Here is a 72,089-nt window from a genome sequence, read left to right as displayed (position 1 = left end):
CCTATATTGAGGGCTCCAGACCTGTACACAGTACACCAGGCGAGGTCTCACCAGAGCAGAGCAAAGTGTCAGAATCACCTCTCTGGATCTGCTGTCCACACTTCTTATGATGCAGGTCAGGACGCCATTGGCCTGCTGGGCTGCAAGTGCACACTGTCTGCTCATGTCCAGCTTGTTGTCCATCAGCGTCCCCAAGTCCTTTTTCACAGGGCTGTTTTCTATCACCTCATTACCCAACGTGTACTGATAGTGAGGACTCAGCACTGGTTAGGCCACACCTTGAGTATTGTGTCCAGTTCTGGGCCCCTCAGTTTAAGAAGGACACTTGAATGTGTCCAGAGAAGGGCAACAAAGCTGGTGAAAGGTCTCGAGCACAAGCCCTACGAGGGGAGGCTGAAGGAGCCGGGGTTGTTTAGCCTGGAGAAGAGGAGGCTCAGGGGAGACCTTATTGCTGTCTACAACTACCAGAAATGAGGTTGTAGCCAGATGGAGGTTGGTCTCTTCTCCCAGGCAACCTGTGACAGAACAAGAGGACACAGTCTCAAGCTGCACTAGGGGAAGTTTAGGATTGAGGTGAGGAGAAAGTTCTTCCCAGAAAGAGTAATTGGCCATTGGAATGTGCTGCCCAGGGAGGTGGTGGAGTCACTGTCCCTTGAGGTGCTCAAAAAAGGATTGGACATGGCAACTGAAGCCATGGTTTAGTTAGTCATGAGGTGTTAGGTAATAGGTTGGACTTGATGATCTCTGAGGTCTTTTCCAACCTCATTGATTCTATGATTCCATGATTGTTCCAGCCCAAGTGCAGAACCTTGCACTTTCTCTTGTTGAACCACATGAGGTTCTTTTGGGCACACCTCTCCAGCCTGACAGTAACATAACATACTGAAACAGCTGGTGAGTGATCCAATTAGTGAAAGCACCTTGCTAGACATGCTGTTCAGGAACAAAGAAGGAGTTGTGGGTGATGTGATGGTTGCAGACCATGCTGTGAAATACCAGGAGAAAAGCTCTGGGGCCACCTCTCACCCCACTGCCTCCACATGGAGCGTGTCTGTCAGGGAGACACCCACAAATCGGATAGCAACAGCCACCCAAAAATGTGTGCTTATTGGAACCAGACTTACACAGCACTTCTTTGAGCACAATTAAATTACAAATTTGGATGTCAGTTGGGAATATAAAACTGCACAACAAATTAAGCTTTAAGCTTTAAACTTTAATGAGTATTCTTTACAGAAAGATGAACTAAAATGTATGCACATTCACTCATAAAGGGGAAACCTCCCACTCACGGGTACCCAAAATATACCCTTAGCAAGGAGGGGGGACTCACTGCAATCACTTCTCAATCTGCAGAAGTTTCCATAGATGGTATCTCATTCTAAGGGGAAAGCATTCCTCCACCAAGCCATTTATTGCATAGAGACAAACTGAAAATGGCTCTGTAACAGGACTCATTTTTTACCCTTTCTGTGGTCATTTCTGATTAGTTGAAGGGCTAAGACCAGAGAACCACATAAAAAGCAGGGTAAGAGCTCTGGTCCTGGAGGTGCTGCAGTTAATCTCTGAGAGACCCCAAGCTGATCTGTATCTGTCTTCAGCAAGCCTCAGCCCTTTCTCAGTTGTCTGTCAGGCTCTTCTGTTTCTGTCAGGGTGCATGTAACTGCTACAGTCTCTTCAAAGAACCCCAGTGTTCAGGAAGACACAGAAAAAAACATATCAAGCAGTGACAGATCCACCTGCTGCTGGTCAGGGCAGAGACTGCTAATCGAAGAGGAAGGCTGGAGATCCCAAGGCCTCTTAAACCCACAGGAGGGCACATAGTGAGCAACACTAACATGCCCCAGAAACCAGCCCAGTTCAGGTGGCCAGCCATTGCAAGGACATGCCCGCAGCACCAGAGGTGAGCTGTGGCAATTAAAAGAACTCATGGAGACAGGACAGCATCCTTCTTGAGTATCTTGGGCACTTCCTCTGCCCCTCCCCAGGACAGTGAGTGACCATGACCTCTCCATTTTGTAGCCTGTGATGCCACTGAGAGGAAGCATCTACTTACTCACAGATCTAACCAGCCTGCCAAAGCATGCAAAAGTAGCCATAGAGAAAAAGTAGAATAGAATAGAATAGAATAGAATAGAATAGAATAGAATAGAATAGAATAGAATAGAATAGAATAGATAGAATTAACCAGGTTGGAAAAGACCTTTGAGATCATCGAGTCCAACCCATCATCCAACACCATCTAATCAACTAAACCATGTCAACAAGCACCCCATCCAGTCTCTTCCTAAACACCTCCAGTGATGGTGACTCCACCATCTCCCTGGGCAGCACATTCCAATGGCCAATCACTCTTTCTGTGAAGAATTTCTTCCTAACATCCAGCCTAAACCTCGCTCCATCTACCATCATGGTGAGAAAAACATGACTCATGCGATGCCATGTCACCACCTGCCTGAGTTGCATTTTGCAGTGGGCATCATGTCCCCTTTGCAGGCAGCCTGTCAGGAACATCATGTACTCTGATGGCTCTTCCAGACCCCACAGATCCATTAGATGCTGGCTATGAGGAAGCTGGGGAGCTGGAACCCAGGAATTATGTGGGGGACTTCTGGGCAAGCCTTTTCTGAGATGCTGTGAAGTTTCTCCAACCTGTGCTGACCTGGCTGGAAGAGAAACTGACCAGACCCAGTGGTGGGAGGTGTCTCTGGCACAGGGCACTGTCATATCAAATCAGTACTGCCATGGGCTGAATGAAGAGGCCTTGATCAAGGACCTGCAGCCCTGCCTGCAGGACCAAACACTGACAATCGTGCACCAGCTAATCAGTGTCACTGTGGACAATGCAATGACTTGCTGCTGTGGCAGATGTTGTTCCTGGGCTCCCATGCTGCTGAGAAGCAGGACAGCTATACAAACACCCTTGGCCCCACCACCTTCCAACACCTTTGAGGGTGCTGAGAGAGCTGGCAGATGAGCTGGCCAAGTCGCTCTCCATCATTTTTCAGCAGTCCTGGCTCACTGGAGACATCCCAGAGGACTGGAAGCTGGCCAACGTGGTGCCCATCCACAAGAAGGGCCGGTTGGATGAGCCAGGAAATTATAGACCTGTCAGCCTGACCTCAGTGCCAGGCAAGATTATGGAACAGGTCATCTTGAGTGCAGTCACACAGAACTTGGAGGATGGCCAAGGGATCAGGCCCAGCCAGCATGGGTTTAGGAAGGGCAGGTCCTGCATGACCAACCTGATGGCCTTCTATGATCAGGTGACCATCTGGCAGATGTGGGGCAGACTGTGGATGTGGTCTACCTGGACCTCAGCAAGGCCTTTGACACCGTCCCCCATGGCAGACTCCTGGCCAAGCTGTCAGCCCATGGCTTGGATGGGAGCACACTGCGATGGGTTAGGAAGTGGCTGGAGGGCCGAGCCCAGAGAGTGGTGGTGAATGGTGCCACATCCAGCTGGCAGCCAGTCACTAGTGGTGTGCCCCAAGGATCAGTACTGGGCCCCATGCTCTTTAACATCTTTATTGATGATCTGGATGAGGGCATCAAGTCCATCATCAGTAAATTTGCTGACGACACCAAGCTGGGGGCAGGAGTTGATCTGCTGGAGGGTAGAGAGGCTCTGCAGAGGGACCTTGACAGGCTGAACAGATGGGCAGAGTCCAACGGCATGAGATTGAACACATCCAAGTGCCAGGTTCTGCACATTGGCCACAACAACCCCATGCAGAGCTACAGGCTGGGGTCAGAGTGGCTGGAGAGCAGTCAGGTGGAAAGGGTGCTGGTCGATGGTAGGCTGAACATGAGGCTGCAGTGTGCCCAGGCAGGGAAGAGGGCCAATGGCATCCTGGCCTGCATCAGGAACAGTGTGGCCAGCAGGAGTAGGGAGGTCATTCTGCCCCTGTACACTGCACTGGTTAGGCCACACCTCGAGTCCTGTGTCCAGTTCTGGGCCCCTCAGTTTAGGAAGGATGTTGACTTGCTGGAGCGTGTCCAGAGAAGGGCAACAAGGTTGGTGAGGGGTTTGGAGCACAAGCCGTATGAAGAGAGGCTGAGGGAGCTGGGGTTGCTTAGCCTGGAGAGGAGGAGACTCAGGGGTGACCTTATTGCTCTCTACAGCTACCTGAAGGGGGGTTGTAGTGAGGCAGAGGTTGGTCTCTTCTCCCAGGCAACCAGTACCAGAACAAGAGGACACAGTCTCAGGCTGCATCAGGGGAGGTTTAGGCTGGAGGTTAGGAGGAAGTTTTATACAGAGAGAGTGATTGCCCATTGGAATGGGCTGCCCAGGGAGGTGGTGGAGTCACCGTCGCTGGGGGAGTTCAGGGAGAGGCTTGACAGGATGCTTGGTTGCATGGTTTAGTTGATTAGGTGGTGTTGGATGATAGGTTGGATACGATGATCTTGAAGGTCTCTTCCAACATGGTCTATTCTATTCTATTCTATTCTATTCTATTCTATTCTATTCTATTCTATTCTAATCCTACCCCCAGCACCAGCAGACAGGAGGAACTGTCCCATGAGCAACCAGGACACATGGAAACAGAACCCTTTTTATCTGGCCAGGGCAGAAACAGCCCACACAGGGGACTCTGGCACTCCTCAAAAGCTGGAAGGTCCCAGGCCTCACAAGAGGCCACAAGTTTGAAAGCACTAGGGTGCTAGGGCCAGGCTGGCAGCAGTGACATGTGCTGGGCCTCAAGGGGACTTCACAGCAATTGTTAAAATCTTAGTTATATAAGTTATGAGCTTGATGTAGGTTATGTAAAAATTACATAAACTTTGAAAACTGCCCAAAAGGTCTCTCATTACAAGCAGGGCAGCTGCCATTGCTACTACTTTTGGGTGTGCTGTTGGCATCTCATGTTTCAGCTCCCAAAGCCATTAACTCTGTTTCCTTAGCCCTGCCTGGTTCAGGCAGCCAGGCACAGCAGCAGCAGAGGTGAGCTGCATGAGAAAACATCTCCAGGTGATGACCACAGGGAGGGTGATGGGGAAGGCAGGAGGGTATCCTTCCTGAGGAGCTTGGGCATTTCTTCTGCCCCTCTCCAGGACAGAGAATGACCATGACCTCTCTCCATTTTGCAACCTGTGACAAAAATGAAGGGGAAGGAGCTGCTTGTCCTCTCATCAGACTTCCACAGCAAGCAAACATGGTCACAGAGTGTACCAGCAATGACTTGCTGCTGTGGAAGATGTCATTCCTAGGCTGCCATACTGCCAAGAAGCAGGACAGCCATGCAGACACCCTTGGCCCCATCACCTTCCAAGGGGAGAATCCTGCCTCAGCCCCAAGAGGCAAGAGGGATTGTCCCATAAGTAACCAGGTTGGGGGTTGCAGAACCCTCCACATCTGGCCAGGGCAGAGGCTGCCCACAGAGGAAGCCCCAGTGCCCACCAAAGAGGAAGGACATAGTCTCCCAGATCTTTTCAGCCCACAAGATGCCATACTGTGGACAGAACTAGGGTGTGCCAGAAACTACTGAAACCAGTGCTGGGCCAGCAGCTAGGACATGTGGTGGTGCCCAGGGTAACTTGGAGGCAATTGTTAGAATCTTAGTTATATCAGTTATGTAAGTATTAAATAAAACTGTGAAAACTGCCCAAAAATCTTAGTCGCTCACTACAGGCAGGGCAGCTGCATTGCTATTGCTGTCATTCCCGATAGTTATCCCTGCTGGTGAGGAGCACACTTGCCCTTCCCCATTTATGTTTACTGCAAACTATATAGCCGTTCTGGCATGGACTGTGCCTTTTATTGCTCCTCAGCCCAGGCCTGGCCTCCTCCATGCCTCACCCTCTGCTTTGGCCTCTGCTCTCTTGACAGCCTTTGCCATTCTCTGCAACCTTGGTATAGTTGCACAGAAACTCATCTTGGTGCTGTGCTCTGTGTAAAACCATGGTTGTATCCTACTGAGGTGAGCAAGAGTGCAATGAAAGCACCATTGCTGCCTGGTCAGCAGAGTATGTGCTGTGGCAGCTTGGTCAGGTGAAAGCCCCACTCCAGGCTGGCCAGCTCACATTTCTTTGCTTTGAGACTAGGTTCTTTTGGGTTTGGGACACAACCAGGGGTTTGGCTACTCAAATCTGATCCAGTGGAAGGTATCCTTGCCCATGGTAGGGGAGTTGAAACTAGATGATCTTTAAGATCCCTTCCAAACCAATCCATTCAATGCTCAGCAAGTGAATTACCTGGAAGAAGATTGCATCAAGGTGGGGTTTGCTCTCTTCTCCCAGGTAACAAACAATAGGACAAGAGGCATCAAGTTATGTAGGGAAGGCCTGACAATATATGACAGAATTTTTCTTAAAACTGTGAACAAAGTCATTGTTCTGGAGATGGCTCCAAAATGGCATGTCAGGTTGCAATGCTGTACCATTAAGGAGACTGATACTTTGCACAAACTGAAAAAATAGATGCTAAAGAAAATAATTATTATATAGATATAGTGTAAGAGAACCATAAAGGCAAGGCTTAATTCTTGATTTTTTTTTAATCTTCTAAGCAATTTATATAATATTTTTCTTTTCCTGGTATCTCTATACTTCAATAATCATAGGGGGTATGCCGATTTTTGCACTGTGATGCCTTCTTATTTGTTCAGCACTTACTGAGGTGAAAATGGAGGAAAGAATTCTGATTGTCTGTAAAAATATCTGGCTTTCATCAAACCTACCTCAATATGAAAGTTTAACCTGAATGCAGAACTAAAAGTAAATAGAATTTAAAAATCCACATAATTCTATGATAAATCTACTCTTTTATTGGAATCTAGCCTTCATCCACTCCCAATATTTTCTCTGTTATATGTCTGGAAGAGGTGTGGTTGCAAAATGTGGTGGTTTGAAAGGAAAGGCTCTGCTTTCCCTCCCCCACTGAGAAAGAGACCACGGCTAAACCCAGTCGGAGAAATGAGATTATATTTTACAAGGAAACAGATTATATGTAACACAACAAATACAGGTATTTTACAATATATACAGGAATATACAGCAAATGAACTCAACCAGAAACCAGACCCCCCACAGAGGGGGCTTCCCCCTGTGCCCCCCTTCACCCCCTACCTCCCTTCTCCCCCAAAGAGGTAGAAGAAGAGACGAAGATGGTTAGCAGGACAGGGGAAGAAGCAGACAGGCCTGTTACAGGGAGTTAGTTAGTTCTTATCTCTTGGCAAGAAGCCCAGAAGCAGATCCAGCCGAAAGGGACAGCGAAGGAAGGAAGACTGAGAGAAAGTTCCCAGCTCCCCTGGGTCCAATCTCACCTCCCATCTCCTTGGCCAATGAATTTCGTTTAGACTACCAAGATATTTTATAAACATTTAGCCAGTGTGCCCCTTTCTTAAAGGCACAGCGTCAAACGGTCACAGTCCACCCCTTCTAAACAATTTCACTGGTCGTTCGCACTGTCCATCCAATCGGAAACAATATTTACAGTTCGTGAGTAAAGCTCATAGTCCGTTCTGGCTATACTCAGATGTAGACGATTCAGAAGTCCAAAAAGTCAGGAAATAAGAAAATGGAAACCAGCTTGTCTCTCTGCAGACGAAGCGAAGAAAAGGGAAACAGGGACTCTCAGTTGACTCAGGGCTCTCAGGGTTCTCAGGGTTCGTGCACCGTAGATTCCTCAGGAATTCTTCCTTTGGACGTGATGTAGCTGTACAACAGTCTGGAATTAAACTCTTTCAGCTAAAGTTAAATTTCTTTGTGGAATACACTGAATTTGACCATTCTCCTGCATAACCCAGTAAGTGTGACCCGGACCTTCTGCTGAAACCACCCCTCGGACAGGTTTAGCCTCTCCTGAGGGCGAAAATAGGAGCAGAAAGTGTTTCAAGAGGCAATATATATGCAGACTGTACCAGCAAAGCCACTTTCACAGTGAGACCTAAAATCTGTAGAATTCTGCCAGATGTTTTCTGGCTTTGTGTTTTATGGGAACTGATCAAAGTAGTTAATTTGTCTCCTTATGGTCTCTCTTGATTTGATATTTGATGCATATATTTCACCAGCATGTTATTTCATCATGTTTTAATCTTACTTTTGCTAACTCTGTACAGTGAGATACCAGAACAAGAGGACACAGTCTCAGGCTGCACCAGGGGAGGTTTAGGCTGGATGTTAGGAAGAAGTTCTATACAGAGAGAGTGATTGCCCATTGGAATGGGCTGCCCGGGGAGGTGGTGGAGTCACCATCATTGGAGGTGTTCAGGAGGAGACTTGATGGGGTGCTTGGTGCCATGGTTTATTTGATTAGATGGGTTGGATTGGTTGATGGGTTGAATGCGATGATCTTGAAGGTCTCTTCCAGCCTGGTCTATTCTATTCTATTCTATTCTATTCTATTCTATTCTATTACTCTATGGACAGGAGTTAGATTTTCAACCTTCGCAGAAGTGAAAAGTCTGTCAACTGGAATAGAATAGAATAGAATAGAATAGAATAGAATAGAATAGAATAGAATAGAATAGAATAGAATAGAATAGAATAGAATTCAATAAACCAGGTCGGAAGAGACCTTCAAGATCATGTACCTCTATCCTAGATACCCAGTGGTCTTTGAAGGTTTGACCCCTGAGGCACTGTCCCATTGCCCCAGCTTTAGCTATCTGGTCTGAGACACCTGCACAATCAATTAAAATCTGTCTGGGTGATTCATCTGGAGGTTAGTGCCCTAAGCAGATGGGATAAACTATATGCATTTGTTTCTCCAGACTATACAGGGAGACATACATATTACTTTCAAGCAAAAAAATATTGAAAACAGATTTAAAACCATTACAGTCCTGAATATGAGAATAAGTAAGCAAATGAGAATAAGTTGCATGTTAAATGAAGATCTGTAGATTCAAGGGTCTCAGGATGAGTGTCCTAACTGCAGGATCCATACGTGTATTATCTCTCTGAGCTGATACTTCACTGAGATATATGTAACACAATTCATTAGAAAGGGTATTTACCATCCTATTGGTTATTTAATCTGAACACTGTTTTTTTCAAAGATCTCATTATAGATGAGGTCCTCTGAAGCCACTGGACTCTAATCTATATGTTGTAACTTCATAACTGAGAGCTGGGATTGTTTAGCCTGGAGAAGAGGAGGCTCAGGGGGGACCTCATTGCCCTCTACAACTACCTGAAAGGTGGTTGTAGCCAGGAAGGGGTTGGTCTCTTCTCCCAGGCAACCAGCACCAGAACAAGGGGACACTGTCTCAAGCTGCACCAGGGGAGGTTTAGACTCGAGATGAGGAGAAAGTTCTTCACCGAGTGAGTCATTCATCATTGGAAAGGGCTGCCCAGGAAGGTGGTGGAGTCACCATCCCTGGAGGTGTTCAAGAGGAGATTGGACGTGGCACTTGGTGCCATGGTCTAGTCATGAGGTCTGTGGAGACAGGTTGGACTCGATGATCTTCGAGGTCTCTTCCAACCTTAGTGATACTGTGACACTGTAATACAAGGAGAACTGAGTTCTGGATTCTGACAACACAAGCGACAAAGAAGTTGCATCAAGACATTAACTTTTCCTTTAACCAAATATGGTCTAAAGACACCCCTTCGACACAAAGGGAAGTTTCTTGCACAATATTTTTTTAGACTATTCAACAAGGATAAATTCTGTAAATATTTCAATGTTTTTAAGATATGTGTTTCAAGGAAAAAAATTAATAATGCTTCTAGATGCTGCATGTCTGGGTGAATGGCAGGAAATTTGCTTTCATGGATGACAATATGAAAAATATTGATTCTTCAAAGCTATACCACTATGGCAAAGATCAGATGCTGACCCTTTTTAATTTGGTGTAACCCATCTTTTTAAAACTGTTGTGTCAGCAACTGCATATAAAAGTAGACTATACTGAGTTGCAATAACAGAGGGATGCCATTACTTTCTGTGGAGGCAAGATAAATTTATACTTCAATACCCCAGAATTTAAATTCTCTAAACTTATTTTAAATATATAAATTTTTCCCCTCTTTGCTGGAAAGGGAAGCTACGTTCAGGGTCTGTCACCTTGGAATTTATATTTCCACTGTAAATATTGTCAGGATAGTTTATACTGTGTTATTAACTGTGCTTAGAGTTAGTTCTAAGGCAAAAGGAAGCTGGAAATGTTTGTCTGCATAGATGTACATATGCCAAGAGGCACAAATGCTGAAATACTGTTTCAAAATTCTGACAGATGTCTTGCTAATCCTCTAATCTGGCATCTTTGCATGTGTTCCTCACTCTAAAGTAGTGTCTAAAGTGTTCTCAGTCTAATGTAGCTCTAAAGCATGGAAGATTGTTCCTCCTGATGCTGTATGTAATTGCGTTAATATAGAAAATGCCTATTTTTTGCTTATGACTTGAAGGTGGTGCATTCTTTTTGCCTAGAGAACTTACCTAGCAGAAACACATTCAGAGAGTTAAAGCCTGATACTGATTTCACTCTTTATTGTCTATGCATCATTCTTGAGCCTTTCTTTTTCACCAGTATTCTTCTTCGGGGCTTTTTTGGGAGGAAAATTTTCTAGAAACCAATTCCATTATGTCTCATTTCTGGTACTAGTTAGAAATTATGGAATCCAGACACGGAAAGGAAGTCTGAATCTCCTGGCTGTTTCTGCTGTATGGTTTGACAAGGCTGAACCCAGTCAAAACCTCACTTTATATCACAGTATCACAGTATCACAGTAACTAAGGTTGGAAGAGACCCCAAGGATCATCAAGTCCAACCTGTTCCAACAGACCTCACAACTAGATCATAGCACCAAGCGCCACGTCCAATCTCCCCTTGAACACCTCCAGGGACGGCGACTCCACCACCTCCCTGGGCAGCCCATTCCAATGACGAATGACTCGCTCAGTGAAGAACTTTTTCCTCACCTCGAGTCTAAACCTCCCCTGACACAACTTGAGACTGTGTCCCCTTGTTCTGGTGCTGGTTGCCTGGGAGAAGAGACCAACCCCCACCTGGCTACAACCACCCTTCAGGTAGTTGTAGAGGGCAATGAGGTCGCCTCTGATCCTTCTCTTCTCCAGGCTAAACAATCCCAGCTCCCTCAGCCTCTCCTCATAGGGCTTGTGCTCAAGGCCTCTCACCAGCCTTGTTGCCCTTCTCTGGACACGTTCAAGTGTCTCGATGTCCTTCCTAAACTGAGGGGCCCAGAACTGGACACAGTACTCAAGGTGTGGCCTAACCAATGCAGAGTACAGGGGCACAATGACCTCCCTGCTCCTGCTGGCCACACTATTCCTAATACAGGCCAGGATGCCATTGGCCTTCTTGGCCACCTGGGCACACTGCTATATTGGCTTCATTAGTAGAGGCCAGTGTTTCATTGGGCATTAGTGTTATGCCAAGGTGTATGCAATTTATACCTAGAGTTAGTCTTTCAGAGATGTGCATCTTGCACCTGAAAATATTTTTCACCCATCTGTTATTCCATAAAATTTAGTGAATATTGTTTTTCAAGGACTGTTAATTTTTGTAGTGGCTATGTATATCCACTAATGCAGAAATTAACAGTGCTGGTGATGAAGGTAGAACCACTTAGTGAGAATGTTAGCCTTGGAATACAATACAAGCTTTAGACTCATCTCTTTAAGTACAAAGCTATCAGAGCTTTATTCTCCAAACAGTTTCTTCTCCAGACTCAGTTCATACTGCCTTGTGCAGCTGCCAGGAGGCAACTTCACAAGGAAGTTTTATGGCTAAAGATGTCCTGACTTCTGCTTCCGTGGGATAAAACTGATCTGTTCCTATCTGACTTCAGTGTGGGTTTTACTAAGTGTAGGTTTCAACTCCATTCTGTGTAGTTTAGGGAATCAGCTTCCAGCAATAAAATTGTCAATTGTTGTTTCTGAAATAAGTTACACAGAGAAAATCTTAGTCTCAAAGGTTTACTGTGAGTTTGAGAAGTATTACCACAGTGGACTGAACACACTAAGAAATATGTGGTTCATGATTTTGGGGTTATTTTTGGTGCTTGTCCCATTTATTTTAAGTATTCTTTATTTAGGTAACAGCGGTTTTTCTGAAAAAAAAAAAAAAAAGGACCACTAAAATTAAAAAGGGACAAAGGTAGCTGGATATAGTATTATGTATACCATGTTCCCATGGGAGAGCAATATTTCCAGATTTTTCTGCAGTGATTACCTGAGAAACCCAGCCTTAGAGCAGATTAGAAGCTTTTGCCAATGCTCTCAGAATCACCGAATCACCAAGGTTGAAAGACACCTCAAATATCATCAAGTCACACCTGTCACCACAGACCTCATGACTAAACCATGGCACCAAGTGCCACGTCCAGTCCCTTCTTGAACACCTTCAGGGATGGTGACCCCACCACCTCCCCGGGCAGCACATTCCAATGGCTAAAGACTCTCGCTGTGAAGAATTTTCTCCTCACCTTGAACCTAAACTTCCCCTGGTGCAGCTTGAGACTGTGTCCTCTTGTTCTGGTGCTGGTTGCCTGGGAAAAGAGACCAACCCCTTCCCGGCGACAACCACCCTTCAGGTAGTTGTGGACATCAATAAGGTCTCCCCTGAGCCATCTCCTGTCCAGGTTAGACAATCCCAGCTCCCTCAGCCTCTCCTCGTAGGGCCTGAGGGCTTGTGCTCGAGGCCTCTCCCCAGCCTCGTTGCCCTTCTCTGGACACGTTCAAGTGTCTCAATGTCCTTCTTAAACTGAGGGGCCCAGAACTGGACACTCTCCCTGCTTTAAAAATCAGTGTTTCTCTTTTCTTTTTCTTTTTCCATTTTTTTTTTCATGACTACTTTTCTCATTTTTTTATTCGAGAAATTATTTAAACACAGATACAGTTTCTTTGCTTAAATTTCAATATTCGCCAAATGTATATAAACTATTGCATAACTGTGCTGTTCTTAACCTGCTGCTGTGAAGGTTTTAACACCTACTTGATAAGAAGTACTAAACAACAGAAAGATTTTTTTTTTCCTAGCAGCAGCCTCACATGTGTAATTGATTATCTGTGCACAAAGAATTAAGGCCAAATCTTTCTCTCCTGAGGGATGCCCAAGTAAAGACATGAACCCACAGCAGTATGCAATGTCTGTTGAGGAACAATAACTGCAATTTGTAACTTCACTGATGAAATGTCATTTGATTGTAGAGATTAAACTTTGAACTTTAGGAGAGAGTTGGTTTTTCTGCAAAGTGTAAAGTTACCTAGATGGGTGTCTGAGAAATAACCTGAGTTGCTGCCACAGAGAATTTTGGGCTGTTTGAAGCCAGAAGGCAGCAGTAGGCTTTGCTTTTAGCAGTTTATGAGAGGTGGTCAATTATGCAGCAAGTAAATTGATATAGGTTCATGTTTTTCCTCCTCTGGGTCTCTAGCTTGTAAACGGAATCCAGTACTGTCCCATTTATTCCTTTAATTTCTGTTCATGATGGCAACTCTGCCCCTCAGGTTTGATGACTGGCAAGTTTTTGACACCTAGAATTAGAGTTTATCTGTTTCTAGTTTTCACCGTTTTGTATTTCAAAGGTTAGAAATAAAGAAATATAGCAGGGAAAAAGTTGGGGTTGGATTCACAAGCAGGTCTTACAGTTATCATGTAGAACATAAGCAAATTTTAAATGCTTCAATAGAAAATCACAATCAAAAAAGCTTTTCTTATTTACCACAAGCTTTGTTAGTCTTCTAACTAGATCATGATCAACTGTTTTTTCAAACATTGGTTTCTAAGCTTGTGGAATGTAATAAGGGAAGTGTGGTAGGTTGAGAGAGGGCCTAGCTCTCCCTCCCCCACAGAGAAAGAAAACCACAGCTAACTCAGTAGGAGAAGCAGACTATATTTACAAGCATATATAGAAAGCAGGCTATATATAACACAATATATATATACAGGTATTTACAATATATATATACAGAAATATACAGCAAAGGAAAATAACACAACAAAATTCCCTCCTCGGGGAGGAGGGTTTCCCTCCCTGTAACGCCCCCTCTCTCCCCACCTACCTCCCTTTTTTCCCAAAAAGGGGCTAGAGAGAGAAAGAAAGGCAAGTTATTAAGGAAAAGAATTGTTATTAAGCTTCAAAAGCACGTGCAGGATTAGTTTTAAAAAAATCTTCTAAGAGCAAAACTGAATAGAATAGACCAGGTTGGAAAAGACCTTTGAGATCATCCAGTCCAACCTATCACCCAACACCATCTAATCAACTCAACCATGGCACCAAGTGCCTCAGCCAGGCTTTTCTTAAACACCTCCAGGGATGGGGACTCCACCACCGCCCTGGGCAGCACATTCCAATGGCCAATCTCTCTGTCTGGGAAGAATTTCTTCCTCACCTCCAGCCTAAACCTCCCCTGGCACAGCTTGAGACTGTGTCCTCTTGTTCTGGTGCTGGGTGCCTGGGAGAAGAGACCAACCCCCACCTGGCTACAACCTCCCTTCAGGCAGTTGCAGAGAGCAAGGTGGTCTCCCCTGAGCCTCCTCTTCTGCAGGCTAAGCAACCCCAGCTCCCTCAGCCTCTCCTCACAGGGCCTGTGCTCCAAAGGTGAAACAAGCAGCTAAAGCCTTCAGTTCTGCAAGGCCTAATACGGAGGCCTCATGAACATTCAGCTGATAGTGTCTGAGTAAGGAGGTTACTAACTTATCTCAAGGTCAGCTCCAGCTAGTTTGCCGAGAAGCAGGCAGGCAGAACAGGCTGAAACCCAAACTGAGAAAAAGAATACATAGAATACATAGAATAAACCAGGTTGGAAGAGACCTTCAAGATCATCTCGTCCAACCCATCAACCAATCCAACACCAACTAACATATGGCACCAAGCACGCCATCAAGTCTTCTCCTGAAAACCTCCAATGATGGCGACTCCACCACTTCCCCAGGCAGCCAATTCCAATGGGCAATCACTCTCTACATATAAAACTTCTTCCTAACATCCAGCCAGAACCTCCCCTGGTGCAGCCTGAGACTGTGTCCTCTTTTCCTGGTACTGGCTGCCCGGGAGAAGAGACCAACCTCCCTTCTGTCTACAACCTCCCTTCAGGTAGTTGTAGAGAGTAATAAGGTCACCCCTGAGACTCCTCTTCTCCAGGCTAAGCAACCCCAACTCCCTCAGCCTCTCCTCATAGGGCTTGTGTTCCAAACCCCTCACCAACTTTGTTGCTCTTCTCTGGACTTGTTCCAGCAAGTCAACATCCTTCCTAAACTGAGGGGCCCAGAACTGGACACAGTACTCGAGGTGTGGCCTAACCAGTGCAGGGTACAGGGGCAGAATGACCTCCCTCCTCCTGCTGGCCACACTGTTCCTGATGCAGGCCAGGATGCCATTGGCCCTCTTAGCTGCCTGGGCACACTGCAGGCTCATGTTCAGTCTACCGTCGACCAGCACCCCTAGGTCCCTCTCTGTCTGGCTGTTCTCCAGCCACTCTGACCCTAGCCTGTAGCTCTGCATGGGGTTGTTGTAGCCAATGTGCAGAACCTGGCACTTGGATGTGTTCAATCTCATGCCGTTGGACTCTGCCCATCTGTCCAGCCTGTCGAGGTCCTGCCCCCAGTTTGGTGTCATCTGCAAATTTACTGATGAAGGACTCAATGCCCTCATCCAGATCATCAATAAAGATGTTAAAGAGCATGGGGCCCAGCACTGATCCCTGGGGCACACCACTAGAGACTGGCCGCCAGCTGGATGTGGCACCGTTCACCACCACTCTCTGGGCTCGGCCCTCCAGCCAGTTCCTAACCCAATGCAGTGTGCTCCCATCCAAGCCATGGGCTGACAGCTTGGCCAGGAGTTTGCTATGGGGAATGGTGTCAAAGGCCTTGCTGAGGTCCAGGTAGACCACATCCACAGGATGTAGTCCAACTGCCCTACAACTTAAAGTTGCATTCTGCCCATCCACCAATGAAATTTGTTTAGAATATCATGTTTTCATTTTGATACAATAGCATTCAGCCAGAGTGTTCCCAACACTGTCTCTCTCTTAAAGGCACAGCCTCAAACGGTCACAGGAAGGAAAGAGGTTTTAATCTTATCTCTCTTACCCTGAGGCAAAAAACTGTGCTGATGAAATAATTCTTTCCTCGGAGAAACTGGGCCACTTGGTATGAAGATGTAACATTCATCTTGTTCCATATACTATGAACATTTGTATGACTCCAGCCAAAAATTTAAGGCCTGGCCTGTAAGAAAAGCCTCATAAGAGTCTTTTATTACTCTAAGTATGTGCGCTTTCTCAAGTGGTTTGTGAATAAAAAAGAAACATTGGGAGCAGGGAGCCTGATCCATGTCTCCATCTTCTGACTTAATACTGGTTAGTTATTTTCCTCTTGGATGCATAGCAGTTAAGGTCCGTGGGACACTTGCTAACTACAGTTTGATGAGAATACTCTTCTGAAAGTGCAGCAGGTAGTCTTGAATACTCACAGGTTAATCTAGGCTCTCTGCTGGGTCCCAGGCTCCCTGGAAGACAGCTCTGACAAAAGCAACAAAAATATTTATTTTTTCCCTCCCTATTAATGACACTGCTTCAATGAAACTACTGCTGTGAAACCTCCAGCAACTCCATGCTTTCCATGGAAGCTCTGCTTGTTTCCCTACTGATAGAACAAAAGCTGAGAGAAATCTGTACTTACCTTTAGGTTAACAGATCTTTAGGCTGGGGCGTGTAAGTCCATCCATTGATCCTCTTAGCCTAGAGCAAGGCTAAGCCAAGCAAGACTTATGGAGGAACTCACCTTCTTAAATTCTTTTATAGCTACTGTTTCAAAGTTTTGTCTCTAGGTAGCAACTATTTGTACGCATGGGCTCATTTACTTTCTTTTTATACTTTGGATATTGCTGCATCTGCTGCAGATCATGGAATACAGTTAAAGTCATTCAAACATTGAGATTCCTAGGCTTCTCTTATTTCTAAACATTTTCAGATTTCGCCAATTACATGTCTTTTCCAGAAGGTTTATCTTTCCTACAGAAGCCTTACAAGACTAATTTGGACTTCAGATAATGTCACACTCCTCCACATACTAAAAGTTCAGCTATCTCAACATTTTTTCCATCTGTACGTTGAAGACTTACTTTTCGTAGACTTCCAGCTGTCTACAAATCTGACTGCGGAAGAGACAAATAAAGTATTAAAAATAAGGCTTCAGACTGTCTCTGGAGAAGAACTGGGTTGAGCATAGTGCTCTCTCATGATCCTGTTATAACATTTCTATAGATACTTGTTACTATCAGTATAGATGATACATCCCACACCATTAATCCAATTCTGAATCTTGATTAAAGTCCATATGAGCTAGTTCTGTAAATGGCTGAACCAATTCCAAAAGTGCCAAATCATTAAAAATTTTATTATTTCTAGGCAGATTGGGGACAATGATGTGATTAAGATTTCTTTACTGATAAAGTTCCTTATAAGGGATGGAAATGAAAACCCTACTCTGACAAGCGTAAAACATTAAAAATAAAGAACTATAGTATAAGGTTCCAAGAATTAAATAAAAATCTAGAAAGCTAAAAACTGAGAAGACTTCTATTAGAATATCTTTATATTTTCATTGACAGGGGACTGGCTTAAGTGAGGTCTGAAAGCACATGTATGTATTGGAGTTGTTTTTGTAGTGCTCTTGAGTTTGTATGTGTTTGCATGTTCTTATAACACATTATCATAACTCCGAGAGTACCACACTATCTTCTGCAGCATCAGTGTCTTTCTACTTGCCTAATGCATGCTATACAAAGAATTGAGAGCATGTGACTCTTATTTTTCTATATTAAATACACCAACATCTCTAGTCCTAAAAAACCCATCACCTCTACATATGCATTTCTGCATGCATACGTAAAAATGAAAGTTCAGACTGAACACTTCACTGATGTTAGCTGTATAGCCTAATTATGTTTCTTTATCTGTGTTAAGTGATTATATAAACTAATGTTTTCAAATATTGAACAGGAGCTAATCATATTTATGGCTTCTAAAAGAAGAAAGCTGTGAATTTCTTTATGACTTAAAATGAAGCTTGCAAACATTCATATATTCACAGATTCACATACTGCATGGGGTTGGAAAGGACCCTCAAAGTCCAACCCCACTGCAGTCAGCAGAGACACCTCCAACTACATTGGACTGTCCAGGACCACATCAAGTCTGATCTTGAATGTCTCCAGGGACGGGGCCTCAACCTAATCACCAGGAAAACTGTTCCAGTGTTTCACCACCCTTATGTTATAAAAAAATTCTTACCATCCAACTTAAATCTGCACTTCTCTCATTTCAACCACTGTCCCTCATCCTATCAATACACGCCCTCTCCAGCCTTCTTGCAGGTCCCCTTCAGATACTGGAATGTAGCTGTAAGGTCTCCCGAAACATACTTTATTATTCCATCCTGTCTTTATAGAAGCCCTCTGATCATCGTTGTGGCCTTTCTCTGGACCCACTCCAGCAGCTGCATGTCTCGTGTTAGGAGCACTGGAGCTGGACACAATACTCCAGGTGAGGTCTCATGAGAACAGTACAGAGGGACAGAGTTGCCTCTCTCAGTCTGCTGGTCATGCTTCTTTTGATGCAGCCCAGGAAACAGCTGGCCTTCTGGGCTGCAAGTGAGCACTGTTGGCTCATGTTCAGCTTCTCAACCACCAGTACCCTCAAGTCCTTTTCTGCTGTGCTGCTCTCACACAGTATCACAAAAGTTGGAAGAGACCTCAAGTCCAACCTGTCACCACAGACCTCATGATGAGACCATGACACCAAGTGCCACATCCAATCCCCTCTTGAACCCCTCCAGGGATGGTGACTCCACCACCTCCCCAGGCAGCCCATTCCAATGGTGAACGACTCTCTCAATGAAGAACTTTCTCCTCAACTCAAGCATAAACTTCCCCTGGCACAGCTTGAGACTGTGTCCTCTTGTTCTGGTGCTGGTTGCCTGGGAGAAGAGACCAACTCCCTCCTGGCTACAGCCACCCTTCAGGTAGTTGTAGAGGGCAATGAAGTGTCCCCTGAACCTCCTCTTCTCCAGGCTAAACAATCCCAGCTCCCTCAGCCTCTCCTCATAAGGCCTGTGCTCAAGGCCTCTCCCCAGCCTTGTTGCCCTTCTCTAGACACTTTCAAGTGTCTCGATGTCCTTCCTAAACTGAGGGGCCCAGAACTGGATGCAGTACTCAAGGTGTGGCATAACCAGTGCAGAGTACAGGGGCACAATGACTTCCCTGCTCCTGCTGGCCACACTATTCCTAATGCAGGCCAAGATGCCATTGGCCCTCTTGGCCACCTGGGCACACTGCTGGCTTATATTTAGGCGGCTGTCAGTCAGCACAGTATCACAGTATCACAGTATCACCAAGGTTGGAAGAGCCCTCAAAGATCATGGAGTCCAACCTGTCACCACAGACCTCATGACTAGCACGCCCAGGTCCCTCTTTGTTTTGCAGTTCTCCAGCCACTCTGACCCCAGCCTGTAGGTCTGCATGGGGTTGTTGTGGCCAAAGTGCAGCACCTGGCACTTGGATTTGTTGAATGCCATTCTGTTGGACTCTGCCCATCTCTCCAGGCAGTCGAGGTCCCTCTGCAGAGCCCTTCCACCCTCTAACTGATGAACAACTTCTCCCAACTTGGTGTCATCTGCAAACTTGCTGATGACTGACTCAAATCCCTCATCCAGATCATCAATGAAGATATTACAGAGGATGGAGCTCAGCACCGATCCCTGGGGGATGCCACTGGTGACTGGCCACCAGCCGGATGTGGCACCATTCACCACCACTCTCTGGGCTCGGCCCTCCAGCCAGTTCCTAACCCAGCAGAGAGTGTTGCGGTCCAAGCCACGAGCTGGCAGCTTAGACAGCAGTTTGCTGTGGGGAACGGTATCAAAGGCCTTGCTGAAGTCCAGGTAGACCACATCCACAGGCCTCCCCACATCCACCAGGCGGGTCACCTGATCATAGAAGGAGATCAGGTTGGAGAGGCAGGATCTGCCCTTCCTAAATCCATGTTGCTTGGGCCTGAGCCCTGGGCCATCCTTCAGGTGTGCAGTTATTGCCGCCAGGATAATCTGTTCCATCACTTTCCCTGGCACTGAGGTCAGGCTGACTGGCCTGGAGTTTCCAGGTTCCTCCATCCTTCCCTTCTTGTGGATGGGGACCACATTGGCCAGTTTCCAGTCATCTGGGACCTCACCGGTGAGCCAGGACTGGAGGAAAATGATGGAGGCAGCTTGACCAGCTCATCTGCCAGCTCTCTCAGCACCCTAGGATGGATCCCATCCGGTCCCATGGACTTGTGGGTGTCCAAGTGGCTCAGCAGGCCCCGAACTAATTCCTCATGGATTTCTGGGGCAAATCACTGCTCCCTGACCCCATCACCCAGCTCAGGAGGCCACTTGTCCCGAACTCCTCCTGCCTCACTGTTAAAGATTGAGGCAAAGAAGGTGTTCAGGACCTCAGCGTTTTCCTCATCTTCAGTTATAGTGTTCCCCTCCAGGTCCAATAAGGAGTGAAGGTTCATCTTGCCCCTAATTTTAGTGTTAATATATTTGTAAAAATGCTTTTTATTATCTTTCACAGAGGTGGCCAACTTCAGTTCCAACTGGGCCTTTGCCTCTCTAATTTTTCTCCTACATAATCTGAAAACATCCTTAAACATATCATGAGAAGCCTTCCCCTCCTTCCAAAGGCCTCTTTTTTCCCCTTAAATCCTCCAGGAGCTGCTTGCTCATCCAGGCCGGTCGCCTTCCCCGCCGGCTCCTCTTTCGGCACATGGGAACCGCCAGTTCCTGTGCCTTCAAGAGCTCCTGTTTGAAGTAGGTCCAACCCTCCTGGACCCCTCGGTTCTTGAGGGTTGGTACCCAGGGAACTTTGCGAATAAGTTTCTTAAAGAGGCTGAAGTTTGCCCTCCAGAAGTCCAAGGTGAAGGTTCTGTTAGTGCTCCACCCTATCTTCCTGAATATTGAAAACTTCACTATCTTGTGGTCACTGCACCCTAGACAGCCTCCTACAATCATGTCTCCCACCAGCCCTTCCCTATTGGAGAACAGCAGGTCAAGCAGATCCTGTCCCCTGGTAGGCTCACTTACCAGCTGCATCAGGAAGCTGTTCTCCATGTGCTCCAGGAATCTTCTGGACTGCCTCCTCTCTGCTGAATTAAGTTCCCAGCAGATATCTAGCAGGTTGAAGTGACCTATTAGGACAAGATCTGATGATCTTGAGACAGCTTTCAATTGCTTATAGAATAATTCATCTGCTTCCTCATCGTGGTTGGGTGGTCTATAACAGACTCCCACCAGGATGTCAGATTTGTTAGCCATCCCTCTGATTTTAACCCACAGGCCCTCAATCCTTTATCCTCCACCTCAAGTTCTGTGGCAAAGAGTGACTCCCTAATATACAGAGCCACTCCTCCACCTCTTCTCCCTCGCCTGTCTCTCCTAAAGAGCCTGTAACCCCTCAGTGTAGCACTTCAATCGTGCGTGTTATCCCACCATGTTTCTGAGATGGCGACTATATCATAGTCACCCTGGTGGACCAGGACCTCCAGCTACTCTTGCTTATTGCCCATGCTGTGTGCATTGGTGTACATGCACTGCAGCTGAGGTCTCAACTTCCCAATTAACCCTAATTTGTGTTCCACTCTCTCCTCTTCAGAGGGACTGATTTCCTCACCCACCCCCTTCAGACCTAGTTTAAAGCCCTCTTAATGAGCCCTGCCAAGTCTAGTGCCAGGACTCTCTTGCCCTTTCTAGATAACTGCACCCCATCAGGATCCAGCCGGTCGGGCGCAGTAAAAGTTTTCCCATGATCAAAGAATCCATCTTCTCCCAGCCTGTATTGAGGATTGCTCTGATCTAGGTGCGGGACCTTGGACATTGACTTATTGAACCTTGTGAGAGGTCCTGAACTTGACCTTCCCTTACAGTGGGAGAGACTTTACCCCACTGGTCCAATCCTTGTGGACCATCAGCTCAGGAAGGAGATGAAGCAACATTGCCAGTGATGAATGACGCAAAAATGACACTGAATACCTCAGCCTTCTCCTTGTCTTTTGACACAAGCTTTCCATTTTCACTCCTCAGAGGACAAACTCCTTTGCTGGTTGATGTACCTGTAGAAGCCTTGTGATTCTTTGCATCCCTTCAGCTTTAGCTGCGCCTTCACCTTTCTGACCTCCCCTCTATACAACCAGGCAATGTTCCTATATTCCTCACAGGTTACCTCTCCCTGCTTCCACTTTCTGTGTAGTTCCTTCTTGCCCTTGATTTTCACAAGCAGGTCTCTATCCAGCCATGCCAGTCTCTTCCCTTCTCTGCATGATTTTTCACATATGATTTTGAGAGCTTTGGTCAGCTAAGTTTGAGGGTTGTACTGGAAAGTTTTATGGCAACAATGATACTGTGTCAAAGACTGTGTAGTACTGCTGCATTTTGAAAAGGAAGTCTAAAATATGGTTACACTGATAATATAGAGCTATTTTAGTATGATAATTTTAATTATGTCAGTTTTACTGCTCTGGGCTATTAAGAGAAACTGTTGTCTGATGACTTATCATTCAACTATCATTAGTTAATGGCTGATATTTCCAAACTGTATCCATACAGAAAAGGGAATGACTTGCTGTTTTTAAAATGGTGCCTTTAGCTCCTGGAATCACTTTATGAAGTGTTCTCCATAGCTGATCTAATTAAGTACCAAGGCCAGAGTTTATTACCATTGATTATGTCACTACCATTCATGAAACATACCTGTGGGTAATTCCTCATAGTTTCAAGTAGTAGCAAACTCCTTGAAGATCAACACTTTGTTTAGTCTGATTTTCTGCTGCTCTGTATGCATGATTAATTAACCTTTGTATCACATCATTTAATTTAATGGATTTAAGCCAGGGCAATTTGGGGTCATGGGGAACAGACAGCAGTTTCAAAGAGTGTGTCATTAATGGAATTAAACTGATATATTAAAATTGGTAAGTAATAGCAAGGAATCTGCCCTGGATGATGAACTTGCCCATTTTTAACACTTGAAAGAGGAGAATTCTGGATGTGCTAGTTCATAATTTCAGAATGACCCCATATTTGTATCTGCACACCACAAAGGTTTTGGTATATCAGACACACCTGTAGGACGTGCCCTGCATCTACAGATAAGCATGAAGGTTTTCAGTTGAATTAACTGGGAGGGGGTGGGGGAGTGGTGTTGGGTTGTTTGGGTTTTGGCTTTTTTGTTGGTTTTTTGGGGTTTTTTTGGTGTGTGGTTTTTTGTTTGTTGGGGGTTTTTGTCGTTGGTTTGGTTTGGTTGGGTTTTTTTTTGTTAAAATAATTCTGCTAAGCAAGCAAATGTTAGTATAGTTCTTAGTGGTTTTTTAATGTATTAATTTGAAGAAATTATTTTGCTTCCACAGCAAAGGTGTCAAAGTGGTTCTATGCTATAAATACAAGTGGATAGGGCTTACAGTAAATATGCTGCATTGACTGCTTAGCTGCATAACACTTACTGTGTGGTTAATTAATGCCTGGGGCTGCAGCCATCTAGAAGCACCAGTATGTTTCAGGTGAATGTACTTCTGGATATTTCTGACAGTTAGAAGTAATAAACTGAAAGAGCCAAAGTAAATTCAACTGTTTAAAATTCTCCTTGGAAATTTAAGATGTGCAGAAACACCACTCACAGTATTAAAATAGTGCTAAAGCTATCCAAGATGTGACCAGAAGTAGTAGTGTTGTCTGTAAATCTTCCCACACTCAAAAGTGAATTGAGTACTTGGTTATGTAATCCAGCATGGAGCCCACAGATTACTGTCAATCAGGAATGGGCATTTCTCTGCCAGATACCACTTTTACAACTCCAACACTGCCAGGGACTTGTCCTATGCATTTTTAAAGAATAAATAGTTTTTAAAAAACCCAAGCATGTGACCAAGAGCACTAGTCTTCCTTTATGGTTTGCTGACACTCAGAAGTTTTCTTAAGGTTTCAGAAACTTTGTTTAGGATACAAAATATTTCACTGCACTTTACATAGTCTTATGACCTGAGAAACTTCCTGAGTGGAAGAATCTTTCTCTTATAAGTGTAGTGAATCACAGAATCATAGAATTCTTTCATCTGGAAAAGAACTTTCAGGTCATTGAGGCCAGCCTATGAAGACTGGCTGAAATAACTAGGGCTGTTCAGCATGAAGAAGAGAAGGCTCCAGGGAGATCTTATAGCTGTATTTCAGTATCTGAAGGGGACCTACATGAAGGCTGGAGAAGGACTGTTTTGAAGGGCTTGCAGTGATAGGACAAGGGACAATGGTTTTAAACAGGAGCAGGTTAGATTTGGGTTGGACATAAAGAAGTTCTTTACAATGAGAGAGGTGAAATACTAGTACACCTTGCCCAGGGGTATGGTTGACACCCATCCCTGAAGACAGTCAGGATCAAACTTGATGTGGCAGCCTGATCTAGTTGGAGGTGTCCCAGCTAACTGAAGGAGGTTAGACAAGATGGCCTTTGATGGTCCCTTTCCAACTGTGAATCTGTGAACCTTCATATGACTCGAAATTTCAAGTCTGGTGCTAAACCATGTTACTCAGTACCACATCTCTCCAACTCTTAAACACATCCAGGTAAGGACATTCAGCCATCCAGCTGAATGGGAACCTATTCCAGGATTTGATAAACCATTCAGGAAAGTTTTTTCTAATATCCAATCTAAATCTGCCCAATCCAATCTTATCCCCTTGTGCAATCTGTGCATTTCCTCTCATCATGTAACTTGTTACTAGGGTGAAAAGACAGATACCTTGCTTGCTACAACCTTCTTTCATGTAGTTATAGAATGACAAGGTCTTCCCCCAGCCTTGTTTCCTCCAGAATTAGTGTATAACAGCTGTTAGCAGAACCACAAAATTAACATATTTTTAATAACTTCTGAAGTCAGTTAAGTCAAAACATGCAACAAGAGGGCAAGGGGATACACAAGGAAGCAGCAAAACTATTGTTTGAACGTTCTGTTCTTACTTATAAAATTACTGTAAGGCTCAGCTTGTCTAAGATGTTTTCACTAGAAGAAATTCCATACCAAGCAGTGGTGGAGACTGTAGGATAGACATGGCACAACTCTGTCCACTGTCTGTTGAGATTACTTCCACTATTCTGTGCAGGGGGGGTTGACTACTTGTAACCACTGCTAAAGAACCTGTAGATAACAGATGGCCCCACTATGGCTCAGCTCAGAGAATATCAAAGAAATCACTTTAATCCCTTTGCAAAATCACTTGCTGCTAAGTGGTGCATTCATACCTATATTTGACACTGACTGAACAATGAAACTCACTGCCAACATGAATGGAAAATTCCCTGTCTGTATTACTTGACCCAAAGCCTCACATTTAAGCTCAGATATCATGAGAAAGAGACATGGAAATGTGTGCATTGCCTCCAAGGAAATAAATCAGCAACTCATTTTATCTTATAGATGACATGCATATGCTGACAGAGTGATGATGACGTCAGCTGTGGAGAAATCATGGTCTTCATTGTAATCCACAGAAGTTTTCTCAACAGACAACTGTTTAATGAAATCAATAAAACAAAATGTGGGGAAGAAACATGATTGTGTGTTTAGAGTCAACAGCAGCAATCAAGAGATCTTTGTTCTACTGATGCTGCCTCTACAGTTTTCTGGTCCTTCATGGTAATTTAAGGAAATCGAGGCATATAGGCTAAAAAGACATAAAACATTACTTGTCTTAGATTTGCCACACAGTCAATTTATTCTAGGGAGTGCAGTGGTTCTGTTATCAAGCTACATATTACGAACATGGATTTAATTAAACTACTAAACTAATGAGGTTTTTTTCCTGTTGTCTTCCCATGCTTGCTTTAAAGCTTTGTAAAAGAAGCTAAACATTTACAACATAAAACTGAAGGCTTTGTTATTTCTAATGTTCTTCTGAAATTGTAATGTCTAAGTTTGAATTATCAGTGATGATACAAATCTTTCCTTTAACTGAACCTCATCACTGTAATCCAGTGAAGCAAGTATTCTACTTAATTTGCGAGTAGAAGGTTGGAAATTGAGGCACCAAAACCAAATCAATTTATTCTGTTGACTTCTCAAGCAGTTTTCACAGTTTTATTTACAACTTACATAACTGATTTAACTTACATAACTTATGTAGTTAAGTTTCTAACAATTGCCTGCAAGTCCTATTTGGAGCCAGCACATGCTGCAGCTGATAGCCTGGTCCTGGTTTCACCTTAGTGCTGTCCATGACATGGCTGAAGAGGTCTGAGCCTTTGGCAGTTTAGGCTGGTTGCCTCCTGTTTCTGCCACATAAGTTACACCTCTGGTGTCCTGAGTGTCCAGCCCAGTAAGGTGGACACAGGAAATAGCGTATTTCATACCCATAAATCCTGCACCCTGTAAGTTCACTTTCAAAGTCATTCTCTGCTTCTTTCTTCCTTCTCTGCTCTGATGGGAGATGCTCCCCATTGGGTAACAGTGGGGGGATTATTCCAAGACACCTTAGGCCTGTCTAGGCCTAATGCCAGGAGGAGAAGGGGGAGGGGCAGTTTCAGACCTGGCCAGCCTGAGACTAGCCTAGCAGTGGGGGGAAGAAAGAGGGTGTTTTGGGTATGCCCTAAGGTGGAGAGAAGGGAAGTGTTGAGAGGCCTTTGGGTGTGTTGCAAGGGACTCTGTACGCTTTGGGATGTATTTGCCACTATGCTTTGTAGTTTCTGTAAAACACTAATTGTTTTTCCATTTAAACTTTCCATCACTCTCCAATCCATTTGTGTGAGTGTCATTCTTTTGTCCCTCTCAGGGAAATTGAGGATCTGTCTGGCTCTAAACCAGGACAGAGCCATTATCAAAATACTATTGTTTTATATCACATTCCTTGAGACTTGCAACATGAAATGTTACAGGCATGTTGTTCATCTTTAGAGTAGATTTAGTCTGGTACTTCTTTTCAGCAAGCTGGTTTATTTGCTTGTATCACAGAAATTACTTCACTTAGGCAGCACCATGGATTTCATTAGCTTGAATAAAAGAATCTCAGAAGTTTGAAAGTAGGAAGAAATGATGACATAATCATCATATTTGTTGCTAAATGCATGTTCCTTCCAAACACCATAGACATTGATTAGATCAATTATAAGATGCAAATGCTTAAGAAACTCAGTGAAGGTAAGTAAAACTGCAAACCTTCAAATCAGATCTAACCTTCATTCTTCATTCATCTAAATAATTTAAGAGAGGGAAGTGTGTCAAAAAATTAACATGTAATGAAAACTCAGTCACTGATGTATTACATTTCCAAAGAAATGCAGAGGGAAAGGGAACATCCCAGCAAAAAATCCTGATTCTGTCCCATTGACATTCTGAAAACCTTGGAACAAATTATTGCTTATTCACACAGAACATCACAGTGTCATGAGTGCACAGGTTTTAAACTCCAGAGTACCTGATGATCTGATATCTTTTAAAGAATCAATACATTTCCATCATTTAGTCAATGAAAACATTGGAAACTGTCATTCAAATATGTCAAATAAGTTGTTTAGACTGCATTAAGATTTTATGCCATTATAGAAGTGTCATGGGTTGAGCTGTGCTGACCACTAGACAAATGTCAGATGCTCTCTATTAACCCCTCTCTCTTCAGAGAAGGGGAAGGGAAAGCAAATAAGAATTGGGGAAAGAAACTGAAAGAGCTTTAATGAAGTATAAGATGCATACATACATATATATCTATGTATAATTATATTAATAAGAAATTACAGGAATACATATAAATGTATAGGAAAAAAGTACTGAACTTCCACAGTGATGGATGCATCACTGATGATGTGTGCAGGCACTGAGGATGTCCCAAACTGGACTCAGTGGATGACTGGAACCAGGTTCAGGAACTGACTGGGGAGCTCACAGGTTGGGATCAAATTTGCTTAGGTCAAGGCAGGTCTTGACATCCTGCACTGTCTTCTTGTCCTGGTTTGAGCTAAACCAAAACAAATTCTATGTTCAGTGATCTTGCTCTTCAGCTCTTCCAAGACTCTTCTAGGTGACTATACTTCAGTACAGAAAGGGTTCTGCTTATACTTGCTCCGATGGAGAACAAGGTCACTGCCAAACCATAAGCACCATATTGGAGTGCAGAAAGTGAAGGGGTCCTAGGTAATCACAATGTGGCACCTGTGTGTAGGAGTGGATAGGACAGGCAAATTAAAACTGACCAACAATGTACTCTATTCTATATATGCCATATTCCATATAAAGCTGAGGGATCACAAGGGCCAAGCTCTCATCTGTGAATAATCCAATTACAAGAAAATTCTTTACCACCTAATTTAGTTTAGCTTGGGTACTGTGAATACTACATGAGGCAAACCTCGGTAGGTACTACATAAATGGAAGGTCTTTTTAGTAACTGAGATTTGGGAACAACACTGAGCCACTTTCAGACTTTAGCTATAAGCACACATACCTACACTTGAGACATACAAACAGACTTCACACGCTGAGGAAAGACCTGTTAGATATTTTAGTCATGCTTTTAATAGATTTTGAATGTTTGACTAAGAAACTTGCAAAGTCCGTTATAAAAGGTGCACATTTCAACCCACAAAAAGGTCTGAAGTGTTTCTCCCATACTAGTCATTTTCAGGTATTCTGTTCTTATTCAGGATTACAATTTCCACTGTTCAAGCACTTGCACAGACTGACTGCCCTCCCCAAGCTTTCTCACTGCATTATGTCAGTTTGTTTTATTATTGTGAGCATTCTCTTCAAGCTGGTTTCCCCAGATCATTAAGGTAACAGGGTAGAGGTGTTGTTGCTGTGTATGTATACGTGTACAAGGGCACGTTTGTAAGGACAGGACCTGTGTTTACTCTGTGTGGTCTAAAGGCAAATGCTTATTCTCTGGACATATTTTTCCTAACCTTGAAAAAAAGATTTGTACTTCAAAAAGCTGAAATCTTCATATGCAGTACAGACAATGTTTTAATGCATGAAAGGTGAAAACAGCTTTTGGAGTCCCACCTCCACAACTAAACCAATTAAGTAAACCAATTCTAAGTAAGCATGCTAAAACTTTATGTCATCAGAAGTCAAACCTTTTTAATTTTCAGACTTGCATGACATCTCCCCTCTAACTGTATTTCTGAATTCTTGAGGAGCAAATGGTCAGGGGTTTGGAGCACCACTGCTATGAGGACAGCCTGAGGGAGCTGGGTTTGCTCAACCTGGAGAAGAGGAGGCTCCAGGGAGACCTAATAGCAGCCTTCCAGTACATGAAGGGGGCCTTCAAGAAAGATGTGGAGAGACTGTTTGCAAGGGCCTGCCATGACAGGATGAGGGGCAATGGCTTCAAACTAGAGAAGGGCAGATTTAGATATAGGCAGAAAGGGACCTGGAGGTACTGGTTGACAGTAGGCTGTACATGTGCCGCAGTGTGCCCAGGCAGCCAAGAAGGCCAATAGCATAGAACCATAGAACCATAGAATCAGTCAGGTTTGGAAGGGTCCACAAGGATCATCTAGTTCCAACCCCACTGCCATGGGCAGGGACACCCCACACTAGATCAGGCTGGACAGAGCCTCATCCAGCCTGGGCTTAAACACCTCCAGGGACGGCGCCCCAACCACCTCCCTGGACAACCCATTCCAGGGCTTCACCACTCTCATGGTGAAGAACTTCCTCCTCACATCCAGCCTGAATCTCCCCACCTCCAGCTTCATTCCATTCCCCCTAGTCCTATCACTACCTGAGATCCTAAGAAGTCCCTCCCCAGCCTTCTTGTAGGCCCCATACAGATACTGGAAGGCCACAATAAGGTCACCTGTGAGCCTTCTCTTCTCCAGACTGAACAGCCCCAACTCCTTCAATCTGTCCTCATAGAAGAGGTGCTCCAGCCCTCTGATCATCCTCATGGCCCTTCTCTGGACACGTTCCAGCACGTCTATAGGGGCTCCAGAACTGGACACAGTACTCCAGGTGGGGTCTCACCAGAGCTGAGTAGAGGGGGGAGAATCACCTCCCTTGACCTGCTGGCCACAATTCTCTTGATGCAGCCCAGGATCTGATTGGCTTTCCAGGCTGCAAATGCACAGTGACAGCTCATGTTGAGCTTTTCATCCACCAGCACCCCCAAGTCTCTCTCCTCAGGGCTGCTTTGAGCTGGGTGCCCCCCTGGGGCATTCACTTCCTGTGTCCAGAAGTCCAGCCCAGAGGGATGGACACAGGAAATTGTGTATTTCCTACCATAATTCTTTGCACCACTATAAGATCCAGTGCGGAGTCTGGCACTTCCTCTTTCCTTCCCTCTCCGAGACTTGGTAACTGGGGGAGAGATCTCCCGGCCATGGGCCTGACTGGGCCCAAGGCCACAGGGGGATGGGCAGTCTCAGGCCTGGCCAGCTGGGACTAGCCCAGCAGAGGGAGGGGGAAGAAGGAGCCCTGGGGGTTTTGGATGCACCCTCAGGTGGGGATGGGATCTTTCTTTGTCACTGCGCTTTGGGTTTTCTGTAACATTCACTGCTTTCTATTTAAACTTTCCATCACTTTTTTGCAATCCGTTTGCCTGAGTCGTTATTTCTGCCTGTGGTGGGGAGGGGACCTGCCCCAACCCATTACACCAGCCAGTCACTACCCAGCCTGGATTTGTGCCTGGGATTGTCTCGACCCAGATGCAGGACCCTGCACTTAGTATTGTTGAACCTCATGAGGTTGGCTTGTGCCCACCTCTCCAGCCTGTCAAGGTCCCTCTGGATGGCATCCCTTCTCTCCAGTGTGTCTGCTGCACCACACAGCTTGGTGTCATCAGTAAACTTGCTGAGGGTGCACTCAATGCCACTGTCCATGGCACCCACAAAGATGTTGAACAAGCCTGGTCCCAGGACTGATCCCTGAGGGACTCCGCTTGTCACTGGCCTCCTCTGGGACATGGACCCATTGACAGCCACTCTTTGGGTGTGGCCATCAAGCCAGTTCTTTATCCATCTAGTGGTCCGCCCATCAAACCCATGTGTCACCAGTTTGGAGACCAGGATGTGGTGTGGGACAGTGTCGAAGGCTTCGCTCAGGTCCAGGTAAACGACAGCAGTTGCTCGCCCCTCATCTATTAATGTTGTGATCTTGTCAGAGAAGGCCACCAGGTTTGTCAGGCAGGATTTGCCCTTGGTGAAGCCATGCTGACTGTTCCCAATCACCTCTTCACTATTCTTCTGAGTCAGTAGTGCCTCCAGGAGGATCTGCTCCATGATCTTTCCAGGCACAGAGGTGAGACCTACTGGCCTGTAGTTCCCTGGTTTCTCCTTCTTACCCTTTCTGAAAATGGGAGCAATGTTTCCCCTTTTCCAGTCTGTGGGGACTTCCCCAGACTGCCATGACTTTTGGAATAGAATAGAGAAGGGTTTAGCAACCTCATCTGCCAGTTCTCTCAGTACCTGTGGGTGTATCCTGTCGGGTCCCATGGACTTGAACACTTTCAGGTTCCTGAGGTGATCACGAACCTGATCTTCACTTATGATGGGCAGTTGTTTCTCCCCGCCCCTGCCATTATATTCTATGACTCCAGGAGTCTGGCTGGAGGCCCTTGCAGTGAAGACTGACATAAAGAAGTCATTGAGAACTGCAGCCTTTTCCACGTCACTTGTGACCATTTCACCAGTTTCCTTTCTGAGGGGGCCCACACCTTCCCTAGTCTTCTTCTTGCCATTAATATACCTGTAGAAATTCTTAAGTGTTCCCTTTAACCTCCCTGCCTAGATTCAGTTCAAACACTGCTTTGGCTTTCCTAACCAGGTCTCTACAGGCATCCTGGTTTGTATCAGGAACAGTGCGGCCAGCAGGAGCAGAGAGGTCATTCTGCCCTTCTACACTGCACTGGTTGGGCCACACCTTGAATTCTGTCTCCAGGTCTGGGCCACTCAGTTTAGGAAAGATGTTGACTTGCTGGAACATGTCCAGAGAAGGGCAACAAAGCTGGTGAGGGGTTTGGAGCACAAGCCCTATGAGCAGAGGCTGAGGGAGCAGGGGTTGCTTAGCCTGGAGAAGAGGAGGCTGAGGGGAGACCTTCTTGCTGTCTACAAGTACCTGGAGGGAGGTTGTAGCCCGGTGGGGGTTGGTCTCTTCTCCCAGGCAACCAGCACCAGAACAAGAGGACACAGTCTCAGCTGCACCAAGGGAGGTTTAGACTGGATGTTAGGAAGATGTTGTTCATAGAGAGAGTGATTGCCCATTGGAATGGGCTGCTCAGGGAGGTGGTGGAGTCACCATCACTGGAGGTGTTTAGGAGGAGACTTGATAGGGTGCTTGGTGCTATGGTTTAGTTGATTAGATTGTGTTGGTTGATGGGTTGGATGTGATGATCTCAAAGATCTCTTCCAAACTGGTCTATTCTATTCTATTCTATTCTATTCTATTCTATTCTATTCTATTCTATTCTATTGGATATCATGAAGAAGCTCTTCACTATGAAGGGCATGGAACACTGGAACAGGTTGCCCAGGGAGGCACAAGGTAAGATTCAATGAGGCCCTTGGCAACCTGATCTAATTGAGGATGTCCCTGCTGACTGCGGGGAGGTCAGATTGATGGCCTTTGGAGTTCCCTTCTGGCCCGGACCATTCTGTGGTTCTATGATTCTATGATTCTTCAGGAACTTTGTGTGTTCTTTACCCGAGAGAAGAAAATACCAGTTTATATCAGATATGCCCTTAGATAAAATAGTAGTTATTCTGTCATCTCACCCTAATAATGGGAATAGCTAAAACCCTTTTGTTTTTTGTTTTTTAAATCTCTGTTTTAGACTAGACTAGACTAGACTAGAATAGAATAAACCAGGTTGGAAGAGACTTTCGAGATCATCACATCCAACCTATCATCCAACACCACCTAATCAACTAAACTATGCAACCAAGAACCCTATCAAGTCTCCTCCTGAACACCTCCAATGATGGTGACTCCAGCACCTCCCCAGGCAGGCCATTGCAATGGGCAATCACTCTCTCTGTGTATAATTTCTTCCTAACCTCCAGCCTAAACCTCCCCTGTACAACATAGTGGAGATCTGAATGAGATTCTGAACAGGAGGTCATTGTTTTGATTGATGGCTTGAAGTTTTTCTTCTTTTAACTAAATTTGCTATCTCATTGTGGATCATATGTTTTCAGAAGGGCCTCTTCTGTAGACACTATCAGAGCACTGGGAGTACTTTTTCTGTGCCATTTTTGCTTCACCAGTAGAGTGTGCCTGGTACTCCAGACAACTTTAATCTTGAAACACATTAAAATAATGGATTTCCTACCTCTCTGATTATGCAAACCAGATTCAAAGTCCCAGAGCATGTCACGCACAATGAGAAAATTAGATATTAGCCTGTGATATTCAGTTCTACAGTAGTCCTTGATTTAAGAGTAATCCTAAAAGCTTTAGGAACCCATACAATATTACATAGCTGCTACATTTTAGCAGTCTTTGGTTTTGTTTTGTTTCTTTGTTTATTTTTTTAACCCTACACATTAAAGTGAGAAGAAAAAAAAATATTCTTGGTATTGCAATGGGAAAACTTTCTGCTAGAATAATGAAAAAGATAATAAGAAAATTATTGTATATATATTTACCCATATCTACAGCTGTTCTAATGGAAGACTAATAGTATTATAGGTTTAAATTAATTCTGTTAGTTTTCTTTCACCATTTTCATTTTCTCTGTATTGTTTTTACACCCTTTGTCTGTAAAGTAGGCACAATCTACTATACACTCTTCCAGAGAGACCTGGACAGGTTGGAGAGGTGGGCCCAGGTGAACATTATGAGGTTCAACAAGAACAAGTGTAAGGTCCAAAGTGTAAGTTCCTGCATCTGGGTTGTAACAATCCTCTCTATCAGTACAGGCTGGAGAATGAGGTGATAGAAAGCAGTCCTGTGGAAAGGCCTCGGGGTGTGCTACTGGACAAGAAACTGGACATGAGTAGACTGTGCACCTGCAGCCCAGAAGGCCAATGGCATCCTGGCCTGCATCATAAGAAGCATGACCAGCAGATCCAGAGAGGTGATTCTGCCACTTTGCTCTGGTAAGACCTCACCTGGAGTACTGTGTCCAGCTCTGGAGCCCTCAATACAGGAATTATATGGACCTCATTAAGTAGATCCAGAGGAGGGCCATGAAAGTGATCAGGGGGTTGGAACACCTCTCCTCTGAAGACAGGCTGAGGGAGCTGAGGCTGTTCAGCCTGGAGAAGGTAAGGCTCCGGGGAGAGCTGATAGGGACTTCCTAGTACCTGAAGGGGGCTACAAGAAGGATAGAGAGACTGTTTGTAAAGGCTTATGGTGATAATATGAGGGACAATGGCTTCAGACTCATTAGGAACAAATTCTTTACCATAAGGATGGTGGAGCACTGGCACAGGTTGCCCAGAGAAGTGGTTGAGGCCCTATCCCTGCAGATATTCAAGGTGAGGCTTGACAGGGCTCTGGGCAACCTGATCTGTTGGAGGATGTCTCCGATTACTTTGGGGCTGGGGTGGAGGTGTGGGTGGGAGGTTGGACTTTAAAGGTCACAGTATCATAGTATCAGTCAGGGTTGGAGGGGACCACAAGGATCATCTAGTTCCAATCCCCTGCCATGGGCAGGGATCCAGCCTGGTCTTAAACACCTCCAGGGATGGTGCCTCAACCACCTCCCTGGACAACCCATTCCAGGGCTTCACCACTCTCATGGTGAAGAACTTCCTCACATCCAGTCTGAATCTCCCCACCTCCAGCTTCATTCCATTCCCCCTAGTCCTATCACGACCTGATATCCTGAGAAGTCCCTCCCCAGCCTTCTTGTAGGCCCCCTTCAGATACTGGAGAGCCACAATAAGGTTACCTTGGAGCCATCTTTTCTCCAGACAGGTCCCTTCCAACCCAAGCCATTCTATGAATCTATGAGTCTATGATTCTATGACAGTAGAATTGAACTAAATGGCATAGTCCTTGTCATGCTTTCTAGAATACCCACTGCAATTAGTGATTAATTTGAGTGATAGCAGAGTTCCACAGAGAATGTATGATTTCATAAAGTACTGAAAGTTTAAATTTTTGATTCCTATAAGTATGCAGAGGAAAAATTTTAATATTGTTGGGAATAAATTTGTGGTTGAAACAGAATCTTAATACCTTCTCTTAAGTTTGGTATTTATTTACTACCTTACCCATACGACTTTAAAGATGGTAATGTGATGGAAGGGTATTTTCACATAATGCTAGCATAATTGTAGAAAGTTCTTTACTTATGCCAGAAGATCTTCTATAAAGATGCTTTATAAAGGGAGAGTATTCAAGACATGATTATTGCTGAAATAATCTAGTAAAGAGGTTTCATGGGAATTTAGAAGGATAAGTGGGTAGAAACTCAAACTGAAACTTAAACTACACTAAGAATATATCTTACAAATGAGCTTGTATGAAAAGATGGTGAAGAGTGGTCAAAACAGTGTACTACATTTCTTCCTGAAACATGCAGAGCTATAGGGATCAGAAAATGAGCAGCTGTACTGTGGAAGCAGTATTAATGAGAAAAATTACCTTCTTAAGAGAGCTGAGAAAAATCAATTCCTGAAGAAACTATGAATAAGGATTTCAGCAACCTGCCTTGTTAAATACTGATGGATGTGCAGGATGTTCCTCAGCATTCAAATACACAAGAGAACTACTCAGCTCTAGGATCCATCCAACTTATATGGTTGCTCTTGCAACTCCAAGACTTTGTAGTACTTCAGAAAACAAAAAGGTTGATCCACTGCAGGATAATTAGTGAAAGGCATACAGAGATATGTGGTCATACTATTAGGCTGTCAAGGGACATTTTTAATTATCCAGCAATAATCAGTAATGTTATGGAGCTAAAGAGAGAGTGGTTTATATCAACTCCACTTAAGGAGCATCTTGGAGACAAGGACCATAAAGCTGTTCTGTTTCTGGGTCAGAATTCCATAGGTGTAGAGGTTTATACTGTGTCAAGACATTACTACTTTGCCTCTGTGCCTAGGAACCTCAGAATTCTTCATCCAAATCAATGATAAAATGATTCAGAAAAGACTTGGAAGTGCAAAGATTAAAATAAGCATAAATGACAAATACTTAATTTCTGTTAAAAGATAAAAGTAGTGCAATAACAGCTGAAAACAGCAAGACATGAGGAGGTGTTGAGGATACTGATGGCAAAAGACTTAATATTATGTTTTGCCCATTTTTCTCTTTAGAGAAATCAGTAATAAGCTCCTTAGAGACAGAAGCAGAGGAAGTACTGTCTAAAGGCTGAAATTAATCATAATAAAGAATGTGCTGGGATTGAAGATGGGGCATTAAGTAAATTTAGAAAAGTTGCTGTTTACAAATAGATTGAGCAGAATCAAAGACAGGAAGAACATTTTCTTCTGGTGAAAGTCAAATTAGTTTCTGGATTTTTAAAGTGAGTCATAGCAGAGACCTTGCAGTCAAAGAAAATAACCTTACAATCAATTAACCTGTTCTAATTAACCTCGAAGAGATGGTTAATTTATTACATTTGCTATTCTTGATTAATGAACATATTATCTTGCAAATGAATTTCTTTATCAGGTTTGTTTGATTAAGTCTCAGGCTTTGATTTCACATTTTAATTTGCCTGTATGGGTGAAAAATGTGGGCATGCAAATGTGAAACAACACAGTTTGATGTTTAAAAGAATTTACTCAAAGAAATTTAACACAGAAAACATCAATTTGGTGTTTCACAGCTGTAACTGCAGAAAAGTACATAAAAGCTTCTATGCAGAATTTTAACACCAGGAAAAAAATACATTATAGTCTCCAGATAATATTTTCCAATTAAACTGAAGCATTATTTCTTTTCTGGAAGGAAATAAGAAATTAAAGAAAAAAAAAAAAAGGAAAAAAAAAGTATTATAAACATTTTCTCAATAAATACTGCTGAAAATACTGTCTTTAGCACTTATTTCTCCCTACCTCAGGCATTGTCTTTGAAGTTGTCAGGTGGTTTTCTGTAGCTTGGAATCTGGACGGCATTGCTTCCCTTCAGCAAGCCAAGGTCTACTTCTGTATATGGTTAGGTGATTGAGTGGCCTGGCTTTCTTGGACTTCTTTTTCTTTCCTGTTTTTCCATCATTTTCATTCAGATTTTTCATTCAGATAGAGTAATTTAGAAGAAACTGATGTGCCAAATACATGTTCTAACATTCACTCAAGACTGCAGATGACACAACTGCTCTGCCAAGCTCTGTAGTTAACATTATTAAGTGGTATACCTTTAGACAGTCTGTGGCCCTCTGCTGGGGTTTTATAGAATAAAAACATCTCCATATCATGGCTGAGAATTTCTTGGTTATCATTTCTTACAGACAGGTCTTATACTATCAGCCATACCTCATTGTCACATATGGATGATAGTAACAATAAGAAATTTAGTATTTATGAACAAAGTTTCCACACAGTCGTAAGATTAGGGAGAAAATAATGAAAACACCTATAAAACTGAACTATCAAAAGCATTTTAATTTTAAGGAATTTTTATTTCCAGAAATATTTCACACACTAAGGATGAGTCCAAGAAGCAAGTAAAAGAAAAATACAGAAGATGTGTGATGAAGAGGTTATTAAATTTATGAATATGAAATATTATGAAAATAGTATATTATCAAATTATTAATAACCAATGAATCACCAACTTATATACCTGTTCTAGTGCATGTTTGTGAAATACATTCCATAAGTGGCTTAGTATTATGATTAGAACTTAATTGAACTATCTACAGACTTTTATCTATATTTATATACCGAAGGGTGCAGTTCCATCACTTGGCCACTAGGTGGGGACTCCTCGGGACACGGGTGGCTTCTGGCTATATAGAGCGCTATTACAATCTTTCTATGCATCAGAGATTACTCTGCTAGACGCGGATACTTTGAACTGAGTGCTAGTGTATGGAAAGCACGTGGAAGATACTCTGTAGCTGTTGTTTGTAGCAAGGTGAAGGTCCATCAGACTACTGTCACTGGACTGGCTCCTAGTCAATCTGGACAGTGGTGATGGGTAGCTGTCTCCTCTCTCCGCAGCAGTGAAGAGGGAATAATGGAACCTGGGCTTAGCCCGTAAGCACGATTCCCTTTAGGACTCGGCTGATTCCCTCCAGACAACAGGGTTTGGTCCTGGTTGGGGTCAGACTGTGGGGTCGGCCCTCGGAGTCAGCTCGCATGGCAGGGCGGGGCAACAGTTGCCGATAGGCGGGCTTGGAGGTTTCCGATCGGACACAACAGCAGACAGGGCTGTGGGGTCAGCCCGGCTATGACGATTGTCAGGGCTGATGTAAACATCCTCGAGGAGAGAATGCGGCTGCGTCGAGCCGTGGCTTCTCATTTACTTGTCTTAAAGGAACAGCAGGACTCTCAGAGTGGTCCCAGGTTTGGAGCAGTATAGGCACGAACAGTGCTTTAGTCTTCCCTGAGGTTTAGGAGGAAGTTTTACACAGAGAGAGTGATTGCCCACTGGATTGGGCTGCCTGAGGAGGTGGTGGGGCTGCCGTTGCTGGGGGTGTTCAGGGCGAGGCTTGACAGGATGCTTGGTTGTATGGTTTAGTTGATTGGGTAGTGTTGGATGATAGGTTGGACACGATGATCTCGAAGGTCTCTTCCAACCTGGTTAATTCTATTCTATTCTATTCTATTTTACAGGGCTCAGAGCGGCACAGGTGGCGGCTCCTCTCCTGCTATAGTGGGGCTAGGCATATGTGGACTCAGTCTCGATCAAGTCCCTTCTCCCCAGCAACTGGGCAGATCTTACCCTCAGGGGTTGGTCCAGTCCTCCAGTGGCACGGTGGGCTCTCCTGGTCAGTATGACTGGCTATGGTGACACTGGGCTTCTCAGGCTCAGAGAAGGTCCTCCCTCTGGAGATGATTCTCCGGTCTGCTTCTCACGATGCAGAGGCTTTCAGTATGTGTGCATGTATGAATGAGAAAAGCTAATAACAATGAGCTCAATGGCAGAGGCTAATAGCTCGAGCGTTGTCCTCTCCAGCAAGGACAGAGACAAAGTGAAAGAGGGGCCAACTTGTTTACCAACTGGGGTGAAACTTATAGAGTACTCGAGGCTGAGTTTGACCAATGGGCCTCTCATAAACAACTGGCTTCAGCCTATAGAAAGCGTGAAGCTAGAATTATGCCCATACTTGGTATTTGCACGAGCACTGCTTGTGCTGGGTGCGTGCTGGCCTGGCTAATGCCTTGGCTTTTGTCTTCCTCCTGAGGGAGGGGGAACTTGTCCACATGCTGGGACAAGATTCGATATTTGGGCATAATGTGCCTTCACCACAAGAGGTGTGTCTGAAGAAAAGTTAAATATATGTAACTCAGAACATATGCAAGCCAGGATTACACCAAAGTGTAGAAGATATGAGTTGAGGAGGCAAAAAAAAAAAAAAAATTCTAACTGATTCTAATTCAGTGGTGTATTCACTCAGAAAAGTATATTCAGCTTTGCTGTCTTATTTTCCATATTTACTAGTACCACTGTATTGAGTTTTGACCACTTTCCTTGCATTTGACCTCACCTGAAAAAGTTTTACTCCTAAATGGCCAGTCACTGTTCCATTAAAATGGATGGCAATGATGTGACTGGAAGAAGTCAAGAGGCTATCTGCTGCCATGGCACTGGTCATACCTATACTGGGAGCCAGCTATGTGAATAGAGTGATGGGAAGCCACTTTTATAAAGACTCCAGAACAGTGATGTTTCTATTTGTTCTAGAGAAGGCTCATTAAGCAGTGGCTTCAAATTTTTGTGAGAGTCTGAAAAAGGTTTACAATTTTTGAAACAATCTTCATAAGCCCTCCAGAGTTAATGGGGATGAGAACAGAATGCTTCCTATTACTATTCTCCTTATCTGAGAGATCATTATGCGTTTCAGTTAACCTACCTAAATGGTTGGAAAATTTTACTTAAATGAATAGCAAGTCTTTCCTGTTGTACTTATATTATTGTGATGCTTCTCATTTAAAAACTGGTAACAAAGACACAGAGATACTGCCTCTCTTGTTTTTCATAATAACTTTAGTCCTACTGATTTTCATGGTTTTAACTTGAATAATTTTAAATATAATCATGTCTCAATCTGAATCTTGATGGCATTTTATTTGTCCCTTTAACTTTACATGATTGCTTCTTCTACAGTACGAAATGTTGTCATCTTGGTACAATCCAAAGCAAATCCCCACAGTTTCCAGCCATAATGAAGAGAAGTCAGCATCCCTCTATAATAGTGGTTGTAATAAATAAGAACTAGAGTAGCACAAGAACCACAGTGGCACAATCCTCAGCTTATTCATAAGTATACAAGAGACTCGGCTGAAATAAGCAGCAGCACTCAAAGCCTGGCACCACAGCTGTGCTTCTACCATTAAATGAAAAAATAAGACTGCACTTAGCTTCCCAGATTCTTCTTGCATTGCAGGGGTGCTTGGTGCCATGGTTTAGTTGATTAGTGTTGGATGATAGGTTGGACTTGATGATCTCAAAGGTCTTTTCCAACCTGGTTAAATTCTATTCTATTCTATTCTATTCTATTCTATTCTATTCTATTCTATTCTATTCTATTCTATTCTATTCTATTCTATTCTATTCTATTCTATTCTATTCTCCATTGATTAGAAATAAAATAGCTGAAATCCTTTTTGAAGTATAATTTTGGTGCAGTACTATTAAAATGTATAATAACAAAAAACAAATTTAGATATTAATATTTTGTGAGAAATTACTTGACACTTCGAAACTGCCACCCTGTTTTAATGCTTGTAAAATAAAATTTGTTGTTTATTTTGAATTACAAATTGAGTGATGTTTAACTATATTGAAATAAATGCTTAAACGAAGTGTGATGGATTGACAGAAGGCCTAGCTCTCCCTCCCCACAGAGAAAGAATCCACAGCTAACTCAGTCGGAGAAGTAAAGCTATGTTTACAAGCATATATAGAATACAGGTTATATATAACACAATATATACAATATTTACAATATATATAGAAATATACAGCAAAGGAAAATAACAACAAAATTCCCTCCTCCGGACAGAGAAGTGTTCCCCCCACCCCCTCCCTCCCCCTACCTCCCTTTTTTCCCAAAAGGGGTTGGAGAGAGAAAGAAAGGCAGTTATTAAGGAAGAGAGTTCTTATTAGGCTTCAAAGCACACGCAGGGATTAGTTTTGCTTATCTCAAGGTCATTCTGGCTAGTTTGCTCAGAAGCAGACAGGCTGGAAAGGCAGAACAGGCTGGAACTGAGAAAAATTCCCACTGCACTAAAACTTAAAGTTGCATTCTACCAATCTACCAATGAAATTCATTTAGAATATCTGAATGTTTTCATTCTACACCAAAATATTCAGCCAGAGTGTTCCAACACTGTCCCTTTCTTAAAGGCACAGCCTCAAACGGTCACACAAAGGAAGGTAATCCTATCCAGAAAAACACCAAGGTGTCTTTCAGTTGCAAGTCATAATACATACCATCAGTTTCAGTAATCTACATAGAATGTTGACTAAAAAAATACATCTCTGCATGCTGATGGAAAAAAAAAAAAAATCTTCCCCCAGTTATTTGTCACAATAAATCTTATTTTAAAATAAAGATTAAAATATTTTATCAGAGCTCAGTGATCTTTCTTTCTGCCTTATACACACACAGAGTAGCTGAATTAATCTCCCTTTCCCACTGCTTTTACACATTGCCTGTGTGCTCATATACATGAGTATGTAACTTCCTATTCTTTTAGAAACTGTCTTATTTCTTAAGAAAAAGCATATGAGTAGTAGTTTCAGTACCACCATAGTACTTTCCTTACATATTTCAAATATTTTTGTCACAGTACAAACATGACATAGAGTGAAGATCAAGGGCATGGTCTCCTATGTGCTGTTACTCATGAATGTATCTGGCTGAGGAGGGGAAAGCATCACTTTTGTAAGGGTCATGAAATGTGTTAAGATTACCTATCAATACAAGTAAACTGGAATGGAGTAACATCTTCCTTTAAAGCTGCAAATAAAATTTACTTTTACAAGGAAGACCCAGGTGAAGACCTATCCTCCACTCATCTCCCATTTGAGCTTTTGCAATATACTTAAAAGCTCAGATGATGAGAAATGATCATAACTCTCTATAAGTACCTACCAAAGATCAATAATCATTTTCAGAAGGTCTTGTCTGAAAGCCTACAAACCTTGGATACACATTTACAATAATATTTATTCAGGGGAAAATAATTCAATTGAATAAAAATGTATTTTAAAAAATTATAATTGCCCATGAACTCATACAAATTATTCTCCTGGACAAAACCAAGCAAAGCTAAACAAAAGAAATACCTATTCTATTGGGAATTATTCTTATGCCAAATTTTGCATAGCCTTTTCAAGCTCAGACCTAGTTAGAATGATTTACTGAACTCCAGGCAGCAGTGTCAGTTGTTGTCTCCACATCTGAATATGTTTTCCCCCTGTTCTGAGTTCTGTTTTTAACAGAAACATCATCTTGAGAAACGGATTTTAAACTGAAAACGTCTCGTTTTTATGCAGTTATTGTGGTTGAACAATGCCTGTGTCATAACCTTCTGCTAATGTGCAGTAAGGACAGCAGCCAACCATCATTAATTTTCCACTTCACGAAGGGACAGTGCTGCTGTGTTTTCACACAGCAGAGGCAAATATTGTTTCCTAAGGGGAAAAAAAAAGTGTTCTAAAATAAAAAGAAGAAAGATGTTCAGCCTTATACCTATCTCTGTAAATTATGATACACACAGCATTTTCTAGAATAGCAGAGGAATAAATTTGATATGTAGGATCTTTCTTTTTTTTTCCCCTCCAAATCTAAGTTTCTCTAGAAAATTTAACTGTAATAATGGCTTTGCTATGATTTTAAAGTAACATTTATTGCAGTTTTCACTTAACTATTTGAATTATATTTAAAGAGGGATGCAATTTTCTCTCCCTCTCCTCCAGCCCCATGAAAGTTGTGTTCTTTTGGTGCTGTGAAACAATCTTTCTCAACACAATGGAAGGGTGAGTAGCTTAACATTTGAGGTCTAACTATGTTACTATGTGCAGTTGTCACGTTAACATTTAATATGGTAGAATGTAGCTCTAAAAATACAGCTATTGGCTCCATTTTTGGAACAGTTTCAATATACTGCTAAGTATCTGGCCTGCATCAGGAACAGTGTGGCCAGCAGGAGCAGGGAGGTCATTCTGCCCCTGTACACTGCACTGGTTAGGCCGCACCTCGAGTACTGTGTCCAGTTCTGGGCCCCTCAGTTTAGGAAGGATGTTGACTTGCTGGAATGAGTCCAGAGGAGAGCAACAAAGTTGGTGAGGGGTTTGGAACATAAGCCCTACAAGGAGAGGCTGAGGGAGCTGGGGTTGCTTAGCCTGGAGAAGAGGAGACTCAGGGGTGACCTTATTACTCTACAACTACCTGAAGGGAGGTTGTAGACAGACGGATGTTGGTCTCTTCTCCCAGGCAAGCAGTACCAGAACAAGAGGACACAGTCTCAGGCTGCGCCAGGGGAGATTCAGGCTGGATGTTAGAAAAAAGTTCTATACAGAAAGAGTGATTGCCCATTGGAATGGGCTGCCTGGGGAGGTGGTGGAGTCGCCATCACTGGAGGTTTTTAGGAGAAGACTTGACGGGGTACTTGGTGCTGTGGATTAGTTGCTTGGGCGGTGTTGGATTGGTTGATGGGTTGGACGCGATGATCTTGAAGGTCTCTTCCAACCTGGTTTATTCTATGTATTCTATGTATTCTATGTATCAATATACTGTATACTGCTAAGATACAGTTATCCATATGAATATGTATATACAGCTTTGAAAAGAAGATACTTTTTTTCTTACGTAAAAAAACCCTGTTCTTTAATTTTTATTGGAAAAAGGGTTTAGCTGGTTGCTGCAGATTACCCAGGCAGACATTGACTCTAATTCTGAAGAAGATGATGCACAAGGGCACACATAGCATTAGACTGATGGCATTACTGAAGACAGCTTCCATTTCTGGTGTTTTTTTCTGGTACTTTTTTGTTACTGTTGTTATTTTTGTTGTTGGTATTTGTTTGTGGCTTTTGGTTTGGGTTGGGTTTTTTGTTTGGTTGGTTTTTTTTTGGGGGGGGGGGGTGGTTTTATTTTGGGTTTGGGTAAGTTTTTTGAGATATTACATTCAGAAATGCTTTAGACTATAGCATGTCTCTGACAACATCTGGTGTTAAGAGTGTGAAGAAGTGTATGTGTTCACTATGATCTATCACCACTTCCTGCAGCATTCACTGTGTGAGAACATTCGTTAGGTAGAAGTGGGTGCAGACTGTAGCAGTAATTACTTACGTCTCCAAGTGCAATATTTGTTTGGCATGATTTTTTGCTTTAGAAGCAAAATTTTCTTTATATTTTCCCCTTATATAAAATCATTTCCAGTATAATTTGTCTGAGTCTGCAATGCAGGTGGATGTTTCCTGATAAATGAAGAGAAGGTCAACAAAGCTGGTGAGGGGTCTGGAGCACAAGCCCAATGAGGAGTGGCTGAGGGAGCAGGGGCTGTTTAGCCTGGAGAACAGGAGGCTCAATGAAGACCTTATTGCTCTCTACAACTACCTGAAAGGAAGTTGTAGCCAAGTGGGGGTTGGTCTCTTCTCCCAGGCAAGCAGCAACAGAACATTAGGATACAGTGTCAAGATGTGCAAGGGGAAGTTTAAGCTGGATGTTAGGAAGAAGTTCTTCACAGAAAGAGTGATTGAGCATTTGAGTGGGCTGTCCAGGGGGGTGGTAGAGTCACCATCACTGAAGGTGTTTAAGAAAAGACTGGATGAGGCACTTAGTGCCATGGTCTAGTTGATTAGTTAGGGCTGGGTTATCAGTTAGACTTGATGATCTTGAAGGTCTCTTCCAAGCTGGTTGGTTGATTCTGTTGATTGGTTCTGTTGAAATATAAGCAACATAGATTTTCTTTACCTATTCTGGAGTTAGGAAATAGAACAAACTACTGGATCTACCTTATTTCAGTGGATTTACAAATCAGTTTTAAAAACATCTTTGTAGTCTCAGCATTTCTTAGGATGTCAGCTATGGCCTTTAAATTAATTGGTCTTTCAAACAGTTTTGTTTGAAAGATTGTAAATAATTTTTTTCAGCACATTTTTTTAACAGATTAATTGTTATGTTATGTTATAAATGTGGGAAAAAAATGTGACAAGAAAGAAAATCTAAGTGAAGGATTATTTTTCTCACATTTAAATGTTTTTCAGAGGAGCTAAAAAGGATGTGATCTTCAAAATGATGGAGTCAGCAGTATAGTAAATCAGAGAGAGAGAGAGGAAAAAATCATTCCTGTGAAGACTTGTTCAGAACTTAAGGATCAAGGGCAGTGAAAGTATACAGATGTATTCACAGCCCTTACACCAAACACTTCCTTCTTCAAAATAAGATCTACTTGGTATTTAAGAGCAAACTGATGGTCAGTATTTGCTCAATATTTTTTGTGATACTTTAAAAAAATCAAGGTAATTATAGAATCTAATAAGAAAGCTACCTAATGTGAGGGCATGCTGCTACTTCCCATAACAACTATCTCATAGACAATGAAGAATTTACTGACAATTAAGCAGTTTTAAATTATAATTTCTCTTCTAGAGATGTGTATCAGCAGCTATGACATGGCATGATATCTTGTGGTGATTTAGGATGGGTGCCAGCCTGGAGGTCACTGCACAGGCCACACCTGGGAGGTTCCAAAAGGGGGGCCCAGCCCAGTGGGTGGTCACAGGAAGCCAGGTATTTCACCCATAATTCCCTGCTCCTCTATAAAACATCTGCGTGGGGGTCGTCTCGAGCTCTTTCCTTCCTCACCAATGCCTAGGTAAAATGGCATGAGCTGCCTCCCTTGGGACTGCCCAGGCCCAGGGCTGGGTTGGGGGGGGAAGAAAGAGGCCTAGGGGGGGTGGGGTGGGGGTTGGGTGTACCCCCAGCTCGGGATGGGACGTTCTTGGGTATGAGCTGGGACCAAGCTGGGGGCAGGAGTTGATCTGCTGGAGGGTAGAGAGGCTCTGCAGAGGGACCTCGACAGGCTGGGCAGATGGGCAGAGTCCAACGGCATGAGATTGAACACATCCAAGTGCCGGGCTCTGCACATTGGCCACAGCAACCCCATGCAGAGCTACAGGCTGGGGTCAGAGTGGCTGGAGAGCAGCCAGGTGGAGAAGGATCTGGGGGTGCTGGTCAAAGGTAGGCTGAACATGAGCCTGCAGTGTGCCCAGGCAGCTAAGAGGGCCAATGGCATCCTGGCCTGCATCAGGAACAGTGTGGCCAGCAGGAGCAGGGAGGTCATTCTGCCCCTGTACACTGCACTGGTTAGGCCGCACCTCGAGTACTGTGTCCAGTTCTGGGCCCCTCAGTTTAGAAAGGATGTTGACTTGCTGGAACGAGTCCAGAGAAGGGCAATGAAGTTGGTGAGGGGTTTGGAACACAAGCCCTACGAGGAGAGGCTGAGGGAGCTGGGGTTGCTTAGCCTGGAGAAGAGGAGACTCAGGGGTGACCTTATTACTCTCTACAACTACCTGAAGGGAGGTTGTAGACAGACGGATGTTGGTCTCTTCTCCCAGGCAAGCAGTACCAGAACAAGAGGACACAGTCTCAGACTGCACCAGGGGAGGTTCTGGCTGGATTTTAGGAAGAAGTTCTATACAGAGAGAGTGATTGCCCATTGGAATGGGCTGCCGGGGGAGGTGGTGGAGTTGCTGTCATTGAAGGTTTTCAGGAGAAGACTGGATGAGGTGCTTGGTGCCATGGGTTAGTTGTTTAGGTGGTGTTGGATTGGTTGATGGGTTGGATGAGATGATCTTGAAGGTCTCTTCCAACCTGGTTTATTCTATGTATGTATGTATGTATTCTCTCTCTCTTTGTCATGGTGCTTGTGGTTTTCTGTAAAACTTTCATTGTTTTTCCATTTAAACTTTGCACCATTTTTGCAATCCATTTTGTCTGAGTCTTTCTTTTGCCTGTGGTGGGAGAATTGGTCTCCCAACCCACTACGTATCTTCCATTTTCTTTGCAACTACACATCTAGAATCTTTCTCATTTATTTTTATGAAAACCAGAAGATTTTTTTATTATTATCCCAATAGTGAGATCCTGTATTTGAGCATGAGACATGGTGATCCAAATCCTTGCTCTTCAGAAGACACCCAATTTTCTGACAACATATTTGTTCTTCTTGAGCAGAATCTCTATTAGTCCTCCTATTCTTCTGTATATACACAACCAAACAGTGAAAACCCAGAAAATTATTAAACACTTATAATGGATAGTCATCAAACAGATTGTAGAAGGCCAGTCTTCAAGCTTGTAAGACAAAGCAGACAAAGCAGGATTTGACATAGATGCTTCCATCATCATCAATTAATGTCTTAGTGGTTTAATCTGTCTGTGTTGATTTGCCAAGCAGTGTGAGATTATCAAAAGAATTAATGCTGAAAATTAGCCAATAATGTATTTAAATAGATTCAGATGTCATACAGATGAAAATACACTGGTAGTACATTTATCTATTTGTCACTCATTAAAAATTCACAGATGATTCTGGGACAGGACAAATCCCAGAGAAAATGACCAGGAAATCAGACTGAAAGATAATGACTTCGAATTTTCTCTTTACCCAAATACCAAATTAATGAACTAGGTTAAAACTGAGAAAACAAAATCTTTTTATATATATATATATATATATATATATATATATATATATATATATATATATATATAAATATATAAATATATATAAATTATAATTTTTTTAATATATATATATATATTTTATATTACCTTGATATATTATAATCAGAATTGCACTTTAATACCTGTAACATTGTAAAAACTACAGTAGTTTTAATAGAGTTCCAGGTACTCCCACTGAAAAACAAATAAGCACTTTTTTCTCTTGGAAAAAAATGTTTACATATTATTTAAGTTATTATAGTATCTATCCAGAGTTAGTATAGGAGATATGAGATGAATGGGGTTTTTTATTATAATTTTTAAATTTTTTTATTTTAGATGTGAATATGAAACCCACATAGTATTTAAGAGTCAGTTCATATATTAACATGTTAACAGTTAATGGTTCATTTATTAACATTTACATTGCTTTATTTAGCGTATTGTTGGCCAAAAATATGTTGAGTCACAACAGATTATTGGATATACCTCCCCTAATGAGTCTATGGAAGTAATTTTCCAGCCTCAACCTACAGCATAGATTCGAAGGCTAAATTTACTCTTCCTGTAAATAGACTAATTTTCAAGTGATCTGGGCTCACTTCAGACATTAACTTGCAGTTCCATGAGCAGAATGTATATATAGAGAAAAGTATATAGTAAGCATATTCCCCATTTAAGAAAGACATACAAATACTAATTAATGGAAGAGCGCATAAAGTTCTTCAGGCAATTTTAGTCTCAATAATGAAAATCCTTGTGAGTTAACCGTGTACAAAATCCATAGTTTTTTTGAGACTCAATCCTGAGACTTGGAAATTTCCAAGTCAGTTTCCTTCTTTTTAGTTGATAATTTATATAACATCTGAGGGATTTTTTGTTTATAAAAATGTGTATTGGGGAAGGTATTTCTCTTCTTATATAAAATATTCAGATTTCCTTTTATTGTTGGATGTATGACCTACTCTTTGTAACAAAGTTCTTTGAGAAATATCTGATAGTGATCCAGTATTATTAGGAATAAATTAATTATCTGCTTGCCATTGCAGTTGAAAGCTTTAATAACAGGATAAGAAAATAAAAACTGATACTGATCTCAGAAATTAATATTTAAATAAAAATGAATAATGCCTACACTTGATATATCTTGAGATTTTCCTTCTATAATTTTTAAATCAATCTTCATAATTTTTATACCTTAATATGTGATATATGTGATTGCATCTTTGTAGCTGCAATTGACTAAGCAACATAATTAAAGATACAGAGCTAAATATATGTATCCTCCATTTCACACTGAGGTGAAACACTCTGATATTCCACTGCCATACAGAAGATTTTTCAAAACCAGTGATTAGCTGGCTGTCTTCTTTTACATTTGACAGCCATCTTTTTGGTAATACAATTCTCACTAATTGCATTATTGCTGCCTCTCTGTGACTGAAGATTGAATTATAGAATCCTAGAATCACAGCATGGTTTGGGTTGGAGAAGACCTTAAAGATTATCTAGTTCCACACCCCCTGCCATGGGAAGGGACTCATTTCACTAGATCAGATTGCTCACAGCCTCATCTCCTCTGGCCTAGAATACCTCCAGAGATGGGGCATCCACAACTTCTCTGGGCAACCTGAGAGACCTGTTGCAGTAAAGAATTCCACAGTAAAGAATTCTTTCCTTACATCTAATCCAAATCTTCCCTCTTCTAGTTTAAAACTGTCACCACTTGCCCTTTGCAGCAGGCCCTAACAAAAAGACTGTATCCATTTTTCTTGTATGGCCCTTGAAGGATGCTGTAACATCTTCTCAGAACCTTGTGTTCTCCATGCTGAACAACCTCAACTTTTTAAGCCTGTCCTCACAGCAGAGGTGTTCCAAACCTTGAATTATCTTCATGGCCCTCATCTAAACCCATTCAAGTAGATCCATGTCCTTCTTATGCTGGTGGCCCCATGGCTGGATGTAGTTCTCCACATGGGGTCTCACAAGTGCAGAGTGGAGGAAGGAAAGGGAGAATTTAATGTTATGTCCTAGGATTTGAAGAAAAAAGTGCCTTTAAACTTAAAAGAATGGTAATTGATGCAAATTCTGTATTATGGAAGTGACAAAATATTGTCTTCAGAATTAACATGAGAAATTGCAGTGTACTTATAAACAAAGAAATTTTTTGCCCCTTTGACTTTCTCATTTTCACATTAAAAGAACTTTCATTTAAGCTACTAACTAACTCACTTAAAAATACTACCTTAAGTTCACAGTTTACTCCAGTGTATGAGTATTCATATCATGAGTTCCCAGGTCAACTTTTTCTAGAAAATACACTTTAGCTTTAAAATATACTCAGAGCAGATTTTTTTATTTGAAATAATTAAGCAAAAAAAAAAAAAAAAAGTTAACTATTTGGCAGAAAATAACAGAGCAATTAAAAATATATGACATAATTTCTAGAGATGAGTTTATGTCTCCAAGATACCAAACTCTACATTAGTTCTAGTGTCACCAGTAGCTGCAGTGATCAACTGGCTTATAGATTTTAGTACTGACTAAAATGACCAAGAAGTCATAAAATTTCTTGGTGCAGCCCTTGCAGCATCTTCAGGCTGTACTTTTTTGGGGAGTTGGGTTTTTATCTTTTTTTTTTTTCTTCCTTATCTTTTTTTTCCCCTTTTTTGTTTTTTTAACAAGGGAGTTGTGTAGAATGTTTTAATAACTTTTAATAACAGTATCTGAAGTATATGTTGTGTCACAAACTTAATTTTTGGGTGGGGGTGTTTGTGTGCTGGTAGTGCTAGTAGTGATCATAAGCTCCCCCGTCTGTCTAGAGCATACGATATTATCTTGTTTATTAGATAGTTGTTTAATTAAGGGTTGATATTCTCAAGTGGGAAACCTATCTGAAGAGGACAAAGACTGTAACATGTCAAATAAATAAAAATGCAAATCACCCCCTTTTACCTGTAACCGTTCAGAAATTTTCTCATTAGCGTCATAAATTAAAAAGCTGAAATGTATCTCTCATATGGGGAAATGCAGCAAACCACCTATTGATATTCTTTCATTTTTCTAGACACAGTTCTGGACTTAATTTTAACTGTCTGATGTCAGATTACAAGAACAAACTACACACGCAAGAGTTAACAAACTTTTAAAGAGGCTGTAATATTGTGCACCATACTTTTAGTCTTTCTTGCTGCCACTATAATGAAACTACTATTAGTTCTGCAGGAATTTTTCAGTAAGTTTTACTATTATATCCATGGAAAAAATGTGATTAACACACCTACACTATAGCTGGAAAATCTGCTACAGGGACTCAAAGCAAAGTCTTTCTGTGTGTCCTTGGCAGGGATGAATCACAGAGTCACAGAATGTGAGGGGCTGGAAGGGACCTCCAGAGATCATAAAGTCCAACCCCACTGCCAAAGCAAGATCACCTAGGGCAGCCTGCACAGAAATGCATCCAGATGGGTTTTGAAAGTCTTCAGAGAAGATTCCACAGCCTCTATAGGTAGCCCGTTGCAGTGCTCTATCACTTCAGCAGTACAGAAGTGGCAAAAAAATACATAGAATACATAGAATAACCAGGTTGGAAGAGACCTTCAAGATCATCGCGTCCAACCCATCAACCAATCCAACACCGCCCAAAAAACTAACCCACGGCACCAATCACCCCGGCAAGTCTTCTCCTAAAAGCCTCCAGTGATGGCGACTCCACCACCTCCCCAGGCAGCCCATTCCAATGTGCAATCACTCTTTCTGTATAGAACTTTTTTCTAACATCCAGCCTGAACCTCCCCTGGCGCAGTCTGAGACTGTGTCCTCTTGTTCTGGTACTGCTTGTCTGGGAGAAGAGACCAACATCCATCTGTCTACAATCTCCCTTCAGATAGTTGTAGAGAGTAATAAGGTCACCCCTGAGTCTCCTCTTCTCCAGGCTAAGCAACCCCAGCTCCCTCAGCCTCTCCTTGTAGGGCTTATGTTCCAAACCCCTCACCAACTTTGTTGCTCTTCTCTGGACTCGTTCCAGCAAGTCAACATCCTTCCTAAACTGAGGGGCCCAGAACTGGACACAGTACTCGAGGTGCGGCCTAACCAGTGCAGTGTACAGGGGCAGAATGACCTCCCTGCTCCTGCTGGCCACACTGTTCCTAATGCAGGCCAGAATGCCATTGGCCCTCTTAGCTGCCTGGGCACACTGCAGGCTCATGTTCAGTCTACCGTTGACCAGCACCCCCAGGTCCCTCTCAGCCTGACTGCTCTCCAGCCACTCTGACCCCAGCCTGTAGCTCTGCATGGGGTTGTTGTGGCCAATGTGCACAACCCGGCACTTGGATGTGTTAAATCTCATGCCGTTGGACTCTGCCCATCTGCCCAGCCTGTCGAGGTCCCTCTGCAGAGCCTCTCTACCCTCCAGCAGATCAACTCCTGCCCCCAGCTTGGTGTCATCAGCAAATTTACTGATGATGGACTCGATGCCCTCGTCCAGATCATCAATAAAGATGTTAAAGAGCATGGGGCCCAGTACTGATCCCTGGGGCACACCACTGGTGACTGGCTGCCAGCTGGATGTGGCACCATTCACCACCACTCTCTGGGCTCGGCCCTCCAGCCAATTCCTAACCCATCGCAGTGTGCTCCCATCCAAGCCATGGGCTGACAGCTTGGCCAGGAGTTTGCTATGGGGAACGGTGTCAAAGGCCTTGCTGAGGTCCAGGTAGACTACATCCACAGGCCTCCCCACATCCACCAGGCGGGTCACCTGATCACAGAAGGAGATCAGGTTGGTCAGGCAGGACCTGCCCTTCCTAAACCCATGCTGGCTGGGCCTGATCCCTTGGCCATCCTCTAAGTGTTGTGTGATTGCACTCAGGATGACCTGCTCCATAATCTTTCCTGGCACTGAGGTCAGGCTGACAGGCCTGGAATTCCCTGGCTCATCCAACCGGCCCTTCTTGTGGATGGGTACCACGTTGGCCAACTTCCAGTCATCTGGGATCTCTCCAGTGAGCCAGGACTGATGAAAAATAATGGAGAGTGGCTTGGCCAGCTCATCTGCCAGCTCTCTCAGCACCCTAGGATGGATCCCATCTGGTCCCATGGACTTGTGGGGGTCTAAGCTGCTGAGGAGAGCTCCTATCACTTGCTCATGGAACACAGGGAAACCATGCAGCTCCCTGGCTCCCTCTGCCAGTTCTGCAGGCCAGCTGTCTGGTAGACGTTCTTTCCAGGTAGTAAAAACTGAGGTAAAGAAGGTGTTAAGTACCTCTGCCTTTTCCTCATCCTGTGTTACAACATTTCCCTCCATGTCAACCAAGGAGTGGAGGTTGTCCCTGCCCTTCCTCTTGCTATTAATATATTTATAGAAGGACTTTTTGTTGTCCTTCACATCAGAGGCCAGTTTAAGTTCCAAATGTGCTTTTGCCTCCCTAATTTTCCTCCTACATGCCCTAGCAACCTCTTTAAACATTCCATGGGTTGCCTCACCTTTCTTCCAAAGATTATACACCCTCTTTTTTTCCCTTAGTTCTATTAAAAGTTCATTACAGAGCCAGGCTGGCCGTCTGCCCCGGCGGCTCCTCTTCCGGCACACTGGCACAGCCTGCTCCTGAGCCTTCATCAGATCTTTCTTGAAGCAGGTCCAGCCCTCCTGGACCCCTTTATTTTTAAGGGCTTTCTCCCAAGGAACCCTCTGAATTATTTCCTTGAGCAACCTGAAGTCCGCCCTCCGGAAGTCCAGAGTGGAGGTCTTCTTGCTGCCCCTCTTAGTTTGACCAAATACTGAAAATTCAATTCTCTCGTGGTCGCTGGCCCCTAAACAGCCTCCGACCACCACATCACCCACCAGCCCTTCCCTGTTGGTGAAGAGGAGGTCAAGCATAGCCTTGCCCCTGGTAGGCTCACGCAGCACCTGGGATAAGAAGCTGTCCTCCATGCACTCTAAGAACCTCCTAGACTGCCTCCTCTCTGCTGTGTTGAGATCCCAGCAGATGTCAGGCAGGTTGAAGTCGCCCAAAAGGACAAGGTCAGGAGATCTTGAGACAGCCTTAAGCTGTCTATAGAATGCTTCGTCGACATCATCCTCCTGGTTGGGTGGTCTATAACAGACTCCAACCAGGATGTCTGCCCTACCGGTCTTCCCTCTAATTCTTGCCCACAAGCATTCAACCTGATTGTCCCTAATCTCTAGCTCAATGGCATCTAGTGCCTCCCTGATGTACAGGGCCACCCCTCCACCCCTTCTTCCTTGTCTATCTCTCCTGAAAAGCCTGTAGCCATCAATTGCAGCACTCCAGTCATGTGAGCTATCCCACCACGTCTCCGTGATGGCAACTACGTCTCCTCATGTGGAGGTGAAATGTCCTCTGTTCTAGCTTACACCTGTTTTTTCCTTTTTCTGTCACTGGGCGCTGAAAAGACAACTGGCACCCTCATCTTGGCACATACCCCTCAGATATTTATAGACATTCTCTTCTCCAGACTAAACAGCCCCAGGTCTTTCAGTCTTTCTTTGTAGGAGAGATGTTCCAGTCCCACAATCATCCTCCTAGCTCTCTGTTGGACTCTCTCCAACAGATCTTAGTCTCTTTTGACTTCAGGAAACCAACACTGGGCACAGTATCCCAGATACGCTTACAGACTAAGGGTAGGTAAAAAGGAAGGATACCAAAGAAAAGACCCTGTCACCCTGTGCCTTCCAGCCCTTCAGGAACAGTCAGACCTTCTTTCCCAGTTTTGCCTCATCTTGCTTGAATAGTCCTATCTGAACACATCCTGTGCTACAAGTCTAGGTTTTCATCTGACTGGGAGGACACATGGCACATCACCTTTCTCCAACTGAGCAAAAGACAGAAGCATATTGAATAACATGCTGTGCTTTTTTAAGTGCTTGATCTAGCCCCATAACAATACATCTTAACTTCTGAAGGCAAGAGGCATTTTCTTTACTTTGAAAATACACTTTTGGAGTTGATCCTTAAGTAGTCTTTAGTTTTTCTCTAGAGGAGAAAAACAAAATTAGGATTAAATGGATATGACACATTGAAAGTTTGAAATTACTTTTCTTTTGTGTTTTTATAACTACTATAAATCACAATTAAATATAAATCTATACGCTTATGTTCCCATTAGCTTATACTTTTGAATATTGGCTCAGTCATGCAAGGAATACCAATCTACAGATTTCAAGAACTGAAAATAGCATCATAGCCTTGAAAACAACCCCATATGAAAAAATCCATGCTCAAAGAGCTACTGCTGAATATTTATTACATGTATTACAATAGGTAAAAATATTTTTGATTTATTTGTGGTTTAGAGTTTCACTTTGATTTTGATAATGTTTAATATTTGCATAACTCTTAAAAAGTCTAGAGACAATATTGAAACAAACTTTCTGAAGCAGTTGGGAAACCCTCTTTTTCTATGTTTAAAGCATCAGCTTTTACTTCACAGGCAGTCTATGATCACTTCTTAAGTGCAGCCTTTCTTGGAAAATAGATTGAAAATCTCAATTAAAGATAAAAATTGAGCAACCTATCAAACATATTACATGAAAATGTGAAATGGTCTGTGATAAATGTGAATTTGTTATAGTAATGCTCATGGACTAGCCTTAATAGGAAGCCATTCATACTGTGCTACAGATGCCAATTCTTATTGCTGATTACTCCACCTCCTTCAAAATATCTATATATTTATATCCTCTTTCCTGAAAATAAGATGTTTTGCCTGCCAAGTAGCACTATTTGTCATACTGTAGGCATTTGTGGGTTCCACAAACTGCTTCTTCCAAGGCAGCATTGCTCATCATCTCCTGCTGCTCCATGCTCACAACTCCTGATGTACATGGCTCTTCAAACATGCCACATAGCAGCCACTGACAAAACCTTCCAGTAAGTATTGCAGTCCAGAAGCAATTCTGTCAGATCAGAATGACTGACTGCATCAGAGTGTACAATTTAAGGTGCAGAATCTTTAATTCCCTCAATGCCCCTATCTACATTCAGAACTCATTTTGTTTTTTGATTCTTATGCTGAGCCCTCAAAGTTAAACAGATTGGATCTGGCTAGGATTTTCTGTCAAAGTTTTATTTGCAGAAAGTGTAGCAAACAAATTCACAGTGGGGAAAAGTTTTGTTTCATGTTTCTTTCTTACACTTGGAAATACAGTTTTTGGGGTAGCATTATGTATACATATGTATGAGTGTGCCATTCATTTTTCTTTTTCTCTTTTTTTCTTTTTTTTTTTTTCCTTTTCTATTTTTCCTTTTCCTTTTCCTTTTTATCTTTTCCTTTTTCTTTGTCTTTTTCTTCTATTTTTTTTTTCACTTCAAGCTAAAACTATTTGAAACTTTACATGTTCAAACCCTTCTACTTGTATTTTTTTGTTTCCCCTGCAGTAGTCAATGATGATACAGATTAGCCTGTTCTTAACTTATTCTCTACAAGACCATAGAAGATGATACAAAATAGCTATCTAATTCTACAAAAGAAAAAAAAAAAAAGAAGTCAAGCTCCTAACATTGCCTACCACCTCAGGGCAAGAAAAAGACTTTTTTCTAAAGCTGAGTTGTTTAGGCAAATCCAGAATTTTAAATCAATTGACTAGTTTCAAACGTAGTTTATGTATCAAGTGTACTTCATGCATCTGGTCTCCCCATCTAACTGTGGGCTAACTCATGTTTTCTTTCCAATAATGTTGGCAAGTTTGCAGGGTATAGAAAGCAAGTTCCAATGCACTTTTCCTTCTGATGTAGAGTCCAAGGTCACATAACCATACCAGGTTAATACTCAAACATAATTTCCTCCCAGACCAAGACAGGTGCTTACTTTTGAGTAAAATATCTCACAGAGGAGAAAGGAGATCTCTAAGGGTGAGGAAGGAGCTGCTGAAAATGTCATGTGGAAGAAAGAAGTTACCCAGTGGTCAGTACTGGGTCCTGTCTCATTCCGCATCTTCATCAATGACCTGAATGAGGGGACAGAGTGTATCCTCAGCAATTTGCTGATGATATAAAACTAGGAGGAATGGCTGATACATCAGACAGCTCTGCTGCTGTTATGTGAGAACTAGACAGACAGGAGAGCTGGGCAGAGAGTAACCTCATTAAGTCCAGACAAAATTAGCATAGAGTCCTTCACCTAGGGATGAACAACAGCATGCAACAGTACAGATTAAGGGTTGACCTGCAGCTCTATAGAGAAGGACCTTGGAGTCCTAGTGGACAATAAGTTACTCATGGGACAACAATGTGCCCTTACGGTCAAGAAGAACATTAGCATCCTGGGGTGCATTAGGAAGAATGTGGCCAGCAAGTCAAGGGAAATTCTCCTTCCGCTCCACTCTTGCCTTGGTAAGACCACATCTGTACTACTGTGTCCAGTCCTGGGCTCCCCATTTCAAGAGGGACAGGGATATACTGGAGACAGTCCAACAGAGACTAGAAGGATGATGAAGGGACTGGAACATCTGCCTGATGAGGAAAAGTTGAGACAGAATCATAGAATTGTTTAGGTTGGAAAAGACCCTTAAGATCATACAATCCAGTTGTTAGCACAACACTGCCAAGTCCAACACTAAACACTACATCTACACTTCTTTTAAGTGCTTCCAGGGATGAGGACTCCACCACTTCACTGGGCAGCCTGCTCCAATGCTCGAACCACTTACTGTTCCATCATTTTGCATGGACTGTAACTGCATATTCAGACTGTAGATGGTTGCATTTATCTCACATTTTTCCTTGTTTTAGAAGTGAAAATATAGGAATTTCAAAGTCCTATATCTTCTTCAGCAGGTGTAGAAGACAGTGAACTACATCATATGCTTTCAGGATTCATTTTTGTGTCATTTTTTTATTCAAAGCCTAGTATTTTATAACATAATTTAATGTTTTGTGACAGTATTGGTAAAATATAAAATAATCCTGCTGTTGAAAGCTAGGCAGAAGGTGCAAGAAAATTGCTGTGTCAAGATGTAACAACTTTAAAAGAGGAACTTAAAGGTTCTTTGGCTTATGCAAAGAAATTCACAGTGGCTGCAGTGAGTTTGAATTTCAAATACTTGTAGCTGCTCTTGGACTTTTGGTCCTCAATATGTGAACAAACAGAGAATGCATTATTAATAAACAAGCCACATTTCATACATATTGATATATTCAAGTGTACGGCATGCACGCAGAAGCTTTACAAGCAGGCAACCTGTATGCTTAGTTGTATTTGAACTGAATAGTATTTACTAGTCCATTAGTGTTCAAATTAGGTTCTGTTCAAACTCTAAAAAAGACTTTTCACAATAATTCTTACTCTTAAAAAAAGGAAAAAAAAACATTCTGAGCAAACATTCTTATTTTGGATCAATGACATGAAATGTTTTGAGAACTGAAGACAAAATTGAATCATTTCACATGATTGGTAAGACAGATTTTGTGAGGTATAGTAAGTGTACATGTTAAAGATCAGCTATATATTTCTGGTCACTGTTAGGTTTTCATTGAGGGAGGAAAACAAGAATTCACAACAGCAGCAAAAGCCTCTGCTACAATCTCTATTGCTTGCAATTCTTCTAGGGAATGAAGGAACTAGATTCAGAAAAAAATATTTGTATTCCCAAATGATCCTGGACCTGAATCCAGTATTTCTCTAAGCTTTGCATTCCAGTTTCCAGATAGTGTTAGAAGACTGTCTCAGTTCTCAGTCTGACTCGTAAAACACCCTAGACACCAAGTCCTGACAGACATGGTGGTGCTGAGCAACTTATGGAAAGGTACAGCTTTTTTATTATTATTATTCCATCCTACCTGATTTTGAAGAAACTTGTTTCCACTATCTTCCAGATCATTACTTATCTGACTAAGGGTGTGGAAGCACACCCTCCTCACAGTTCTGGCCAAATGTGCTCAATTTTCCATGAAGGTGTTATATCACAATTTACGACATTTTGTGATGCAGGGAAGTGTCTTAATCACTTCAAAACAGCACTTATTCACTCACTTTCAATCTTCCAGAATTATTATGTGACTAACACCTGGAATACTGTATCCAGTTTTGGGCGCCCCAATTCCAGAGACAGGGATCTGCTGGAGACAGTCCAATGGAGAGCTATGAGGCTGACTGTGGGAATTCAACACCTTTCCTATGAAGAAAGATTGAGAGAACTGGGGCTTTTTAGTCTTGAGAAGACTGAGAAGGGGGTCTTACCAATTGCTACAAATATCTGAGGGGTGTGTGTGAAGATGAAAGTGCCACTTTCTTTTGGTGGTGCCCATTGCAACCTTCAAGGTTCACCCATGATTTAAGCTTTGAGTTTTGTTTCCTCCTCTGCCCATTATAATCATTGCTATTGTAATGATTGCACTGGACAAGGAACAACAACAGATGCAAGCTGGAACGCAGTGAGGTTCTACCCAAACATGTAGGAGGCACTTCTTTACTGTAAGGGTGATGCAGCACTAGAATAGGCTGCCCAGAGAGTCTGTGTAGTCTCCTTCTCTGGAGACTTTCAAAACCCACCTGGATGTGTTTTTCTGTGGCCTGCTTTGGCAAGGGGGTTGGACTAAGTGATCCCTTTTATGGTTATATGATTTTAATGTATGATGAAGTGCTTCAAAAAGAGAAATCAGCTATACTTTTAAATACCACCAAATTGTGAGTTTTGGTATTTTGGTCCCTGTTCCAGAAACGGGGAGCAATGATTGCAATTGGCAGAGGAGGAAACAAAACTCAAAGCTTAAATCATGGATGAACCTTGAAGGTTGTGCTGGAAACAAAATTCAAATTTCTGTCTTTGTGCACTCAGTACACTATTGTTCAGTGAGGAGATTCAAAGTGTTAAAACTTTCCAGACAAGTCCATAAGTACAGGATTTACAATCTTTTCATGTTTGCAAAGTTATAACTGCCTACAGAGAATGGTAACATATCAGTAAATCTGATATGATAAAAAAGCAAGCTGGTTAAGATACATAATTTTTCAATTAACACTGAGCAGAAGATAAAAATGAAACAAAAAATGAGTAACAGACACATGAATAGATTTTTGTTATTTTCCATTTCTTTCTTAATAGAACTCATCTCTCAAATCTCCATGAATTTTGATAGACTATGTACATCATCTGACAATATTGAATTCATTTGAAAATCATAATTTTTAATTAAAGCTCTTCCTTCTATTTTTCTTTGCAGATTCAAGTTGCTGAAGTGCAGTTATATTCAGCTTTGACAGCTCAGTATTATAATTATACAAGCATTCCATTAGTATACTAGGCAATTGAAAACTTTTACTTCTGAGCTCTAGTTATGGGGGGGAAAAAAAGCATTAAAATCAACAATAACTGAAGATGTTTATGCACACTATACTTCACAAGCAGTTAAGAATTTGTAGTCTCTTCGATACTGCTTTCAAACCATAGATTATAGAGTTGAAATAAAATTTCAACTTCAATGTCTGTAGAACAGAAAATTCTGAATTTTGGAGACCAGCAAAGTTACTCATGTTAAATACAATGTCATCCACACACTGACATTCTACACCATATGACAACCTACACCATAAGATGAAAAACTCATCACTACCCCTTTCCCTTTCCCTTCCCCTTTCCCTTTCCCTTCCCCTTTCCCTTCCCTTCCCTTCCCTTCCCTTCCCTTCCCTTCCCTTCCCTTCCCTTCCCTTCCCTTCCCTTCCCTTCCCTTCCCTTCCCTTCCCTTCCCTTCCCTTCCCTTCCCTTCCCTTCCCTTCCCTTCCCTTCCCTTCCCTTCCCTTCCCTTCCCTTCCCTTCCCTTCCCTTCCCTTCCCTTCCCTTCCCTTCCCTTCCCTTCCCTTCCCTTCCCTTCCCTTCCCTTCCCTTCCCTTCCCTTCCCTTCCCTTCCCTTCGCCTTGCCTTTCCCTGCCTTGCCTTCCCTTGCCTTCCCTAGTAAGACATGGGACTGTTGGACTGGGTCTAGAGGAGGGTCATGATGATGATCAGAAGGCTGGAGAACCTCCCCTTATGGGGACAGGCTGTGAGCATTGGGGCTGTTCAGCAAGGTGAAAAGAAGGCTCTGGGGAGACCTTAGAGCAGCCTTCCAGTACCTGAAGAGGGCCTCCAAGAAAGCTGGTCAAGGACTTTTTACAATGACTTCTATTGCTAGGATGAGAACCAATGGCTTTAGGTTTGAGAAGGCAGACTTAGATGGGATATCAGAAAGACAGTGAGGATGGTGAGACCCTGGAATGCATTGGGCGGGGAGATTGTGGTCAGGCTGGATGATACCTTGAGCAACCTGGTCTAGTCAAAAGTGTCCCTGTCGATGGCAGGGGAGTTGGAACTAAATGATCTTTAAGGTCTCTTCCAACTCCAACCATGCTACAAATCTATGAATTAATTTAAGAAAAACATTAGACTGAGTGTAACAGCCAGTGTCCTGGGGATTACTTGATATTATTCTACTGTATGCAATTCCAGAACCTTCACCTGAGAGGAATTTGGTTGAGCGTAATACAAATCTTTGTGTTCTGAGACTTTAAGACTTCCTTAAATTAACTGAGGAATGAATTCTTAAGGGCAATTAGTACTACTGGAATGATATTTAAATCACCCAAATTCCACTGAAATGAGGAGCTATGTGTATACATATCTTTGAAGAGATCAACCTGTGTAGAGAACTAAATGACAGCAAGTCCATCTAACAAGCACCGTGTTGTATGAATAAACTCCCTGAAGTAAGCTGAACAATTCTTAGAATAAAGTGTTACTCTAGGTGAATAACAGTATTGAAATCTGGACCTTTTTGATTTCACCCTGCTATCTGCTGCATTAAGATACACACATTTAAATGTCATTAAGAGTGCTCACAGCTGCAGTACCATAGTGCTGGATACAATTCTACAAGATCACTATTGATGCAAATAAAAATGCTTTCCCTCTCCTTAGAAGACTTTATGAAATATCAAGAACTGAAATGAAATCATGAATGAAAAACAAAATTAATTTTAAAAGTCCTGAGATTAAAATAATTGATTATTTATGGGGTTTTTAGTGTGGGTTTTATCTGTTTGCTATTCCTAACAATACACTGTAGTCATTATGTCAAATGTACTTGGTTGGTTCCAATGTATTTTAGGACAGAAAACATGAATAAAAGGCAAAAATAAGTGTAAAATATAATAAATCCTCCTAGTATGGGTGGCAGGAACCCATGCCATTACTTTGGTTTTTATTTGGTGGTAATACTATATAGAAAGCATCACATTAAAGCTAAACACAAGGCCTAGTCTTGCAGGAACATTTTATAGCTGATCACCTCTCTTTGTCTAGACAGTGTTTTCTTTAATGGCTTTGAAAGTGATCCAATATCTAAATCATTTTTATGAAGCATGCTTGCCATATATACCTTACAACTTTTTGACAGACCTGTAAAAAATTAAAGTCAATTAGTAACCCCAATAAATGTTCAGTAACCTTTAGCCTGTCATAAACCTGGATTTGCTTGCTTTAAGATGTGACTATACTTTTCTAGAGCTATAATGAACAATTTAATCAATGAAACTATTACATAAAAAATAAAAAAGTCACTAAATTACTAAGAATAGTTATTTATTATATGAATAAAATGCACATACGTGTTCAAATAGTAAAATGAAGTAGTTAGGATTTTACCATGACTCTTAGTGATGGTCTGAGTTGCAACAATACAGACTTACAGAAATTTTTAGTACTTGTTGATTGAAGACAACTTAATGGGTGAAATATAAACCACATAACTTGTTATCTCATATTTAATGTGCTGACAGAGCTATGGTAAAACACTCTTCATCCCCTCTGTAACATAGCCTGTATAAGGAGCAGCAGAACCAGGGATTACAGTTCATTCTCACAGTTACACATGTCCTCTGTCATCGATGATGATGTTGTTTTTTATATATTTTTTTTCTTTTCTTTAAAGCAAAATGGACATAATGGAGACAAAAGAGCTCTCATGGTAGCAGCAGAGACTCGGGCATTCATCCTGTGTATGAGTGACAGTGTGAATATGTCTTCACTCCTAGGTACAGATTTGATGCTCACAGCTGTTCATTTTCTCTCATTTTCATCTGGGCAAGGTAGAAGCAGGTGCTGCTTTGTAAATTGACACCCTTGCCCACAAATATCTGTTGTTTTTCTATTCCTGAAAGTGAGATATTTCTTTGACATTTTGGTACTTTCAGCTTACTAGTTTCTGTCTTTTTGAGAAGTGTATTTTCCAGCAATGACATGAAAACATAACTCTGCCTGTGATGGCCTTGCACATTTCAACCCCAGGGCTGGTTTTCACACTAATAGGTCACGTTCTCCCCTCCCTTTACATTTTCAGAAAAGACTCTGTTGCTTCCTTCACTACACTAAGTCTTCAATTCTCTGTCTCAGAGTGAGAATTAGTGTCTTGAAAAGCTACATGATAGACTTGCAGATCACTTTCTAGCAAGGGCAGGTGGCATTTTACACAGCAACCCTTTGTAGAAGGACACCAGATTTGGGCAAAGGATCCAGTAGTGTCTCGCCTTCATGAAGCAGTTATGCTTTACAACAAGAGGAGAAAAAGCAAGATGGGAACAACAGCTAATAAAAATGCTATGCATTGTTCTACCAAATAGGTTTTGTCAGCTTCTTTTGGCACAGAGTGTCTGAGACTGGTGGTAACACAGGGCAGAGTGAAATGAGGCTTTTTGTTGTTGTTGAGTTTGGATTTTTCTGCAATAGACATTCTTAGTAGAGACAATTCCAAATTATCTTCTAGTGTGTCTCTCCATTTTCATCACTTCTTTTAAGAGATTTCTGAACTGTAAGTCATCCTGCAACATGATTTTCAGCAGGACTTTCAAATAAGTTGATTAACATATACCAAAACTTGAAAAGAGCAAAATCCCTTGCTAGTGATAATTTTCTTTATGCACAGAATTACTTTGGCAATTGCTCATCCGGTACTAGCTTATAGCTTACTTTTTTAGTTTCTGCTTTCTGATCATTTCAGAGCTTTATTCTTGTTCAGACTAATGACCTACAAATGATAACTGAGATTTTCTTCTTTCTCTTGTTTTGTTTGTGCTTATTTGGTTCAGGTTTGGTGTTTAGTTTTGGTTGTTTTGCTTTCACATTAATTTGGGGTCCAGAGGTACCATCCTGGCCCTTCCTTACTGTAGTCAGAGGAGTATTTATAGTGGTTGCTGAAATGCAGCCACGATTTTGCATCTTTTTTTCTTTCCTATTAATTCTTCTGTCCTGCTTATGACTTGATGAATAATATATTCCATTACACTGTTGGCAGATAATAAAATGCACACTTTTTTTTTTCCTTACTATAAGATATTCAACACATAGATGACACTTAACCTATTAAAGTTAATAAAGGTTTATAGATCTTTCTGAAATATAAAGTGAATTTACTCCAGCCTGTTTCCTAAGCCCTGTATGAAATAGAAAAACATAAGAGCTTTCCTTCAATATTTCATAGATACATTTTTTCAGTGTAGTAGTAATTGTCCAAAGAAAGAGTCCAGTTAGTGTCTGATCTTGTACTGTTGATAAACAGAAAGCTCAGTATCTCAGAGATGGTGACACTAGGTTTTCGTAATACATTTTGATAATATAAATGAAAATATTTCATCATAGATATATCACTGTTTTATCTGGGATAGACTGAGAGGCAAATCCAGCAGATCAATGAAGGTATTTTGACCTACTTATCTCTTGAATTTTCATCTAATTACTTTCTTAAATCATTTATCTTGGCTTTTATTTTATGTATCATCTCAGAGCAAATAAAGATTAGAAGAGTTCTGATAGCCTCAAGGAAAAAAAAAAATAATTTTTCAATATTTAGGCCATCCTATGCCACAACACTAACAATGCAGAAACACTAGAAACTGTTAATTTTCCAAGTCCTGGCTCAGAGTGGGCCCTTGGAGTATGAAGATCAAGACTCTATAAGCTTCAGCAACTCATTCACATCCAGATGCACTGAAGCTCAGAATCTCACATTGAATTTTATCATCACTTCAAACTTTTCCTTCATCAGAATATTCCATTCAAATAGTTTTTAATTTACTTTTTCAACATTTCTTATAAAGTTATTATTCCACTATAACCACAATTAATTTGTTGTGTTGTTCTAGTTTTGTGACTAAAGCAAAAATAACAATAACAATTTTTTAAGAAGTATTCTAACTGAACAGTTAACTAAAAAAAGTATTTCCAGGGTTTCTGGGAATTCAAGCTTATGGAGGGCTGGCTGAACATGAAATCTCCTTCTTAAGAACACAGTAAGAAAAATTGGAAGTTAAAAGCAGGATTTCCAGCTTGATTCCTGTTCTGTCCTATTCTAAGTATTGGCAAAGCTAGAAGAACTAGATAGTCCTCACATTCTCCCATTAAAATATGCTATCTTTTCAAAAACAGCAGAATGGTACTGAATATGAAATTTGATGGAGTTTCACGCCACGGAAAGATATGCCCACTAGGAAATTCCAGTAACTTACTAAGTCATGCAGCAAAATAGTAAGAAAGTGAAAGCATTTTTCAACATCTTTTTAGTCAAGGGTATGTTTCTACATACTTCAGAGTAAGGTAATACTGCATTTGTCGCTTGTGGTCCTGAAAAGTCCTTTCAGAAGAGAAGTGATTTCCACCCCAATCCCCCCACTCCCCAAATATCTTCTAGCAGCTATAGCTGAAATTAGTTTAAATGTGTTATTTTTCTTGTATATTTTTACCTTGATCTTGTCAATACATGCAGTGAATTGCACAAAAAGGTAATAGCGTTTCACAAATGGTCTAAGAGAGAAAATAAATTCTATACATCTGACTATTTCAAAAGATGTATTGATACATCATGGACTTTTGATTGTGGTGAGGGAAGTCAGGAGTGCCACAATATTTCATGAATTTTGAAGTTCTGTGGAGCAGAATTTATTTAGCTTCTGCAGCACATGAAAAGAAACATTGCTTAACTTTTAGCCACAGAGCTGAAGAGAAACCAAACCATAGAAAACCACTCTTCACATTTATCTGGAATAATTTTGACTTTTTTTTTTTTTTTTTTCCCCCTGAGTGCAGGACCAAAGAGATCTCTGTGGTTTCAGCCAGGTACAGTCTCCTTTGACACACGCCTCTTCATCACCTGCCAGAAATGTTCAGGAAACATTAAATGATTAAAATTTTCTCTCCTGTCATTGACAAACTCCCATGGTTCCACTGACTCTGCTCTCTCTGTACAATTACCAGTGGTGTTAACTAAAAAGTGAATTAGATTCAGTATATTCAGAAGACAAGGATAAGGAATTTAGTTCATAATGACAGGGACCAGCCATTCTATTTTTCAACCCAATTCTGTTCAGACTTCTGATACCCTAAACCCCACAGGACATGTGCTGAAATTCAACTGAAGCATAATTACGCCGCATAATGTTGACATCTAGTCTTTCATTTCTCATCTAGAAGTGCAAATCAATGTTGCTGCAGTACTATAGTGATCTAAAACATGATTTCAGGCAGTCAGAATTTATCTTTAAATAAAGAACAGGTCACAGATAGGACCAACACAGTCGCTCGACTATGAAAGAAATATTCAAACATGAAAACAGAACTCTTTAATCTTCCCAGTGGAAATACTTTTTTATCAAAACTTAAACCCAGAATCTGACACATTTACATTAAGCAGAAGTCTTATATGAGATAGAAAAACAGTATTATGAGCAGCACTAAGTGGGATTTGACTTTCGGGAAAAAGTAAAACATCCTGTTTTGCAATCCTGATATTATAACTCTTTAGCCTTTCCCCACAACCATTGTATCATATAAAATCAGACAGAAAACACAATTTTCTTTATATTTCTTTTTAAAAATTTTGTTCTGCATCACTTGAGAGTAGTGCAGTATATATACCTCTGTCTCTGCCTTGAGCACTTATTTCCATAACATTAACTCAATTACTTAGAGCATCAAGGAATGTCAACTACATCATTAATCCAAAGAGATTTTCTTTCTGTCTCACTCCTAAACAGGATTCTGTATAGCCTGAAAAGATAGAAGGAATCTATGTCTTTTTACAGTTTTACATAGATTGGAATAAAGCAGATTCCCTAGGTCATAGGTAAAAGTTATGCTCAAATGTAGCATTGGAAAGATATGTTAAAACACACTTAAAAAACATGTGGTAGAGTGGTAGAAAGTATCTGTGGCAGGTACAAAAGCCCTGACAAACATAAAATGCCTGACAAACTTGCTAGGAGCTGATAAACATCTGCATGATGCCTCAAAGGCATGAACTAGTGCCTCTGGGCCTGGAAGATTTTTTGTTACTTGGAGGACTCAGCCTCACAACTGATTAAGAAGTTGACCCCAGTGTACCCTCAACAGGGTATAAAATGCAGTCTTGCTATGAAGACATTTGGAGTTGGTCTTCACTTAGGAAGCATCCTGGCAGTCACATTCTCAACCCTACTTTGGTGAGTGTGTGCAACTTGGGTACCTGTGGAGAGATTTTTCCTGACTATTATAGTGTGCTCCAAACCCCCCTTCCCCACCTCCATCAGAGGAGGTTTGAATGGGGAAAGACAAAGGCACAAATTGCCTTCCAGGGTGCCAAATTGCCTTCCCCTTCTCTGCTGGGGCAGAGGTCTCTCACAAGGTATTTACCACTGGGGAAAGACCGCTGGGTTTGGAAACTATGATTAAGCAAGATGCAAAGCACCCAGTATACACTGGCCCTGGACACAAGAAACGCCTTAAATAGAGAGACCAGAAAGCAGTCGGGGCTCTCACTTTCATCGTGCTCTCTCCCATTTTCCGCTCTCATCTTGCACTTGCTCTGCATTCGTGGGAAAATTGGAGAAACCAACACTCGGACCTGGCTTCTCCCCGGACCTGCCTGCCCTGGGGTCCTGCTCCCTGCCTGCTGCTGGAGTGACCCCGCCTGCCATTAAACTGCGGCTTTCTTGTACTGTTCAGACAGTGGTGCTGCTCACGAGTTTCCCCTTGTGGCAGCTGTGTCTATGGACACTTTTCATTCTGGCGCGTCCTTTTTTCTTTGGATTGTGCCACGTTATCCACAAATTGGACTATAAAACCTGCATTTCTGGAGCCTGTCACCAACGAGAGACCTAGGGACCAACGCCAAATTCCTGCTCTGCCCTCGTGAGTACAACCTGGCATTCTCAACGGCTCTCCCTAAGGTTCCTGGCTTGCCTCTTGATTATAAGTGGGGTGAACTTATTTTGTGGCTTAGCCTTTTCCATTTTCGGAATTCTCTAAATTGTACTAAAGTTGCCCATAAGCATCCTGGTAGAATTCGTGACCGAATAGAACCTGTAAATAATTTAACAAGTTTATACATAACTTTGGGGCAGGGTTTTTGGGAAGAATAAAGATAACTATATTTTTGTAATTCTCACCTCATTAATTTAACCCAAATCAAATCACTGACAGAATGAGTGAGTGCACATTTTGCTTCATCTCTGTCTAGACAGTTTAATTGTCTGTTTAGCGGTACATACCCCACTGACGTCTTGTGCTGGGTTACACCCATCGCGGTGGGGGGAGGGAGGGAAGGGAGGATTGCAAGAGCCCTGCTTCCTCCATGGAACCAAAGAAACCTGATCCAGGTGGACTTGGTTTCTCCCTCCTGGGAGAAGGGGTCCCCCAGGTCTAAGTTGGTCTGTTCCACTCCCCCATTCCTGTCCAGCAAGACTATAAAGGGGAGGGCGTGGTAGCCATCTGCCTCTTTGCTCTGCCTCGCCTGTTTTAAAGGGCCCACAGCTGCTGCTGGCCTCCTGGTTTTCCCACGTGGCCAGGCCAGAGCTCCCTGCCTCATCCACGCTTCCCTAAAGCACTGAAATTCACATAAATCAAGGGAGATATAAGATATAAGGCCATCCACATTTGGTTTTGTATAGTCTCCTATTAATCCTTATTCCTTACCCTTGCAAACCCTTCCTGTTACTGCTATATATATATATAGTTAAAAAAAAATGAAATTAATTACTTCTCCTACCTCCAAGCTGACTCCAGATTATTTTTTGGTAGCTTTACCTCCTTCCCTTTTTTCCTACACCCCTCCCTCAGTCTTCCCCTCCCCTTTTTTTTCCTCTCTTTTTCCTTATTGGGAAAAAGGAAGGGGGAGTGGGGAGGAATTCTCCATTTGCTACAATCTGAGCTCTTAAATTCCCGTTAAGGCTCAAACCACAACACATATGAACCTATAATTTTATTGTGTCAGCAGGAGTGCAGAGTAATTGCAATAAATCCACAGTTATCAGGTGTTTTTTGCTGTTTCATGGGTGCCTCCATGACAGTGTCATCCAGATAAAACAGCTTGATTTACTTGAGACTTTTGCTTAGATTTTATGGAGTACAAAAGCTGATCATGTTACCTAAGAAGAAGAGTAGAATTTATACAAGCCATTCCAGGGGAGAAAAAAAAAATAAAAAAAAAATTTAAAAGAACTCTCTTAGAATAACTTAGAAGATTGCTACTAGAGGAATTTTTTTTTTCTAGAATTGAGTTTATTTTGGGTATCAAAGGTTTTAGTTTTTTTTAGAAGCCTGAAAATATAGATATATTCCTACATGGAAAGACAGGTATTGTTGAATTTTTAGAAATATTTTATTAAGATACTGTCATTAATTGTAATACAGATAAGCAAGTTAACTGGGTAAAATATTGATAGTCATTCCTCAGAGATCATCAAGTCCAACCTATGACCCAACACCTCATGACTAACTAAACCATGGCTTCAAGTGTTATGTCCAATCTCCTCTTGAACACCTCCATGGATGGTGACTCCACCACCTCCCTGGGCAGCACATTCCAACGGCTAACAACTCTCTCTGTGAAGAACTTTCTCCTCACCTCCAGCCTAAACTTCCCCTGGCATAGCTTGAGACTGTGTCCTCTTGTTCTGGTGCTGGTTGCCTGGGAAAAGAGCCCAACCCCTTCCTGGCTACAACCTCCCTTCAGGTAGTTGTGGACAGCAATAAGGTCTGCTCTGAGCCTCCCCTTCTCCAGGCTAAGCAACCCCAGCTCCCTCAGCCTCTCCTCATAAGGCTTTTTCTCCAGAGCTCTCACCAGCCTCCTTGCCCTTCTCTGGACACATTCAAATGTCTCAATATCCTTCTTAAACTGAGGGGCCCAGAACTGGACACAGGACTCAAGGTATGGCCTAACCAGTGTTGAGTACAGGGCCAGAATGACTTCCCTGCTCCTGCTGGCCACACTGTTCCTGATGCAGGCCAGTATGCCATTGGCCGCCTTGGCCACCTGGGCATACTGTTGGCTCATGTTCAGCTGGCTGTCAACCAGTACCTCCATGTCCCTTTCTGCCTGGCTGCTCTCCAGCCATTCTGACCCTAGCCTGTAGCACTGCATGGGGTTGTTGTGACCAAAGTCCATCACCTGGCACTTGGTCTTGTTAAATGACATCATTCCACTGGATTCTGCCGATCTGTCCAGCCTGTCAAGGTCCCTCTGGAGAGCCCTTCAACCCTCTAACAGATCAACACCAGCTCCCAACTTGGTGTCATCTGCAAATTTACTAATGGTGGACTTAATCCCTTAGTCCAGATCATCAATAAAGATATTGAGTAGGATTTGGCCCAGCACTGACATATTGAAAGCCTTAGATGAATGCAATTGATGATAATATTTATTGTGATGAAGACACTTTCATTGGATTTGAAAAGTAAATATCTTAAGCTATTTCTAATTGAATTTATTCTTACTTTGTGGAAAAAAAATATTATTTCTTAAGCTTGTGCCTTATGGTCAATGGTTAGGGTGTCAATTTATTTCAAAATATGTTTCTAATTTGAGAGAAAACTTAATAGCTTTTGCAGAGTGAGAGCAGAAAAAAAAAATACTTTTTAAGACAAAGCTTGAGATTTTTAAGCACATTTCTTAAGGTCAGTAAATCTAAAAGTAAAAGATGAACTGGATGGTCCATCAAAAATAAATCTTCTAAGTCTCTACACTTAGTGTTTTAAGTTCTAAATCATAAACAGTGAAGTAGCCTTTGCAGGAATACCAGATACTAAAAGCTTAATACTACAGAACATTAAAGAAATTAATTGCTCTTATTTTGCTGTCTTTCAGATCCTCACCTTTTTTCTTGTTATCAATAAATTAAAAATCTAAAGCAACTATCACAAGTTAGGGTGGCACCTTTAAAAAACATTTTAAAATACAATATAAAATTGGATCAGTGATATCCAGAAAGTAAAATTCTGAAGCAGGTTTGGGTGGTTGAAAGATCAGGAAGCTTAATTTCATTAGAAAGGAGAGGAATATAAATTTAAGGGATAGCTTGACAAAGTAGGCAAGCACTCAATTTAGAAATGTTAATTTGTAACTTCTATGTCTTTTGTATGTTGATATTCCTCATCAAATTAAAAGAAAAAAAAAAGCTAATTCTCCTTTAAATTATGACATTTGCAATTAATAATGTAATATATTTAACTATGAAACAGATTTCTTTTTAGCTCCTGAAGTTTCCAAAATGATTCTCATTTGTTGTTGGCTTTTTGTTGAGATTTCAGTTTAGCGGATGTTAATTAAATGTGAGACAAAGATGATTGAATAGTTCACTGAACACTACTTTCAGTCATAATTTTCACTTCTTTTGGTTGAGGTACCTGAAAAACTATGCAGTTGGTGGAGTTAGCATTCACAGAAAAAGAAGCAGTTAAGGACAAAAATTTCTCCACTGTATTTTCTCTATTGGCAAGACCTCATTTTGGCAATTCATCATTGGAACATTCAGTAGATTTCAGAGGCAAAGATGGGAAATTTGGAAGAGAAGGTACAGTTCAAGGGCAGGCATATAAAACTGCAAATAACTTCAGCAGGAAGTGCTGAAGACATATATAGTTGATCAGTGACTTCAAATGCATACATTTGCAGAACACCTGTAGTTTTTCCTCCAGTGGAATGACAAATAATTAGGACTGCTCACTGAAAAATATGCTAAATGACAGTAACATAAAGAATAATGTTACATGATGGTTTTCTTTACATTACAGAGATTCCACAGAGAAAGCAAACTACGTGAAGCCTTATAAGCATAATGGTTTTTCGCATGTGTTGTGAAAATATGGAAGCTGTACATGATGTATTGGCTGTCCATAAGGGAAGAAAATAATTGATTCATAATTCTGTAGATTAGAATAACTACTGCAGAAAGGTATATTCCCTGTCATCTTAAAAACAAGAGTAATTTGAAACTCCCTAAACCTGAAAACTGCTGAAATGCAATCAGTCAGAGTGATTCTTACAGTAAACATGAAGCAATCTTGGGTAAGACTACAACCATACTTCCTGGAAAATCAACTGAACATACTTTCCAACTAAGGCAATA

The sequence above is a fragment of the Dryobates pubescens genome, chromosome Z, assembly GCF_014839835.1.
Source record: "Dryobates pubescens isolate bDryPub1 chromosome Z, bDryPub1.pri, whole genome shotgun sequence".
Taxonomy (NCBI): Eukaryota; Metazoa; Chordata; class Aves; order Piciformes; family Picidae; genus Dryobates; species Dryobates pubescens.
This window is presented reverse-complemented; position numbering follows the sequence as displayed.